General features: G+C 35.6%; 5 protein-coding genes across 8 annotated transcripts; 1 reads left to right on the top strand and 4 right to left on the bottom strand.

The window, feature by feature from the left end:
- Positions 1-20,835: 20,835 nt before the first annotated feature.
- LOC145160652 (uncharacterized) lies at positions 20,836-24,214 on the bottom strand. 3 transcript variants are annotated; one of them, XM_079079935.1, is made up of 14 exons: positions 24,079-24,214; positions 23,840-23,954; positions 23,439-23,533; positions 23,109-23,327; positions 22,916-22,987; positions 22,700-22,812; positions 22,422-22,625; positions 22,215-22,302; positions 22,059-22,130; positions 21,876-21,976; positions 21,631-21,748; positions 21,496-21,555; positions 21,304-21,414; positions 20,836-21,206 (listed from the first exon to the last, which is right to left on the bottom strand). In XM_079079935.1, exons 2-14 carry the CDS (start codon positions 23,943-23,945, stop codon positions 21,096-21,098), a joined length of 1,470 nt encoding a protein of 489 aa, XP_078936061.1. In that variant the 5' UTR covers positions 23,946-23,954; positions 24,079-24,214; the 3' UTR covers positions 20,836-21,095. The 3 variants fall into 3 exon arrangements, with proteins under 3 accessions (XP_078936061.1, XP_078936060.1, XP_078936062.1); XM_079079934.1 differs by having other exon boundaries at positions 23,840-23,968; positions 24,079-24,213; XM_079079936.1 differs by lacking the exon at positions 24,079-24,214 and having other exon boundaries at positions 23,439-23,541.
- Positions 24,215-26,049: 1,835 nt separating this feature from the next.
- Positions 26,050-29,228, top strand: MGP2 (MALE GAMETOPHYTE DEFECTIVE 2). The gene is made up of 11 exons (XM_079079932.1): positions 26,050-26,436; positions 26,524-26,600; positions 27,022-27,108; positions 27,201-27,278; positions 27,360-27,451; positions 27,592-27,793; positions 27,872-27,962; positions 28,052-28,110; positions 28,197-28,345; positions 28,421-28,502; positions 28,583-29,228. Exons 1-11 carry the CDS (start codon positions 26,325-26,327, stop codon positions 28,973-28,975), a joined length of 1,422 nt encoding a protein of 473 aa, XP_078936058.1. The 5' UTR covers positions 26,050-26,324; the 3' UTR covers positions 28,976-29,228.
- A 1,415-nt stretch (positions 29,229-30,643) lies between these two features.
- Positions 30,644-31,435, bottom strand: LOC145160651 (coiled-coil protein). Its single transcript, XM_079079933.1, has one exon. It carries the CDS (start codon positions 31,354-31,356, stop codon positions 30,805-30,807), a length of 552 nt encoding a protein of 183 aa, XP_078936059.1. The 5' UTR covers positions 31,357-31,435; the 3' UTR covers positions 30,644-30,804.
- Positions 31,436-35,204: 3,769 nt separating this feature from the next.
- Positions 35,205-39,698, bottom strand: LOC145160649 (aspartokinase 2, chloroplastic-like). 2 transcript variants are annotated; one of them, XM_079079929.1, is made up of 13 exons: positions 39,488-39,698; positions 38,593-39,161; positions 38,422-38,501; positions 38,310-38,350; positions 38,063-38,217; positions 37,105-37,254; positions 36,920-37,015; positions 36,705-36,821; positions 36,488-36,607; positions 36,306-36,398; positions 36,093-36,209; positions 35,890-36,006; positions 35,205-35,643 (listed from the first exon to the last, which is right to left on the bottom strand). In XM_079079929.1, exons 2-13 carry the CDS (start codon positions 38,989-38,991, stop codon positions 35,449-35,451), a joined length of 1,680 nt encoding a protein of 559 aa, XP_078936055.1. In that variant the 5' UTR covers positions 38,992-39,161; positions 39,488-39,698; the 3' UTR covers positions 35,205-35,448. The 2 variants fall into 2 exon arrangements, with proteins under 2 accessions (XP_078936055.1, XP_078936056.1); XM_079079930.1 differs by lacking the exon at positions 39,488-39,698 and adding an exon at positions 39,271-39,459.
- A 2,376-nt stretch (positions 39,699-42,074) lies between these two features.
- Positions 42,075-44,268, bottom strand: LOC145160648 (mediator-associated protein). The gene is made up of 5 exons (XM_079079928.1): positions 44,132-44,268; positions 43,409-43,549; positions 43,225-43,306; positions 42,912-42,995; positions 42,075-42,577 (listed from the first exon to the last, which is right to left on the bottom strand). Exons 2-5 carry the CDS (start codon positions 43,535-43,537, stop codon positions 42,261-42,263), a joined length of 612 nt encoding a protein of 203 aa, XP_078936054.1. The 5' UTR covers positions 43,538-43,549; positions 44,132-44,268; the 3' UTR covers positions 42,075-42,260.
- Between the last annotated feature and the right edge of the window lie 27,821 nt (positions 44,269-72,089).

Raw genomic sequence — 72,089 nt, 5'->3', positions numbered from 1 at the left:
GGCGCGGCGGCTATCTGTTGTGGGACGGAGCAGCGACCGGAGATCGAAAAAGCGGGATGGCGGCAGCGCACTTGATGAAACAGTCGAATGGTGGAGGTTACAACGCCGAGGCCCGACAACAGCCTCTCGACCGGTCCTTCCCGAAAGCATTGTCGGTCTAAGTGGCTCTTCTTGGCAACCCGACTTCTGGCTATAGTGGAGATGGTGACGGCTGGACGTCCTCCGGTGATGGTGGCTATCGGAGGTGAATGAGGAGGGTGGGGAAATGGCGACCGTTGCTTAGGGGGGGTTGGCGGCTGCAACACATGCCCTAGGGTTAGGGTTTCACGAGTTATATACCCCGACCAAATAGAAACTTTCCCATAATTACAATTCCAGCCCCTCCTTCTCTTATTCCTTTCAATCTAAGTCCTTATTTTACATTTTTAACCCCATCTTCTGAAATTCTTTACAAATAAACTCCGGAATTTACCAATTAGCCCCTTAACCTCTAAAATCTTTTCAAAAGAAGTCCCATAAATTACCATTTAGTCTCTGCCTTCTTAAATACTTACAAAACTAATATGAAACTTACACTTTTAACCCCCAACTTCTAAAATTCTTCACAATTTAGTCCGGGACTTACATTTATTAATTTATTTAAATAAACGGGGCGTTACAACTCTCCCCCACTTAATTAGATTTCATCCTCGAAATCATCTCTTACCATTCCTTACACGCCGAACCACTATAGTGAGATGATCACCATCCTGGGCACACCCTAGCCTTCTCAGGGTAGCCATGACCAATCTTTGAAAAGCCTTAAATTCCACTGGTGAACGAATTCCTCGCATCAGTCCATATCTACTCTGTCTGAAGTCTGTTGTCTTGAGGTGGTCTGATTCCCTGACAAACCACTCATATTGAATCATTATTGATGAAACCAGCCTGCTTATCTCTCAACTGACTACTCAACTTCTAATAGCTCGAGGTTTCCCATCCTAAAATAGGATCACATGCCTAATTATCCCTACAGATCACTTATACTTGGCCAAGGCTCAGCTGATCCTGCTGTGAGTGACTTGTCACTTTCCAATCAACCAGTTATTCCATCTGTACTTGCAACTTAGGGCACAAATACTAACACTACCCAAACGCTGAAACTGTCCAAACACTGAACTGCCTGAAACAGTATGTTGCCCCATGGCTGCTTCCAAAATCTACCGAGACCTGCCTGGCCTCAATTCGTTTGACAATCATCTGAATTACCGGGTTCCAACCCGACTGCAAAGCCAAAGGACTCCCTACTTAGTCGCCTCACATGGATTCTGAACGAATTCCTTCTTAGGAACTAGCTGCTACTAGTTATCTTGTGACTGTGGCCCTAACGACCTTCTGATCTAACTGATTGGTTCCATGCGTCGAATCTTGACGTTACCAAACCCAAGGCTAAAAGTGATTGCTACATGACCATTGATAGCCTTATGTCATAAATGACCTTAAGCAGTCCACTGCTTCCTTGCACTCATCTCTATAGTGGCGCTTCTACAGTCTTATCACTGGCTTAACCAAGTCTAACCCGTCTGGGTAATTTTGAAATCCAATCTGTGGATTTCCATATACTCACTGCTACACCCGAACTGGTGGGTACTACCGATATTTTCGCGTCCTAACAACGCACTCACGCTATCTACCAACCTAGTGAATGCTACGACTACACCCGCAGACTTACAACACTCTATCACTATCTGCTGCTAGTGAATGCTACGGCTACTCCCGCAGACTTACAACACTCTAATACTATCTGGCTGCTAATGAATGCTACGGCTACACCCGCAGACTTACAACACTCTAACACTATCTGACTGCTAGTGAATGCTACGGCTACACCCGCAGACTTGGCGGTGATCTCTGCCACAGTGTCAGTCGTCTGGTGGAGATCTAACGACTCTTGCGCCAACTGCTGCGCCTCAATCGCCTGGGCACACTCTGCCCAGAATCTGGTCTAAAAGTCATCCAATGACATAGCATCACTGCTTCATCACTCAACTCACTACCAACCTCTTCCTATCAATCTCGTGCTCTATCCCTCAGGAGACAGGAAGTAAGTCGGATCTTGTCTCCTTGCGAGACAATGTCTGGTACGAAAAGTGTTGGCAACATCTACCAACCATCTGCTGCTAACAATAGGGTCCCAACTGTTGGGTTTTGAGCATTCTAACACTCCTATGGTGTACATGCAACCCTATAAACCTTGGATCTATGTTTTCTCTATTATACATGCAAATATTAACTATTCCAAGGTTTCATCCTAACTAGCATATTATGAAGCACCTATACTACAAAGTTCTAGTTAGATGACATACCTTTTGATGTAGCTTGATGTCTTCAAGCTTTAAGAGCTTAGCCCCAATAGTGTGGAAGCCTCAAATGGAATCACAAATCACCAAAACACCTTGGAAGAACTTGAGAGAATATGTATGCACACTAAAATCGGCCCACTCTTATTTTCACACACTTGTGCCAATTTTGTGAGCCAAGGACCCCTTTATATATTATGGAGGATTAGGGTTACATCCATGTAAACCCTAATACCCATGACCTTTCATTTACATAGGATCCATGGGTTAAAAGCTCCATGGGCCATCCATGAAAGCTTAGCCCAACCTAAATGAACTTGGCCCATTCCATATATATAAGAGTCCATATTTAATTAGTTCTTTTTGATCACTTAATTAATTCTAAATTAATTCTTGATCAATACTAATTAAATAATATGATTCCATATTAATATATTAGAACTTATAATATATTAATATAAATAATAAATATACTATTCTCAAAAGACTATCCATATAAATTGTGCCGGTGAAGTGCAACCCAAATGGACCATGCCGGGTCGGGTCAAGTACATACCAAATATAGTTATGGACTTAGACATTAATCCAACAGTCTCCCACTTGGATAAGTCTAAAACTATTATTGAGTATGACTTCAAAACCTAACTGGCAATCGTAGCTCTTAAAGCCGCTGTCGAACTCTGACCTTGTCAATGACTTGTCCATTAGATAAGGGATCATATATTCCTCCATTCTAGATATCATATGGACTGAGACATGGATTATAATCATTCTCTCTGTCCATTTGTTGTTTCCCGATTTTCGATTTATGATGACTGACTGATTGAACAAATCAAATCAGTCCTGGCTTGGCCAAGCACTCACATGTGTCATCGCTAAATCATCGAGGGGGCCACAGATATCGCTTTTATCCCGAAGGTAAAAGGAATGGATAAACTTCGACTCATATGGCTTGTTCTACTACTTGTTGAATCATACACAAAGGCATGTTTTATAACATCGAGTTACCAAATGCGTTTTCGTGCAATCAATGTATAACCAACTCATAGTAACAACTCATATCTCTAGGTTTGAAGAATATAAGATATTATCGTCTCATGATCACTCGTGATAAAATCCATGAAGTGATTCAAATGAGCGCGGGTTGAATCCAATACTCAGAACTTATGAGCACTCATGAGTGTTGTAGCACCACTTTGTCCACCAACTTGGACCTCTACAAACCAACCCATGACAGTCTTGATTCATATCTACTTCCAACATATGACCGACTGTGGATGGTTTTAATAACTTAATCATTCAGGAAGAGCGACTTAGTTATTCTGGAAGTCAAACCATGCAAAGTGAAACACAAGAATAAATGAATCAAATATGGTATCAAACCCTATGAATATAAATAAACACTTTTACTTATCACCATACTGATTACTCATTATTCATTGTTTCGGTTTTATCAACTTTATACTTGAATTAAAAACACTAGTTGTCCCATGCTCCAAGCATGTACACTATGTTTTTCTTAAACAATAGCTTTGCCATACACCAAGTATGCACTCTATGTTTGTCTATGATCCTTACTTTGTGAAATAAACCAATTGAACATAATTTCAATGATTCTAATTTCACACTCCCAAATCCTTATCGAAAAATGTGAGAATTTCAAATTCCTATCATTTATCGAAATCTGTTTAGATTTTAAACTTATATGCACTGACCCTCCTGTAATGAATATGTACAAAGTCACAAAGACTTGTCAACAGTCATTATAAGGTATTCCAATGGAGATCAACTCCATGGAAACTAAGTCTCATATTCAAAGTACATTGCTTTGGACATGCTTCTTGCATTAAGTTTTCTAATCTTACACAGATAACTTCCACCTATGGAGACAACTCCATATTCTCATTTTGACTATCACTTCTGAATAAGAGATGCCTCTTTTCAGAATATGTCAATATGGTCCTTCCAAAATTAGCACTATACTTCCAACTGTCCCTGAGCAACCAATCTTTGGTAAACCTCAGATTGTCCTCGACAATTGCTTAATCATTTTAGTCATATCCAATTCTAGACCTTTTCCCTTCTTAAAGCCTCTGGGCATTTGGTAAAATTTAGAAATGACAAATATTATAGCACATGCAATCGATCCTGTACCCAAAGCAAATGGTACACGATTCATGATGTCTCACATAAAGACATGATTCTAGACCAGTCTTTTGCTACAATATTTTTATTTGCCATGTTTTCAAAATTTGACTATGAAGAGGGATGCCGTAATCATAATCGAATTTTGAGAACGCAATATATAGAATTTCCTTAAGTTGAACCAATCCAACATGAAATTCATATATATATTCTTGACTAAAGATGATTAAGGTCTCAATCTAAGCCTTTAGAACTGAAAATGACAAATATTATAGCACATGCAATCGATCCTGTACCCAAAGCAAATGGTACACGATTCATGATGTCTCACATAAAGACATGATTCTAGACCAGTCTTTTGCTACAATATTTTTATTTGCCATGTTTTCAAAATTTGACTATGAAGAGGGATGCCGTAATCATAATCGAATTTTGAGAACGCAATATATAGAATTTCCTTAAGTTGAACCAATCCAACATGAAATTCATATATATATATTCTTGACTAAAGATGATTAAGGTCTCAATCTAAGCCTTTAGAACTGAAAATGACAAATATTATAGCACATGCAATCGATCCTGTACCCAAAGCAAATGGTACACGATTCATGATGTCTCACATAAAGACATGATTCTAGACCAGTCTTTTGCTACAATATTTTTATTTGCCATGTTTTCAAAATTTGACTATGAAGAGGGATGCCGTAATCATAATCGAATTTTGAGAACGCAATATATAGAATTTCCTTAAGTTGAACCAATCCAACATGAAATTCATATATATATATATTCTTGACTAAAGATGATTAAGGTCTCAATCTAAGCCTTTAGAACTGAAATGAAGTATATCATCTCCCTTAATTATAGCAAAACAACTTTTTCAATCCCTGCAGCCTCACGAATTGAAACTTTTGTTTTCTATAATTAACATTGCTAACTTGCAACACTAACAATAATTATCATGCTCCCACTAACATGATGATTATTAGCATAACACTTATGCTCCCACTAGCTTTGACATGTACTCAGAAATCAGCTGGACTTCTAGAAATCAATACTTTATTGACTTTCTTACCAAAGTTCAGATTTCTGATACGAGATGCTTTGATAAAACTTTATCAAAATCATACACCTTTCCTTAGATAGCATGCATGTGTGTCTAAACAATTTCAGAACTATGAAAAGGGATGTCGTAATCATAGTCTCAATTCTTTAGACCTTTTGCCATCGGCTTCAAATCTACTTGGTGGAAGTGTTTCCTCACCATCATTTTCATGAATCGGAGAGAAACCTTATGACCCTTAGATTTTGTGGTGTATGTGTTCTTATCCATGTGAATCGTCAAAAACCATAGTCACAAGACAAGGATAATGACAAATCCAAACTCATATGGATTGAACTTATGCAATCTTAACTTCTTGCCAGCTGGCAGTACAGGGCCTGCCATTGCTTCCAAGTTGTTATGCAACCAATTGAGAACTTTCAGAACTCCTATGCAAAACCAACTTTAACTGGAATGGGAACAGAATATGTCAACAAGATAGGTTATAAACCTCAAGTCGTGTGCTAGTGAAGAACCTCAGGTTTTATTCTTGATTAGTTCTTGAAATTCTTTTTAGGATCTTTAAGACTCCCACTATCCTCTTGACATATAAGACTATCTTGCCAAATATTCAAGAGATAGTGCGGATTCTTTATCAAGACAAACACTTCACACAATTGGCCTTAGTTGGTCTTTGTTTTATCCAAAACATCACAACTTACCAATTTCAAATGTACAAGAGTAGGACACTTTTACTCTTACATTTGACAAGTGTTTTAAACCTTTCTTTAAGATATGTCACTCAAGTTACAATCTTGGAGTATGACTCTAAGAATTGTTTTGGAACGAAGTATGACTCATCTTCCTGATCTAACCATTTCAACAATTCATGACTCCTCTTCTTAGTCATAAGAATGCACTAAGATGACCTTTAGAGGACTAATTGTGATATGATTTCTAAATCATTAAGATGATCACAAACATGATACTAAAGTACTCTCCCATCTTTTCAGATTTGAGAAACTTTTATTTTTCTGCCTAATTTGATTCTTCCCATTCGTTCTGCCATACATTGAGACTTTTCCAATGTTTCAGAATTATACTTAAACTTGTAAGTATAACCATATTTACTAAACTTTAGTAAATCAAATAGTCTTAACGAGCTTTGTGGTGGACATGACCAGTGCACAAGAATGTGTACTCGATCCCTTTAGTCCTTCACTTGACTCACACATCCATGTGAACAAGTAATTAGTTTTGATTTTCCAATGCTTGAAAGTTCTCATTCATCATACTATTCAACTTGCATGATTCCAAGTTTCGGTCCAATTGAAACTTGGGTGATGAGGAACTTTCCCGATTTGGTAAATTTAGACACTACCACAAATGAAAGAATCAAATCCATTTTCCATTATTGCTGTCAGTAGAATCATATAAGCAACAATTTTCCACAAATGTCATTGTAAGGATACTTCAAATAAATAAAATTAAACAATTTTCTTTTATTTTAAAACTTTGCGGAAAAACTTATCCTTACAATCCACATGGAAACTTGTTGTTATCTATTCCTTAGCAATATATCATAACTTCTTAAGCAACTGCTCAAAATTCTGATGCGATCGAAATCCACCTTCGCGATCAGAATCAGCATATACTTCCTTTAAGATTTCTCTCTATTCTTTGATTCTTAAAACATCAACATGTGACCCAGTCACATCATGTAATGAGGATCTCAGAATAGAACTTAACAGAGTTAGATAATGAGCTCTACTTGATGTAGAGTCAAACTTATTGACTTTAACATCCTTAGGTAAATTTGGCAGCTTTGCAATCAACGCCCCTTCCTTTGGAAAAATAAACATATGGACCCTTTGGTAATGAGACTATCTCAGACTTAGCCTTTCTCTTTACCATTTGGTCAACCGGGTTGACTATGGCCAATCCCTTTCCATTGGGAAGAGAATGCTTTTTCTGGATTTCCAGTGTCACCATTGTCACTGTCCATAATTTTTTTTGGAAGTTGATCTTCTAATCAAATTTGCTTTACTATCGTTCCAAATCATTGCTGATTCAGCAGCACCAAGCAAATAGATATGATCATTAAGGTTCATGTCATAGTCTGTTTCATAGTAGTCCCAAAGGAACTCACTATGTGACTTAGAAAGTGATTGAACATCCAACTTTCTCAAGACTTTGACACCCAACTCTCCCGGCTTGTCAATATGTGACTTCATCTCTAAGATGTGATCACACATAGACCTTGCTTGCCATTAGGGCTTGAGTGACCTTGAACTTGTGGGTTAGGGAGAATAATTGGAGGAGGTGGAGGAAGAGAAGTATGACTTCCATGATCCAAACTCGGGAAGTCATATTCATTAGGAAAGCTTGGTTTGGGAAGATCATTGTTGTCTAAACCAGACATCAACAAAGGGAGAAATTCACGTAAAGTTGATTTAAGTCCTTAATATAACACCCAATATGATATATTAAGGCTAGGACCCAACAAACTATTTTATAACTTGGAAGAGGGATGCCGTAATCCAAGCTATAAAATATTTGAAGGTAGGTGAATGACGATTCACCAATTTCCACCAAGATAAACGAAATGTATTATTAGGTTTTAATTGGTTTTGAAACTCCTAGATTCTTTTGAGATTCATTGAACTTTTCAATGTCATGTTTCAATCTCGAGTGTGCCCTTCAGGTTTTGTGACTGGGATGCCGAGGATCACAAAACAAGGTGTGAAGTAACCATGCAAATATACTTGGTACCCTTAATATTTACCCCTCAATCGATGTGTCGGTTAACCACACACGCTCCAACGATACTATGATAAACATTAAGTTACCCTTTGCCTACCTTGTTAAGTCCAGGTTAGTGTGCCGGTTAACCACACACGGTCCACTAACAGCTTAAACAAAGTGCAAAGTGTAATTTCATGGATTAGCACCTTATTCACATTTTCCTAAGTAACTAAGATTGGGAATTTATAAGTGTTTAGTTACTTAGTATTTATCATTATACTTATAATGAAGGGAGAATTATAGTCCTTGTCCTACCTGTTCGGCTAATGACCCTCCACCGGTCAAGGAAGCGGTGAGTGAGAGTGGACACCCATTAAACTGCCATTCTATAGGCAGTAACCTTATACCCCCCTTATAGACCGGCTTCGTGAATGAGGCCTACTAATGGTAAGACGACTTGCTCTTATACATATAATATATTAAACTTTTAATATTACAATAGTATAAGGGTGTATTTTAGACATTTAAAATACTTGGTGGTTTAATCTATTAATTAAACTAGACTTTTAATTTAATTAAACTCAAACCATATATTTATGGATTAATAATACTCTTTTAATTAAACGCTTTAATTAACTATTAATAAAGTCCATAAGAGTTAATTTGAACTATTCAACAAAACATCATAATTCCAATTATTAAACTCAAAATTAAATCATTTAATTAATTGTTTAAGTTATGAACCCAAGAGTTTTAGAATTCAATTCTTTTTTTTTCAAAAAAAACTTTTCTCAAATTCCAAAACTTGAGGGCAAGTTTTGTAATTCTTGAAAACCTTTGGATTCCATAACTTATGGAATTAATGGTGTTTTATGATGAAACTTTCCATGTTCCATAACTTAAGAACAAGTTATGGAATTCTTTAAAACATTAACACCAAATTTTGTCACTCCATAAAAACTTTGAATCAATTTTTTTTTTTAAAAAAAACTTTCATATCCATAACTTATGGAAGTTTCAAAAACCCTTAAGATCACAACTTTAAAAAAAACTTTTGAGCTCCAAAATTTTATGACAAAATATGTAACTCCTTAAAACATTTAGATCAAACTTTTAAAACTAATAAAATAATCATATCATTTTATCTTTTACTAAATTTGACCTAATTCAACTCATATAACAAATGATTCAAATTTTACAAATAATTCGTTTTTCACAAAACAAGTAATTATCTTAAAATTTGATAAACGTCATGTTTTTTTTCTTTTTTTTTTCAACTTGAAAATAAAACATTTGCATCAATATAACAGAAAACAACCCATGGCTCTGATACCACTGTTGGGTTTTGAGCATTCTAACACTCCTATGGTGTACATGCAACCCTATAAACCTTGGATCTATGTTTTCTCTATTATACATGCAAATATTAACTATTCCAAGGTTTCATCCTAACTAGCATATTATGAAGCACCTATACTACAAAGTTCTAGTTAGATGACATACCTTTTGATGTAGCTTGATGTCTTCAAGCTTTAAGAGCTTAGCCCCAATAGTGTGGAAGCCTCAAATGGAATCACAAATCACCAAAACACCTTGGAAGAACTTGAGAGAATATGTATGCACACTAAAATCGGCCCACTCTTATTTTCACACACTTGTGCCAATTTTGTGAGCCAAGGACCCCTTTATATATTATGGAGGATTATGGTTACATCCATGTAAACCCTAATACCCATGACCTTTCATTTACATAGGATCCATGGGTTAAAAGCTCCATGGGCCATCCATGAAAGCTTAGCCCAACCTAAATGAACTTGGCCCATTCCATATATATAAGAGTCCATATTTAATTAGTTCTTTTTGATCACTTAATTAATTCTAAATTAATTCTTGATCAATACTAATTAAATAATATGATTCCATATTAATATATTAGAACTTATAATATATTAATATAAATAATAAATATACTATTCTCAAAAGACTATCCATATAAATTGTGCCGGTGAAGTGCAACCCAAATGGACCATGCCGGGTCGGGTCAAGTACATACCAAATATAGTTATGGACTTAGACATTAATCCAACAGTCTCCCACTTGGATAAGTCTAAAACTATTATTGAGTATGACTTCAAAACCTAACTGGCAATCGTAGCTCTTAAAGCCGCTGTCGAACTCTGACCTTGTCAATGACTTGTCCATTAGATAAGGGATCATATATTCCTCCATTCTAGATATCATATGGACTGAGACATGGATTATAATCATTCTCTCTGTCCATTTGTTGTTTCCCGATTTTCGATTTATGATGACTGACTGATTGAACAAATCAAATCAGTCCTGGCTTGGCCAAGCACTCACATGTGTCATCGCTAAATCATCGAGGGGGCCACAGATATCGCTTTTATCCCGAAGGTAAAAGGAATGGATAAACTTCGACTCATATGGCTTGTTCTACTACTTGTTGAATCATACACAAAGGCATGTTTTATAACATCGAGTTACCAAATGCGTTTTCGTGCAATCAATGTATAACCAACTCATAGTAACAACTCATATCTCTAGGTTTGAAGAATATAAGATATTATCGTCTCATGATCACTCGTGATAAAATCCATGAAGTGATTCAAATGAGCGCGGGTTGAATCCAATACTCAGAACTTATGAGCACTCATGAGTGTTGTAGCACCACTTTGTCCACCAACTTGGACCTCTACAAACCAACCCATGACAGTCTTGATTCATATCTACTTCCAACATATGACCGACTGTGGATGGTTTTAATAACTTAATCATTCAGGAAGAGCGACTTAGTTATTCTGGAAGTCAAACCATGCAAAGTGAAACACAAGAATAAATGAATCAAATATGGTATCAAACCCTATGAATATAAATAAACACTTTTACTTATCACCATACTGATTACTCATTATTCATTGTTTCGGTTTTATCAACTTTATACTTGAATTAAAAACACTAGTTGTCCCATGCTCCAAGCATGTACACTATGTTTTTCTTAAACAATAGCTTTGCCATACACCAAGTATGCACTCTATGTTTGTCTATGATCCTTACTTTGTGAAATAAACCAATTGAACATAATTTCAATGATTCTAATTTCACACTCCCAAATCCTTATCGAAAAATGTGAGAATTTCAAATTCCTATCATTTATCGAAATCTGTTTAGATTTTAAACTTATATGCACTGACCCTCCTGTAATGAATATGTACAAAGTCACAAAGACTTGTCAACAGTCATTATAAGGTATTCCAATGGAGATCAACTCCATGGAAACTAAGTCTCATATTCAAAGTACATTGCTTTGGACATGCTTCTTGCATTAAGTTTTCTAATCTTACACAGATAACTTCCACCTATGGAGACAACTCCATATTCTCATTTTGACTATCACTTCTGAATAAGAGATGCCTCTTTTCAGAATATGTCAATATGGTCCTTCCAAAATTAGCACTATACTTCCAACTGTCCCTGAGCAACCAATCTTTGGTAAACCTCAGATTGTCCTCGACAATTGCTTAATCATTTTAGTCATATCCAATTCTAGACCTTTTCCCTTCTTAAAGCCTCTGGGCATTTGGTAAAATTTAGAAATGACAAATATTATAGCACATGCAATCGATCCTGTACCCAAAGCAAATGGTACACGATTCATGATGTCTCACATAAAGACATGATTCTAGACCAGTCTTTTGCTACAATATTTTTATTTGCCATGTTTTCAAAATTTGACTATGAAGAGGGATGCCGTAATCATAATCGAATTTTGAGAACGCAATATATAGAATTTCCTTAAGTTGAACCAATCCAACATGAAATTCATATATATATTCTTGACTAAAGATGATTAAGGTCTCAATCTAAGCCTTTAGAACTGAAAATGACAAATATTATAGCACATGCAATCGATCCTGTACCCAAAGCAAATGGTACACGATTCATGATGTCTCACATAAAGACATGATTCTAGACCAGTCTTTTGCTACAATATTTTTATTTGCCATGTTTTCAAAATTTGACTATGAAGAGGGATGCCGTAATCATAATCGAATTTTGAGAACGCAATATATAGAATTTCCTTAAGTTGAACCAATCCAACATGAAATTCATATATATATATTCTTGACTAAAGATGATTAAGGTCTCAATCTAAGCCTTTAGAACTGAAAATGACAAATATTATAGCACATGCAATCGATCCTGTACCCAAAGCAAATGGTACACGATTCATGATGTCTCACATAAAGACATGATTCTAGACCAGTCTTTTGCTACAATATTTTTATTTGCCATGTTTTCAAAATTTGACTATGAAGAGGGATGCCGTAATCATAATCGAATTTTGAGAACGCAATATATAGAATTTCCTTAAGTTGAACCAATCCAACATGAAATTCATATATATATATATTCTTGACTAAAGATGATTAAGGTCTCAATCTAAGCCTTTAGAACTGAAATGAAGTATATCATCTCCCTTAATTATAGCAAAACAACTTTTTCAATCCCTGCAGCCTCACGAATTGAAACTTTTGTTTTCTATAATTAACATTGCTAACTTGCAACACTAACAATAATTATCATGCTCCCACTAACATGATGATTATTAGCATAACACTTATGCTCCCACTAGCTTTGACATGTACTCAGAAATCAGCTGGACTTCTAGAAATCAATACTTTATTGACTTTCTTACCAAAGTTCAGATTTCTGATACGAGATGCTTTGATAAAACTTTATCAAAATCATACACCTTTCCTTAGATAGCATGCATGTGTGTCTAAACAATTTCAGAACTATGAAAAGGGATGTCGTAATCATAGTCTCAATTCTTTAGACCTTTTGCCATCGGCTTCAAATCTACTTGGTGGAAGTGTTTCCTCACCATCATTTTCATGAATCGGAGAGAAACCTTATGACCCTTAGATTTTGTGGTGTATGTGTTCTTATCCATGTGAATCGTCAAAAACCATAGTCACAAGACAAGGATAATGACAAATCCAAACTCATATGGATTGAACTTATGCAATCTTAACTTCTTGCCAGCTGGCAGTACAAGGCCTGCCATTGCTTCCAAGTTGTTATGCAACCAATTGAGAACTTTCAGAACTCCTATGCAAAACCAACTTTAACTGGAATGGGAACAGAATATGTCAACAAGATAGGTTATAAACCTCAAGTCGTGTGCTAGTGAAGAACCTCAGGTTTTATTCTTGATTAGTTCTTGAAATTCTTTTTAGGATCTTTAAGACTCCCACTATCCTCTTGACATATAAGACTATCTTGCCAAATATTCAAGAGATAGTGCGGATTCTTTATCAAGACAAACACTTCACACAATTGGCCTTAGTTGGTCTTTGTTTTATCCAAAACATCACAACTTACCAATTTCAAATGTACAAGAGTAGGACACTTTTACTCTTACATTTGACAAGTGTTTTAAACCTTTCTTTAAGATATGTCACTCAAGTTACAATCTTGGAGTATGACTCTAAGAATTGTTTTGGAACGAAGTATGACTCATCTTCCTGATCTAACCATTTCAACAATTCATGACTCCTCTTCTTAGTCATAAGAATGCACTAAGATGACCTTTAGAGGACTAATTGTGATATGATTTCTAAATCATTAAGATGATCACAAACATGATACTAAAGTACTCTCCCATCTTTTCAGATTTGAGAAACTTTTATTTTTCTGCCTAATTTGATTCTTCCCATTCGTTCTGCCATACATTGAGACTTTTCCAATGTTTCAGAATTATACTTAAACTTGTAAGTATAACCATATTTACTAAACTTTAGTAAATCAAATAGTCTTAACGAGCTTTGTGGTGGACATGACCAGTGCACAAGAATGTGTACTCGATCCCTTTAGTCCTTCACTTGACTCACACATCCATGTGAACAAGTAATTAGTTTTGATTTTCCAATGCTTGAAAGTTCTCATTCATCATACTATTCAACTTGCATGATTCCAAGTTTCGGTCCAATTGAAACTTGGGTGATGAGGAACTTTCCTGATTTGGTAAATTTAGACACTACCACAAATGAAAGAATCAAATCCATTTTCCATTATTGCTGTCAGTAGAATCATATAAGCAACAATTTTCCACAAATGCCATTGTAAGGATACTTCAAATAAATAAAATTAAACAATTTTCTTTTATTTTAAAACTTTGCGGAAAAACTTATCCTTACAATCCACATGGAAACTTGTTGTTATCTATTCCTTAGCAATATATCATAACTTCTTAAGCAACTGCTCAAAATTCTGATGCGATCGAAATCCACCTTCGCGATCAGAATCAGCATATACTTCCTTTAAGATTTCTCTCTATTCTTTGATTCTTAAAACATCAACATGTGACCCAGTCACATCATGTAATGAGGATCTCAGAATAGAACTTAACAGAGTTAGATAATGAGCTCTACTTGATGTAGAGTCAAACTTATTGACTTTAACATCCTTAGGTAAATTTGGCAGCTTTGCAATCAACGCCCCTTCCTTTGGAAAAATAAACATATGGACCCTTTGGTAATGAGACTATCTCAGACTTAGCCTTTCTCTTTACCATTTGGTCAACCGGGTTGACTATGGCCAATCCCTTTCCATTGGGAAGAGAATGCTTTTTCTGGATTTCCAGTGTCACCATTGTCACTGTCCATAATTTTTTTGGAAGTTGATCTTCTAATCAAATTTGCTTTACTATCGTTCCAAATCATTGCTGATTCAGCAGCACCAAGCAAATAGATATGATCATTAAGGTTCATGTCATAGTCTGTTTCATAGTAGTCCCAAAGGAACTCACTATGTGACTTAGAAAGTGATTGAACATCCAACTTTCTCAAGACTTTGACACCCAACTCTCCCGGCTTGTCAATATGTGACTTCATCTCTAAGATGTGATCACACATAGACCTTGCTTGCCATTAGGGCTTGAGTGACCTTGAACTTGTGGGTTAGGGAGAATAATTGGAGGAGGTGGAGGAAGAGAAGTATGACTTCCATGATCCAAACTCGGGAAGTCATATTCATTAGGAAAGCTTGGTTTGGGAAGATCATTGTTGTCTAAACCAGACATCAACAAAGGGAGAAATTCACGTAAAGTTGATTTAAGTCCTTAATATAACACCCAATATGATATATTAAGGCTAGGACCCAACAAACTATTTTATAACTTGGAAGAGGGATGCCGTAATCCAAGCTATAAAATATTTGAAGGTAGGTGAATGACGATTCACCAATTTCCACCTCAGATTGTCCTCGACAATTGCTTAATCATTTTAGTCATATCCAATTCTAGACCTTTTCCCTTCTTAAAGCCTCTGGGCATTTGGTAAAATTTAGAAATGACAAATATTATAGCACATGCAATCGATCCTGTACCCAAAGCAAATGGTACACGATTCATGATGTCTCACATAAAGACATGATTCTAGACCAGTCTTTTGCTACAATATTTTTATTTGCCATGTTTTCAAAATTTGACTATGAAGAGGGATGCCGTAATCATAATCGAATTTTGAGAACGCAATATATAGAATTTCCTTAAGTTGAACCAATCCAACATGAAATTCATATATATATTCTTGACTAAAGATGATTAAGGTCTCAATCTAAGCCTTTAGAACTGAAAATGACAAACATTATAGCACATGCAATCGATCCTGTACCCAAAGCAAATGGTACACGATTCATGATGTCTCACATAAAGACATGATTCTAGACCAGTCTTTTGCTACAATATTTTTATTTGCCATGTTTTCAAAATTTGACTATGAAGAGGGATGCCGTAATCATAATCGAATTTTGAGAACGCAATATATAGAATTTCCTTAAGTTGAACCAATCCAACATGAAATTCATATATATATTCTTGACTAAAGATGATTAAGGTCTCAATCTAAGCCTTTAGAACTGAAATGAAGTATATCATCTCCCTTAATTATAGCAAAACAACTTTTTCAATCCCTGCAGCCTCACGAATTGAAACTTTTGTTTTCTATAATTAACATTGCTAACTTGCAACACTAACAATAATTATCATGCTCCCACTAACATGATGATTATTAGCATAACACTTATGCTCCCACTAGCTTTGACATGTACTCAGAGTATAAACATCCCAGGTTAAACAAATGGTGTGTGCACTGCAATCTTCCCGAGCTCCTCTTTTGAAAATTGAGTACCTGAAACCAAAACTGAAAGCCGTAAGCACGAAGCTTAGTGAGTCTTCCCAATCTACCACATACCATCCACATATAACATGCAACTAGGAGATACGGTCCCCGCCCATACTCATGGAGATACGGGCCCCGCCCACACTCCGCTATCTAGGAGATACGGGCCCCGCCCACACTCCGCTATCTCTGAGATACAGGCCCCACCCACACTCAACTACTTCGAGATACGGGCCCCGCCCACACTCGACTACTGTGAGATACGGGCCTCGCCCACACTCAGCTGCTATGCCAAAACATACAAGTATCACATAGACAACATGTATAACTAATCTATCGTTCAGTCATATATCATATATCATAATCAAGTACAACTATGAGATACGGGCCCCGCCCACACTCGACTAATAAGAGATACGGGGCCCGCCCACACTCCGCTACTATGAGATACGGGCCCCGCCCACCCTCACTTGTCATGAAGATACATACAAGCTCTAAACGAACAACAAATATCACTAGCATATAAATATATACCATATCAGCTATCTATGAGATACGGGTCTCGCCCAAACTCAGCTACTATGAGATACGGGCCCCGCCCACACTCGCATTCCTAACAACATATACAAGCATCATATAGACAACAAGTATAGCAATCCAATAATCTGACTGATATCTATACTCAGATAATAATGAGATACGGGCCCCGCCCACACTCAGCTACTAACATATCTCATATACGGGCCGCCTTGGTGCCTTAGACACGTTCCTACTGGAAGAGGACTCACCTCGCACTGCTGAAGTCCTGCTGACAAAGCCCTAGCTACTGGATGACAGATTCCCGAATCTGTCAACATCAAAATAACACCCAATTAATAATTGGGTTCCAACTCATAACCATAAGTCCATACTTGGGGTCAAAGACTACTTTACCCCTATCTTAGCTTGACTCAAGCCCAAGGCCCAATCCAAAGGCCCAAAAGTCTAATAATGGACCAAGGCCGAACTATGGCCCAATTTTCCAAATTGGGCCCAACCTCTACATGGTCTTGCCTTAAGGCCCAATCATTCATTCTTGGTCCAACACTTGACATTCTCATAGTCCAACATCTCATAATCATCAAGGCCCAGACTATGGCCCATCTATGGCCCAATTTTCCAAATTAGGCCCAAACTCCTTACGTGGTCCTTACCCTAAGTCCATTAGATTATTCTAGTCTGTTTGCTAGCTTTTGGATGGTCCAACACAAAGCCCAAGTGAAATTAGGGTTTCACATAAAATGATGATTGGGTTAAGTGTTTCTTACTTAACCCATTAAGGACTTAATCCATTAAGTCCTTTACTCTACTAGATAAGTGATATGGAGTGATTGGGCTTAATACACAATCCAATCTTAATGGCCCAAATACTCACAATTAGGGTTTTCTAAACCCTAATTAGGGTTTCCACCCAACCATGGCCCAATAGGCCCAAAAATTAATCTTTAAGCCCATTAGGGTTTTGCTAAGTCCATTAGGGTTTGCCAGTGGGGCACCACCCACTACCACCTCGGGTAGTGGTGGTCAACGGCGGCACACGGCGGCGGCCACCACCTTACGGTGGTGGTTATTATTATTTTTCATTATTCGATGCTAATTACAATTACAAGGCTTATAATCCAAAAATAACCCACACACACACACACAGCCACACCGTGGTGGCCGGCGGTGGCGCTTGGCGGCAGCCACCACCTCACGGTTGTGGTGGTTGTTCCCGACTTTCCGGCTAGACAAAACGCCCCATACATAAACTAACACACATTAAAAACGGAAACACACACTCACACAATCTCACAGCCACCACCACGGCGGCTGGTGGCGACATGACACGGCAGGAGGGAGTAAATGTGGCGGCAGGCGGTGGTTTACATCAACAGCCACAACCTCACGGTGGTGGCGAGTTTCCTTGAGTCTCGGCCTATTGACACACGACGCAAACGCAACTGATCCGCCTTGGGGTGGAGAACGTCGACCGGAGCACTGATAAAGGAAGGTGGTGTGGCGGCTATCTGCTGTGGGACGGAACAGCGACCGGAGATCGAAAAAGCGGGATGGCGGCAGCGCACTTGATAAAACAGTCGAATGGTGGAGGTTACAACTCCGAGGCCCGACAACAGTCTCTCGACCGGTCCTTCCCGAAAGCATTGTCGGTCTAAGCGGCTCTTCTCGGCAACCCGACTTCTGGCTACAGTGGAGATGGTGGCGGTTGGACGTCCTCCGGTGATGGAGGCTATCGGAGGTGAAGGAGGAGGGTGGGGAAATGGCGACCGTTGCTTAGGGGGGGTTGGCGGCTGCAACACATGCCCTAGGGTTAGGGTTTCACGAGTTATATACCCCGACCAAATAGAAACTTTCCCATAATTACAATTCCAGCCCCTCCTTCTATTATTCCTTTCAATCTAAGTCTCTATTTTACCTTTTTAACCCCATCTTCTGAAATTCTTTACAAATAAACTCCAAAATTTACCAATTAGCCCCTTAACCTCTAAAATCTTTTCAAAAGAAGTCCCATAAATTACCATTTAGTCCCTGCCTTCTTAAATACTTACAAAACTAATCTGAAACTTACACTTTTAACCCCCAACTTCTAAAATTCTTCACAATTTAGTCCGGGACTTACATTTATTAATTTATGTAAATAAACGGGGCGTTACAGTATCTCAGAGGATCGCGGCAAGACGAAGGCGTGATTAGGGATGAGATTTAGAACCGGAAAACCGGAACCGGAACCGGAATCGAACCGGAACCGAAACCGTTAGAACTGGTTTCGGTTCCGGGTTTAAAAATTGGCTTTATCCGGGTTCCGGGTAACCCGGGTTTGAGTCCATCGGGTCCGGTTAAACCGGGTCTAAAAACCGGAACCGGTGTTAGGAACCGGAACCACTTTTAGGGCCGGAACCGGTTTTTGTGAAACGTTTAAAAGATACATATCTCATTCGTTTTAACTCCGATTGACATGCGGTTTTTTTCCAACGTGTAGTTTAGAGTTTGTACATGATTTTAGACTATAAATTTTCCATTTTTGGTTTTATATTCTTTGACTTACAGTCCCCTAAAGTCGAGATATCAAAGCTGAAAGTTTTTAGTTTTTCAATTTTTTTGTATTTTGTGAAAGTTTTAAAACATGCATATCTAATTCGTTTGAAGTCGGATTGACATGTGGTTTTTTCCAACTTGTAGTTTAGAGTTTGTACATGAGTTTAGATTATAATTTTGTCATTTTTGGTTTAATATTTAATGATTTATAGTCCCCCGAAGTCGAGATATCAAAACTAAAAATTTTCAACTTTTCAACTATTTGTTTTTGTACTTTGTATTTTGTGAAAATGTTAACACATGCATATCACATTCGTTTAAAGTCGGATTGACATGCGATTTTTTCCAGAGTGTAGTTTAGAGTTTGTACATGATTTTAGACTATAATTTTGTCAATTTTGGTTTCATATTCAATGAGTTATAGTCCCCAAAGTCAGGATATCAATATGAAAATTTTCAAAGTTCAACCCACTAAGTAGTAAGTAATTACCAAAAAATTCCGGTTTTTCCGGTTCTAAACTCACTTTATCCGATTCCAACCTACCCACTTTGATGTTTCCGGGTTTTCCGGTTCTAGACTCACTTTACCCGGTACCGAACCGGAACCGGCTCCTATATACCGGTCCGGTTTCTGGTTCTACAAAATCTCGTTAATCGGTTCCGGGTTTTCCGGGTCCGGGTCCATCCGGTCCGGGTTTAGACCCACTTTCATCCCTAGGCGTGATCGTACACCTCCTCATGTTTTGGTTTTTATGATTTTTGGATTTCTCTGATGTGAAACTTATTTTGAAAACAATTTGTAAACAATGTTGGCTGTTGGGTATTTTAAAAAGTTTAAAATTTTCAAGAATTTCATGAATGTTACAGTTTATCGTATTCCATGTTATGCATGCCGAGAGTCGAGGTTGGTATATATCTGGTTGAGCTGGTCTGAGGCTTTATTGTTTGCAGCGTCAGCCGATGGTAGTTCGAACCTAAGTGAGGGGAGAACTAGGAAATCTACTTGGAGGCTTATCAGTCTTATGATATTTTCTAAAAGTTCCATATATACCCTTAGTTAATTATAAAATACTAATATATTATTCTAAATGTTCTTTTATGTCATTTTCTATCCCTCAACTAGTTTTTACCAAACATCATTCTTTATCTAACTAACTTATAAGCAAACAGCTAGCTTTTCAGCTGGTATGTAAAACATAGCCTTAATCACATCAAAGATTGAACCAAGGAAACTAAACAAGTACACATATGCAACTCCATACATTGCAATTTTCTACCAAGTATCTGGAACAAATTATATGTATTCAAATCATTAGGAGGCCTTATTTCATTGTGTAATGTACATATGAATCCATGTTGTACATCAAATACGTTTAAAACACAAAAATCATCACAACCTGAAAATTAATCATGTAATCCAACAGTCTAAGCAATGCAACAAATTTTACATGCAATCGGTAAAAACCAAAAGACTTTTAACAAAAACGAATTGCACACCACACACACACACACACTAGCAGAATTTACTTTTTTAGCCCTGAAACATCATGAAGCACCATTCTCCTGTCTGGCCTTGAGTACAAGCTCTTCTGTGGTTGTGCCAATGATCTCATTTGCACGTTTTAACCCAACACAGTAATACCTTCCAATTGAATCCTGCATGTTTTTACCCGAAGACAGTTATACATTAATTTACCCAAGATAAAAATAGTAACATAGTTATAAAGTTATTACTGATAATATGTGTTTTTACCCTAGCAACAATGCCCATTCTTTCCAACTTGTGTACTGCATCATCCACATCAAAGTTGCAGGTTGCACCAAACTCCTCTTTAATTAGTTCCTCACATTGTAAATCAAGATCCTACAATAATATAATTAATAAATATCATCACAAACTCACAACTCCATATCTTTGAAAAAGTTTATAATCACTATATAATACCTCTAAAGTTGCTTTTCCTTGTTCCATCAATATAAAGAAAGAAATTATCACCTCCTTTACCTGCAAATCATCATCATCATCATGGAATTAAGCTGTATTTTCTTTTTCGACTTGATAAAGAAAGTTAGCACTTACTTCTTGTTGAATCACATCATCACACAAATGAAGAAGAGTGCCTTTTCCACTATCCAGTTGTTTGTCATACATGGATTGTGTAATTAGGCTCTGATATGCAACCATGTTTGCTTGAAACCTACACACCATCATATCCATATCAACATCATTACTAAAGCCTCATTCATCACTATATCTATATATATAAAAATTTGTAATTTTAGGCTGCTAATGAGAATAAACATAAGAAGAAAAATAGAACTCACGTGAAGTATATTTTAGCACAGTAACCAACAACTGCAGAGAGAATGGCAAACATGACCCAAAAGTCAGCTTGAGGAGTCTCAATTGAACCTACAACAGCTACCTGAAGAAAAAAAATATACATATATTTTGGTTGCTGTGTTTTAAATAGAAATAAATAAAAAATATTTATTATAAAAACTAACCAGCCCAACAACAGCAGATATGAGGAATTTCACCCAGTCCATAGGGGTCAAACTAGGATTCTTCTTTTCCGGCTGACAATAAATAAATAAATAATAAAAAAAATATTCAATTCATATAATAAAATTACAATAAAAAGAAAAATAAAAGAAACCCACTAGGACTAATTCCATATCTGCCATTGGGATGTTTTTGAAATGCTTCACATGGATTCCCCTTTCCTTTTGTCCCTTGGTGCTTGCTCGTCTGCATATCGATCATTACATTCTTGTGGTTTTAACATTATATTTATACATCATACATGTACAAACACAAAGAAAAAAAAAGGATTTAAAAATAATATTAATTAAAAAGAAGCAAAATACCTGTAAACGACAATTATTCTATCAAATGTAGGTTCTTGTATTGTGATCTTACTCATCAAACTCCGTAAACTGATACTTAAGTTCTCAATCCGCACCCTTTCAACATACATATCATCTGGATATTGGTCATTTGTAATTTCATCATCTTTCTTTTGATCATTCATAACTCGTGCACTGGGTTTTTTAGAAAAAAGCTTTTCTATCCTGCAAACCATAATCAGGAATTGGACATCAACAAACTCTCCATATAAATAAGTAAAATTTGTAAGCAAACTTACCTTGTTATTCTCATAATCCATCCCCATAAACGGGAGATAATCATGTCCACTTTCTCCATGATGAAGTAGTCAGTAGTCTTATCAAGTCCAATGCCTCTCCGGAATATCACATACTACAGAAAAATATTTGTATAAACAATAAGATCAAACATAGTTTTTGTATTCATAATGATGTGCATAGCATGAAGCATCAAAAAGACTAATGTATCCCTGAACCTTATCAGCAAAGTCGGGAAGGTGATCATGGTGATGTTCTGCAAAGTACCGCTTCAAAAGATCTTTATCAATCTACATTTAGAAGGGTAAAACAGGAAAAGGAGAAGATATGTTATCAGACATGGAGACAATGATAATGGCACTTAAGGGGGGTATGTATCATGTATGAGTATGATGTATGACTGCATCAAACCTTTGATTCATCCACTGTGATAGGAAGGTTTAAAAGATACTGCCCAGATTGTGCAACATCAATCTCCTCATTAGTGCAGATCTTAAAATTACTCTTCTCCATCACCTTAAACATATATGACAGAAAATTCTGTTCAAGAACATCAATTTCTTGTGATGATAGGTTCTGCTGCTCCAACTTTCTTGCCCCTTGGACAGGATCAAAGAGGGAATATAATTGCTGCAAGTATGTCAACCATGGAAACAAAAAGTGACGCTTTTATAAAAATCTAAAATTTTGAAAATTGGGAAAGGTATTATAGCAAAAATCGATAAAAGTAGATAATAGTACCATGAGATCTTCAAACTGAAGAAGATACCATGCTCGAATGGTGTACTCAACTCTCTTGCAGAGCTTCAAAAACTCTGCCCGATCAGAACTGTGCTCTGCAATACTGAAGTTTGTTTGAAGCTTGAAAAGTAACATTATAAAAGTTTATGGAAGCAGATTAAAAAGTCAAGTGAGCCCTAATACACCGGTGGTCTCCCGAAAGGATCTCCTAGGCTAGCCACTACAAGAACACCGGACCTATATATGTTTAGAACTAATGCTCCGGTATCCAGCCAAAATTGAACACCCTAGAAACTAAAATACGGATTTGAAAAGAAAATTGAGTTGTAGAACATCGTAGCATAACCACCAACAATTATTACAAGAACAGACTGCAGAGAAATGGTGTTGTTACCACTTACCAATAAGATTAGCCAAAGTCATGATGAGTCTGGGCTTCAAAATTGGGATAACCGCTTCACGCTCCAATCGAATCACTTCCTTCTTACTGTTACTAGCGCTACCCATTTCCGTTTTCTGCAAAGATAGACCTAGGTCGGTTGAAAAACAAAATAGAATATCAAGTTCTTATTGTTCCTCGATCATGAAGCTCCGTTTGTGAGATCAGAAATTGAGGATGAAGGAAACAAAGCGTGCTTACAGTTTGATTCCAAAGGGGAGGAGGAAAGAAAGAAATAAGGCAGACGGTGTCAAACTAACAGGTCAGAAACTAAACGGCCTTTTATCTCTTCACAGGTTTTCTACTGCCATTCGGTTATTACTTAATGTAGTCTTTAAGAAGAATAAATGTAGTTTCTTACAAGATACAAAACTAAATAATCATTTGAATCGATAGGGATGATGAGATTTAATGGACAAAAATGGTCCCAAAGTAAATAAACTATCAACAGAAATAGAAAACCAGAGTTTCGATTGGAAGTTAGTAGTCAAACACCAAATAAAATCAACTACTTTAAAGTCTAGACACGATGATTTAACATTGATTTAACATGTGTCTAGTACATTATTGGTATAATGGTGCGGTCCATATCATGGATAAAGATTTGATTTTATGGAATAAACTAGTCGGATATCCGTGTGTTGCGTAGGATAAAAATATATGATTGATATTTTGTCAACAATGTTTTTTAAGTTTCTTAACAGTGTCTTCATAAGCATTTAGAATGACCATGTCTTTTTTTTCTTTTTACCTAAGAAACTTCCACATATAATTAACGACGTGTAAAAAAACTTTGGATAGAAAAATAGAAATGGACCACCACCTTGCAAATTTTTTATTTTATTTTAGCTACACATGCTAAACAAAAGAGATGTATTTGCTAATAGAAAACATACGTCGCTTTTAGAAGATTTTTTGTACGTGTCGGTGGATTTTGTAGTCTCACGCACATATGCTACTTGTTTAGATTCATTATAACTATTGTTTATATAATATGACATTGATGTCATTTTTCTTAATATGAAAATGTATCATCTTATATGAATATTAAAATGGATATATGTACATGTTGTTGAGAATGAAATATTTTAAAAATTAATCTTTTAAGTTATAAAAATAATGACTTTTAACATTTTAAATAACAGCTGATGTTGTTTGATAAAATTGAAGTGTATGATAGTTTTTTCCCTTTTTAAAATTTATAATATACTATCATTTTGTTTTTAAAACTTAAATAAGAAAAAAAGTTACCAATTTGTTTCATGTAAACTACTCGATGCAGGATAATTTTCAAATTAAGTTTCGTCGTTCGATGTATAAAGCTCGATGTCCAGTCTTATATAACATACATTATTTTGAAATCGATACCATCAACTACTGGTCAGTTGTATATTTAAAGGTTTTAAAATTTTAATGTCAGTGACTTTATTCATCATATATATTTATTTATGGGTAAAAAGTTCAACGTGTTCTTTAACTAATAGTACAATTTAAATGTGAATATTAAAAAGAATCACTTATAAAAAAATACATAATTCTAGTCATCCATACGGGTAAACCTCCGTTAGAGGTTGTTAATTTTTTTTAGTTTTAACTGATTTTATATTATCATATAATTTAAAATGTTATATAATTTTAGTTTAAATATATAATACTATTTCTTGTTTATGTTTATTGTGTTTTAATAGGTAGAATTATAAATTATTTAAACATGATTACGACCATATAAAATCAACATTATAGTTAATTTTTTTTAAACAACAAATCTAATTTACTTTTAAACTACGCTTTGAAAAAAATATTTTATAAAGTTAGGATTTCTAACTTCCTAAAACAATGTATGACTTATTAGGTTTACAAAATAGATAAAAGAAAATTAAACCAAACATTTTTTTAACTAATTGACTTATTGACTTTTACAACTATAAAAGTTAATCCAAATATTTTTTAAAAACATTTTCCCATGTTGATAAGTCAATAATTCTTTTTGAATAAAACTTATTTTTAACTTTGAAATAAAATCTCAAACACCCTCTAAAAAAATCCAATATATTTCTAGAAATATGATTGTTTAAAAGTAATTAGAAAATTAATATCGAACCGAATTTTTTAATGAATATGCTGTAAAAGAAAATTTAATTAGTCTTTTATATTTCTTACGGTGTCAAGGGTTTGGGAATTTTTGCTCCAGAAAAATTAGTGGATTCTATTTTGGTGTTAATCTAGAGAAGAAGATGAACTGATCGCATTTTACAATTTCTGCACTTGGAGATAGTAAAAAAGTGCGAACTTGGAGATAGTAGAGCAAAGAAGTGCGAGCGAATCACAAATCTGATGCAACTTCATTGATCTCTCTGTTTGTATTACTACATTCCATCACAACCAAAACCCCCGATCTCCATCACCGACAGAGTGACCCAGATCGACGGAGCTAAGGAAGCACCACCATGACGAGGCCACTGAAACCCTCATCAAGAAGACCTGCATTCGTTCATCTCATCTGCGCTGCAATCGTTTTCTCTCTCATTGTTTTCGCCATTCAATCCTTTTTCTTCACTGGTGACTTACTTTCCTTCGCTATAAGTTTTCTAGGACCCTAATCCAACCGACTAGCAATTTTGATTAATTTTACCCTCCTTCTGGCAGGTACCCGAACCAAAACTCTGAACGCAGAAGACGTCCAGATCTTATCTGGTTTTCAGGCCGACGTTCAGCAATGTGTGGTTAGCTTCGTTCTCCCTTTCATCTCTCACACGAAACCATATTAATTGGCACAGTTGGTAGTTAATTAGTTATGTTGCTCTACTTGTTTTGTGTCTTTCAAAGTTTGATTCCATGTTTGCTAGTTTAGAAGAGGTGGTATTGTCATCTGCAATGACGGATATCACTGCAAGCTATTCGTTAAATTCATCATTCAGTTCATCTCGCAGTCAATTTCAACCAAAAAAAAAAAGCAACTTTTGGCTGATCACATGCTTGTTCCCAAGCATTTGAGGTTTTAGTCTTGTTAATCCTTGAACAAATTTTCTGAATCTAAATGGTTGCTCATCCATATACAGTGTCATGGATTTACCATTGTTTATTTGTTGAGTTATATTATGCTAATTCGTAGTGCCATCTCTTACCAGTTTGAATCACATGTAGGCAAACAGAGGATTTGGACTTACTGCACAAATCATTGACCACTGCAAATTGGTTCTTAAGTTTCCTGAAGGGACTAATAGTACCTGGGTATGTCTCTCTCTCCCTCTGTTATCTATCTTTCTATCTTATGTAATTATCAATCAATCAAGCTCTCTCACCAATCTGGTATTGAATTGCAGTTGAACCCACAGTTTAAGACATATGAGCCATTAGAGTACAAATATGATGTTTGTGAGGCAATTCTCCTGTGGGAACAGGTTGGTGATTATCCTTATTCCTTCTGTGTCTTTCTTTCCAATGCATATGTAGTAATCCTTTTTCTTTTTTCTGAATTGCAGTATCGTAACATGACCACAGTTTTGACAAGAGAATATTTAGATGCAAGGCCAGATGGATGGATGGACTATGCAGCCAAAAGAATAGCACAGTTGTATGTTTTTCTCTCTTAATATTGATAAACCAAGACTTAAAAGATCTTTTTTCTTTTGTGTTATTACACAATACTGTCATTCTTGAATGGTTATTTACACTTTGTTTAGTGATTCTTTATTTTCTCCAATTGTTTATTAGAGGTGCAAAAGATTGCAGCAATCGCACGCTTTGTGAGGAACTTCTTAATCCAATGTTGCCAGCCAAACCACCATTTCACCCTAGACAGTTTGAGAAATGTGCTGTTGTTGGAAACTCAGGTGATCTTTTGAAGACTGAATTTGGTGAAGAAATCGATAGTCATGATGCAGTTATAAGAGACAATGAGGCACCTGTGAATGAGGTAAATCAGTCACCTCAAATTCTAGCCATATTTAGTTGATGTAAGTTATTCCTCTTTTTAACCTTCTTTTTTAAGCAGAAATATGCAAAACATGTTGGTCTAAAGAGGGATTTTCGACTAGGAGTTAGGGGTACTGCACGTAATATGGTCTCCATCCTCAATGGATCAGGTCAATACATATTATTTTCAAGATTTTAACATCTTAAAATCTATTTACATACCACTCAAATTTTTTCTATCTTTTTTTTTTTCCTGCAGATGATGAGGTGCTTGTCATCAAAAGTGTAACTCACAGAGACTTCAACAAAATGATTGATGTAAGTAGTATCCAATACAAACTTGTTTTTTTTAATATATTTATAATCCTAATTCCTAACACATTCTTTCCTTCATCTTTTTTCAGATGATTCCAAATCCGGTTTATCTGTTTCAAGGTATTGTTTTACGAAGAGGTGCGAAAGGAACTGGGATGAAATCAGTTGAGCTGGCACTTTCTATGTGTGATATTGTTGACATATATGGTTTCACTGTCGATCCTGGCTATACAGAATGGTCAGTGTCAAATACCTATTTTACCCCCACCCCACTTGAGATTATATCTTGTTCTCACTTCTGATTCTTTAATAGGACCAGATACTTCTCTGAGCCAAGAAAAGGTCACAATCCATTACAAGGAAGGGCGTATTACCAACTCCTTGAATGTCTTGGTGTAAGCGATTAAAGATTTTCTTGTTTTGATAAGTTTCAAACTCGCATGACCAAACTACCCTTGTATGTTTCATATCTTAGGTGATTAGGATACATTCTCCTATGAGGGCAAAAAGGGAACAAGACTGGTCGGATGTGCCAAGTCGCGAGAAGATAGGGAGAGCTCATGCAGCTGCCACGCGGTTAAAGAGGAGTGAAGAGAGTGAGTTTGGTGAAGAGGGGCAGTTTGGGAACTGTAAAGTGTGGGGGAATGCGGGTGCATATGGGAGTGGGCCCGTATCAGGGTCTAGAGATATGAGCAGCAAAAGGAGGAATTCGAATTATAGTAAATGGGAGGTGATGCCTTTTAAGAGTTTGAGACGAGAAGCACAGGAACATTACATGCAGATGGAAGGGGTTTCATTGTATAAGATGGATGGTAACAAATTGGATGATTTAGTTTGTGTGAGGCATCCTTTAGAATCTGAATCTTAGGTGAAGGAAAACTTTGTTTGTGTTGTAATTTTTTAATTTGTATTGGTTTGTGTTATACCACTTGTGTGCATTGCAAGGTCCAAAGGGAATAGAGTAATATCTCAGATAATCAACAAGGATTTTGGTAATGCTGACGTGGAGGGCTGAATGTGTGGTCGTCATTTTCAGGCACAATGTCTAGATATAAACAAAGATAAATTGGGAAGTGTAATATGTTGTTTTATACCAAATTCTGTTCATCCATGTTTTCACATAGTTTGGTTTGGGTTGTTAGATATTTATGTGGACGTTTTATTATGTACACATGATCGAGCAATGTGGTTCAGTTTTGTTTCATGAAATTTGAAGATCCACTTTCTTTGTTTGCTTTGGTATTGTAAGTGTAATAATCCAAAATTTATACAAAAATGTGCCTGGAAATACTTCATTTGTTTTCCAAGTGCACAAAAGATATATTATTGTTAATTACATGGCGTGAGTAAACTACAATAAGGAGAGTTACTATTTAGTATTTACATTACAAAATAGATCCCATCAAATTTCTTAGTACACATGATGATCATAGATGTTTTCTATGTATTTCTCATTAAGGCATTATACTTTGACAATGTCCATCATCTCATAATGGCTTTAGTTTCAATTCAACTATCTCATTAGGGATGGAACCCGAGATTCCCCAACACCGAATTTGGTGGAAAGTCGATCCCGAGTACCGAACCGATTAAAAGGGGCAAAACGGTCAACTTGACTTTTAAGGGGCAAATACGCATCAGTCTTCTTGCCTTGTTTTTACATTGAAATTCAACACAAATGTAACTAACATTGTTTAAATTATGCTACTGTATCACTTTCAAATGATTAGGAATACTTATACCTTCATCATGTTGTATTTTATGTTCTTTCGGTCATGGCCATCGACCCTTGTTTGACTATTCCCAAGTGTATAAATAAGAAGGTATCTTTCTCATCTTACCTTGAGGAACATTAAACAAAGCAAAATTTTATCTTATGAGTTTCTTCTTTGTATGTGCAGGAACAAGCTAAGACAAGTTCTGTGACAGCTGGAAATCATAAAGTTGAGAAGGTAATCAACCACTTTTAGTTATCTTTATGGTGCTCATCAATGATGATGTCACTGTCTTTGTAATCCAATGCAGGATATTGACATACACAAACACTTCTGGTTGCCATACGTATAACTAACGTATTAAGACCATCAAGTCCAAAGATTTATCTCCTTCATGGGTCTGGAAAAAACCCATTGATGATATTCAAGTCAAAGAGTTGTCAAAGGTAAATACACTAAAAGATCAGCCTAATACAAGAATCGAGGACAACAGGGTTTTTTTTTGTAGATATTAAACAAACAACCACATAAACCATCATTTCCATTGTTAAACTCATGCTTGACCCAATAATAAGGGCGAAAGGATATGCAAGTATTGCAAAAGCAAAAAATGCAACCAGAATCTATGACTCCCTAATTAAACATTTTACCTGGTGCGTTTGAGAAAATATGTCTATTAACATCTTCTCTTACAAAAATATACTCTCTACATATCTATGCAATGAACAGCGAATGCAAACAAATCTAACCTGTCTCCAAAAGAATTATAAGATGGCGCTCAAATGAATCAAAGATTTGTAATCTGAATTCTGGAAAATTAGTCAACTGAAACTCAAATCATCCTTTAATCTTCTACTCAATAACTTATCATCGTAACAAAACTGAACCCAAAAAAACATCAGAAAGAGAGATCTTACACAGGACATGAAAGCACAACAAGCAAACCATGTCTTTGAATTGAAAGCCAACAAACAAAATCCTATCATTTCTTAGGAGCAGTGTCAGGAACAACTTTGAGTAGCTTCCTCTTCTTAGACTTGGCAAGCTTCTTTAGCGTCTTCGGATTGGTGATCTTCTGAAGCTTCGTACCAGATTTTAGTATGTTTTCTTCCTTCCTCTTTTCCCTCTCCTTCTTCTTCTCCCTCTTCTCCACCTTGTTCTTCCTTATCTCCTCCTTCAACTCTGTTATTCTCTCCTTATAAGCCTTCTTAATTTCCTTCTGCTGCGCCCTATCCTCGAACGTCGATTTCTTTAGGCTCACCCTAACCGCCGATGATCTCTGTGTTTTCGGTTGCTTCCACTTCCTTCCGGATACTTTACCCGCTATCACCCCGTCGTATGTCGGCTTCCCGAAGATCGGCTTGTTAGGGTTTTCCGAAGAAGAAACGGCTTGTCGCTTTGAAGTTTGGATTTCTTCGGCGGCGTCGATGTCCATAGAGGCATCCTTCTCCTGCTGCTGTTCAGATCTCTTCCTCTTGTAGGTTTTGCCGCCGAACCCTTCATCCAGGCATCTGAAATCAATGGTGCACGCCATTGATATTTGATGGGAAAAAAGAAGATTAGGTATGCCTATTGACGCCCCTTTGTAAAACCCTAAAAATCTAAGAGAAAGAATGGAGGGTTTTTATACGCATGCATCTTCCACCAGTCCACCGTGGCGACAAAAATGGCCCTAGGGATGTAAGTGAGCCGACCTATTCGGGATCGACTCGTTAAAAGCTCGACTTGAGTTAAACGATCCCGAGCCGAGCTCAAGCCTAAATATGAAGCTCGTTTATTAAACGAGCTCGAGCCGAGCTTCAGTTAATGGGCTCGCGAGCCTAAATGAGCCTATATATATATATATATATATATATATATATATATATATATATATATATATATATATATATATGCTCGTTTAGGCTCGCGGGCTCACTAAATTGTTCACGAGCCGAGCTCGAGCTTCATTTTAAGGCTCGAATCGAGCTCGAGCTCAAAATTAAACGAGCCGAGCTCGAGCTTGGTTAAGCTCGGGCTCGGCTCGACTCGTTTACACCCCTACCTAGGAAAGAAGGTTATAACTTAAAATTTAAAATAGACAGTACATTTTTCTATATTTCTATTATCTTTTAAAGTTTAAACAATAAAAAAAATGCTAAAGTTATAGTGTTGATAAAATAACAAAATTCACCATTAAGCTCAAAATATATTTTTGTATTTAACTGAATAACTTTATAGAAATAATTATGATTTATAGGTAGGTCGACTTAAGGAGTCATAATAAGTAGATATGACATAGACAAGATGTTTAATAATTAAAAAAATGATTTTTTCATTGATTAAGGCTACTGGGAGCGGGAGGTGCTAAGCCTAGTCACCACGCTCACTAAGCATGCGCTACACTGTTTCTGGTTCTCACCGAGGGGTGGCCAAAGAGAAGTCAACAAGCCTTTGACAAGTGGAGAGAGAAAATGGGATAAATGTTTGGGTTTGACTCACTTTAATGTTATACTTAATTTTTTTTTTTTAAAGAAAATGTCCATGTTTTTATAAAAATATAATCGTTTTAAAAAAATAATGATTATTATTTCTTATCAATCACTATAAATAAACATATAAACCTCCACATTTCAACACACATAAATCTCAATACATCTCTCAAAACCTGTATCATTTTATAAAAAAATGTCATCATCATCTTCCTCGGATGATGCTCTTGGGATCATATTACAAGCAGTTGTCAGCGTACCTAATATGCTAGAACAAACAATTACCGGCTAGGAAGCGAGTATTGCGCAACGTAAACCAAGAAGATATATCCAAAGAGAACGTGAAGCATCCTACCAACGTCTCATGTATGATTATTTTGATGAGCATGGTCTCTTTCAAGGAATATTATTTCCTGCGACGATTACGAATGCATAAAGATTTGTTTCTGTGTATTGTCGAAGGCGTGATGGGAGTGCGTGATTATACCCGGCAACACCTAGACACAAGAGGTACATTAGACTTTGATCAAATTCAAAAATATACAACTGTATTTCTTATGTTAGCATATGACACCCACCCCGACTCAATAAGCGAGAGTTTTAAGATGTTTGCAGGTACCGCACAAGCAGTGGCGTAGCCATGATTTTATTTTAATGTAGACCAAATAATTTTCAAAATATGAACGAGTAGCAAAATATTTCAAATGATAACAAAATATAACAATGTATGCATTCTAAAGTAAATTCTAAAGTAAAATGTTTATTTAAGTTGCACATGACGCTCTTTTACATATTAAAATCATCTAAAATTGAGTCTATACCGAAAAGCTTAGCATTATCTCTTATTGCTCAACAAAATTCACTAATCACAAAAAATTTCAATTAAAAACATACTCTTATATACTTATACAAGACAAACTTATATGTAATACAATAATACAAATAATTAATTCATAGCAACAAGTAATAACCTAATTTATTATAAACCTATAATAAAAGTAAAAAATCAATGAAAACCTAAATCAGTAAGAAGTAAGCAAACTAAAAATTGTCTATGATGAAAATAAAAACAAGTAATTGAGTAATTAAGATAATAGAAAAAAAGAGTAAATTACACGAATGATCCCTATGGTTTGGGGTAATTTGCACGTTTGGTCACTAACTTATTTTTTTAACTCGAAAGATCTCTACAGTTTGTTTTTGTTGCGCGCTTGGTCCCTGTCTTACCTAAAAAGACTATTTTGCCCTTGATTTTTTAATTTATTTAAATAAACAGACACCCAACCTCACTTCCACCTCACTTTACCTTACCTTACCTACCCCACTTTATTTAAATAAATTAAAAAATCAAGGGCAAAATAGTCTTTTTAGATAAGACATGGACCAAACGCGAAACAAAACAAACTGTAGGGATCTTCCAAGTTAAAAAAATAAGATAGGGACCAAACGTGCAATTTACCCCAAACCATAGAGATTGTTCGTGTAATTTACTCTAGAAAAAAATATACTAACCTCGAATAATGAATTCAAAGTGGAAATTAAATGAAATAAGAAACAGTAAGGGGAATTATTCAAAACGCGGCATCATAATTCTTTAATTGGCAAAGTGTATTCAATTTCAAGTTTTGTTATTGGTAAAGTGTATTCAATTTCAAGTTTTGCTAAGCGTGGACCATATAAAGCCCTACTTCTTTTATTTAACAAAATATATATTTGTATATATAAGAACTCAAATTTGTGTGGGGTTGCCAAGACCCACCGCCATTGCATCCATATGGCTACTCCATTGCGCACAAGAACGTCTTACGAGTTTTGCAGATCCAATCATGTTTTTGTATGGTCCATGCTATTTGCATCATCCTACTTCCAGTGTCATACAAAAGTTATATGCTCATCATGCGAATGTGCATGACTTTCCTGAGATGTTAGGAAGTTTAGATTGTATGCATTGGAGATGAAATATGTGTCCAAATGCATATCATGAGCAATACACAAAGGGCAATTATCATGATCTGACGGTCTTACTTGATGTTGTAGCCTTACAAGATTTGTGGTTTTGGCATGCTTACTTCAGTAGTCCTGATTCGATTAATGACGTTAATATTCTTAATAATTCACAAATATTCAGCAAAACATATAATAGTACCGCCCCAGATTAGTCATTTGTACTCCAAGGAACGGAGTACAAATTCAGGTACCATCTTGTCAATGGGATCTATACCAACCTTTTGGTTTTTGTTAAAACTTTGTCGTGTCCGGATGACCCTCAAAGACCAAGATTTAATAGAGTCCAAGAAAAACTGAGGATAGATGTCGAACAAGCGTTTGGAGCACTTAAAAAGCATTGGTAAATACTTGCTAAAAGCATCAATATTTCGTGAAGTAAAAACCATGACAAAGGTGATATATACGTGTACATATTACATAATATGATAAAAGAACATGAAGGAAACACGATATTTGCCTACAACGAGAATCAAGTCATCCCCGATACACAACCATTAGAATATGGTGGTCAATAATGGATACAAAGAATAAGTATAGTAAACAATGTAGTAATCCATTCCGACATTCGCCACCATTTAACCGATCATCTTTAGACGCTTGACAACCTTGATCTTAATATGCCACCCGAAGATGAATTAGAATGCCAATTTTCAGACGAAGACCTATTGCTTTAGTTATGATGTGTTGTTTTTTTTATGTATTGAATCATGTTTCTAGGTATCAAGTCGTGTTTCAATTTATTAAGTTGTATTTTAAGTTTAAATTTATTGTAACTTTTTTAAAACACAGAGCCTAGATTACTACAAATTATGAGATTTATAGGACACACCTTGTCTAAATTTATTATAAAATATAAGTTACTATTTGGCGTAATTTACCCTATTCGTAAGAAAGCTAGAAGCCATTTAAGAGCAATGAAGAAATCCATAGATTACAAAAAGTAAAAATTGTCCATAGAAAGAAGCCCTAAAATCAAGCAAGGATTCATTATTTGGGATTTGCTTACAATAAATACATAGCCCTCCATGGAGTCATGGTTTGTGACCATTCTGAATATATAGCCCTCTATTATATTATAGAATCCCTAAAATCAAGCCGAGGATACATTAGTTAGTTACTAGTGCATTTTAGTGTTTATGGTTTAGGGTTTAGGTTCCATTTCCATTTCCATTGTGGTTGACTAGGTCAGCAACAGCAAGATCAGTCTTAAAGAAAGCCGAATGGAGAGCCCTCACACATTTTTCCGACTCACTGTCATTAACTATCAACGATATATTCACCTTGGATGCTCCTTGAGATATCATTTGAACATTCACTCCATTTGTACGAAGAACATGAAATACCTACATTATAAAAAACAAATACAACATAAAAATTACACATCAAAAGAAAATCTAATTACACCATAGAAGCAAGACATAACAAAACAGATCAGATTGTAGTGCGTTTAGCATACATTTGACTAGGACCAAGACCAATAATGTCCATAGGACAAATTTGTAAATTTTTGTCCCACCCAAAAAGGTGGAATAGGGATTCAACTCAAGATTTATAAAAAGTCAAAATAGAAGAGGAAAACAGGTCAGTACCTTCTCCAATATAAGTGATGACCTCTGAACATTCCCAATCAGTGAAATAATTGATCGGTGTTGAAGGAGATTCACTTTAGCAATTTTTTCAAGTTCTTCAACAACATTATCAAGTTCCTGATTAAAAAAGTACAAAGATTGATTCACTTATTACAAAAAGATTTTTCATTGTCAAATAATGGAGAATGATATGAAATGCTTGCCTGCTGAATCAACTCCCTGCTCCAAAGCTTTGAAGGATCCAATGTTAAAGAAATACTAACTTCACTAGTGGCTACAACATCAACCGAAATACCCAAATCTTCAAAAGTTGAAAATACCTAAATCATGTGTCAATTATAACTTAAAAGTTACAGTCTGCTAAAAGAATAAAGAAATTAAATCATATTCCCCTTTTTTTTTTCTTTCTTTTTTACCTTAGCCAGGAATCCAAATTGACCAAGCATACGAGTGCTAACAATATCCAACATGGTCACATTACGTTTCAAAACAATGCTAGTCAGTATCGCCTGAAATTGAAAGTTGTTAGATGTTTTACAATTTGTGAAATTAAAAAAATAAAATAAAAAATTACAGTAGTAATAAATTAGCTACTGACCTTTGACATATCTCTTGACTTAGTGATGAGGGTACCTGGAGCATTAGGGTTGTAAGAATTTTTAACCCTGACTGGAATATCACCTTCTCTTGCAGGCCTCATAGACTGTGGATGAAGAACCTATATATATGAAAACAAAACAGAGAATAATAAGTAAGATCCACATGGAGATTGGATAGAGTAAAAAATTAATAATTAATAATTAATTTTATGCTACCTGAGCACCAAAATATGCAAGTTCAGCAGCCTCATCAAAAGTTAAATAAGGCACAGGTTCTGCACCTGGATATATGTTGGGATCACATGTCAAAACACCATCTACATCTTTCCACACCTAGTTATATATATAAGGATTAGGAACAAACATATAAATTTTTTTTTTAAAAAAATTAATTAATTTCCATGGGAAAATACAACAAATTTTTTACTGACCTGAATTTCTCGCAAGCCTAATCCTTTACCGATGGTTGTGGCAGTCAAATCACTACCACCTCTGCCTAATGTAGTGATTGCACAAGTTCTGCAACCCTGCAATTAAATTTTGTTATTTTGTAGAATCATGTTTATAGTAGGTGTTGTTCATGAAATTTGAGATTATGTAAAAAAGTAAAAAAGACCTTTCCAAGGAAGCCAGTAACAATAGGGATTGCAGGATCATTATTCCAATCACTGTGTAGTTTATTTGCTACAGCTGGATAGGTTGCTTCTAGAATATCCGCATTAGTAAAGTCATCAGTTGTTATGAACCCAATATCAAATGCATCATACTGCAATAAGGAACAAAAACAAAAAGGCAAGTGTCAGAAGAGAATAATGCAGGAAAGAAGTCATAAAATATGTTTTTGCATTCGGTTGAAAGCCTCTTCTAACAAAATATTAAGAATCAAACCCTCTTACGAGCATCTTATTAGTGGAGGGGTAATTTAGGTATTTTACTTGTGAAATGTGGTAGTTATACCTTGGGAGAGGCTAGGCTCTAGCAACCATCTTAAACTTTTGTTCATTTTGGTATATGTTTTGAGTGATTTCAATCAATATAGGAAAGCTTTTGTTTATCTGTTATTGTTTTTGATTTTATCCTATAAGTCAGTCGGTTCATATCACTTACTTTGATTCTTTAAAGGAACAAGTTAAATAAATCATATGATCAAATTAAATAATGCCATGTAGATGATGATGTTAATGTTGAAGCCAATTGGGCTCCTAGTTGGTTTAATACCTGTGAAACTGCTATAGCATGTCATAATGGTATATTCTAAACAAACACTAGAGTTGGTTACTCTTTTGGACAATAAATAAGAAAAGTGACTAAATGGCACATAAGAAATAGTTGGTTGCTAACTGATGACATAAACCCGATCCTAAAAGGGTAGAGACAACAAAAATGGAATTTGGCTACACTTAAGGCAAAGCATATACACAGACCTTTGTACTTGTTCCAACAAGAAGGCAATGGGGGCAAAAATGGGTTTTCAGATATAAATACAATATGGAGGAGAGTTTGGAAGGTATAAACCACGACTGGTAGACTAGTAATTTACTCATATCAATGCAAGTAATTAAGAAACCACATACTTGGCGAGCTTTGACACCGATTTTATTCAAGTATGCTGCAAATATTCTTGTGGACATGCATTCCCCAAATGACACTAAGTAGTCTCTTGCACGTGGAGTCATATCTTTAAGTACAGCAATCCCATTCAGAAGTCTCTCTAATTTTTCTAGGTGGTCTGCAAAAATATATGAAATTAGAAAACAAGATCTGAAAAATCTTTCAGCAGCATATAGAACAGTCTTATTCTTCCAATAATTAGAAGCAGACCTGTTATGAGTGATTTGTCTAATCCAAGCTCGTCCACTGTCCTGAGTACACACATCAACACTCAATCAGCAGAAACTAATGTCTATAATCTTTTTATGATGGTAATACTCACCTGTAGTGCAGTTCTTTCACAAAGGTCAGCTCATCTATTTCAGAAACATCAGAAATACAGCTTGCAGCCTTTTCTCCAGCCTATATATATTACAACACAGATTTAACATTAAACCTTCTTGAAGAAACAGCTAAAATATCAATTCTTATAAAAATTAATTGTTGCACAAACCACTATAAGCTTGTTGGTAGTCTTCCCCATAGCAGAGAGGACAATCACAGGATTCTCTTCTGGAAAACTGAGGATGAGTTCAGCTATCTCTTTCATCCTATCTGCTGAGGCTACTGAAGATCCACCAAACTTCATCACACATGATAGCTGGTTAATTGATTCTTCCAAACCTTGACTTTTGGGTTCACTTTGTACCAAAACATCATTCTTTCTCGCATCACAAACAACCCTTAGTCCTCCTCTTCCCTTGCTTGGATATGAAACTCTTAATGTCCCACACGATTCAGTGAGCAGATCAAAATTGAGTCTCTTCTGTGAGCAAAAAGATTGGGAATGTAGAGCCTTCTTTGAAAAACAATAAGGAGCCTTGATTCCACACAAGTGTGTAGCTGCTGCCATTGAAACAGATTGATTGTTTGCTGCTAGAAACCCACTAAATTAATTAACCCTGAGGTGTTGTAATAAGCTGAGAGAGCTAACTAGGTGGCTTAGCTCTCCCTGCTAGAACTGAAATCGTTGAGGATCTGATGCCTTCTTTTATGAAACTCTAACAGAAGTCTATGAAGAACCTGCAAGTACCATGATATATGTGTTGAATTACCAAATTGGACAACCAGTCGTAAATCGTTTATCAATATGAACAATGATGAATAATAGAAACACGTGTAAAGCATGCACCGTATATTCTAGCGCGTGAATGAAATACTGCAATGATTAACGATTACTGTAGCATAAGAATTCTAATTGAATTGAGATGTTCGTTCAGATCGGCATTCTTAACAGAGCTCCATCAAAATGTTATATTTCAACTAATTTCAGCATCTTTAACATGAGATTAAAGCGAGGAAATTAAATGAAATGAAAGAATCACAGATCATGAGATTGAATGTCATACCAAGTAGAAACAGATAGAGAAGAGGGTTTGAAGGGTTTAGGTTAGGGCTTAATGAGATGCGTATGAGTGGGTGCGGCGAGCTTAGGAATAGAGAATCAAGCAATGACTAGGCCTCCAAAAGGAGAACCGGTGGTGGTATTCAGAAAAATGCCATGGCGAAGTCCCTTGGCTGCTTCCAAGTCTTACACCTCTTCTCAATGTCATTTTCCTTTTATTTGTATATAACATGAGCCAAAAAGGAAAATAGATAGAAATTAAGAAGAGAGTAAAAGAATGGAAGGAACAAATTTCTTTCTAACTTTGTTTTTAATTTAAAAGGATTTTAGAGAGAAATAAATAAAAGGTTTAATTTTTTTTTCTAATTCGGAAATACAAAATATAAATTTATTTTATTTTCGTTTCTCTTATTTTCTTTCCTTGTGTTTTTTTAACGGCAGGGTTAGTGGTTAGAAGTTAATATCACGAAATCGTCAACGTCTGGATTAGAACTCGAACCTCCAATTTAAGAAGCATTTTCTTTTTTTTGCTAAAACTCGAAAATTAGACGGTAAAGACATCGGAAGTTGTTGGAAAAATACCCTAAAGGTAAGAATAATATTAAGTGGTAAAATTATTTGGAAGTTGAAAATGAGAATCGGGAGTATTTATTTATGTATAAATATTTCAGTAAAATTAACGGAAAGCTTTTGAAATATGTAAATTATATAAAATCTTAAGAGCTTTCAAAAGTTTATTCTTCAACATACCATATACAGTAATGAAGCTTTTAATATCTCTCCCGATTAATACACATGACCGGCCAAGCCGGTGGCTACGGTCATCGATCCATTTTTTAAGGAGCCCAAATTTTTATGGGTCATATAAGATATAATCATATTTTCAAGAAAAATAAGATAAAAATAGTTAAATTAAGTATAAGATTATAACTTGAAGGAGGAAAGAAGCACGCTTAATTATGAATTTACGATTGATCACTCACTTTTTTGTATTTGGATACAACTTTTTACTACTAGTGTGAAAATTGTTTTTACTACTTGCTACTTTTTACTTCTTTTTAACTGTGATTTCTCAAAATTCTATTTTTATTTCTATTTAGTCGTCCAACAGTGAATACTTTTATTTGAGTTTATGAATTTGATATTTATTTCTCGTTTGTATCTGAATACCATAATTTTATTTGGGTTTTTTCTTATTCATTTTAAATTGATCTTTGAAAGTGCGGTAATTGAAGGATAAAACACAACAAAACTACATATTAACTCCAGACAATTCCAACTTTTTGCGTTAAGGTGTTTTTTTACTAGTTCTTTATGTTATCATAAATATTTATAATATATTACAATGTTCCTAAAACTATATTTAAATTAATGGAATTTTGTAAAGAATTTGGCTATTTTTATGTCTTTGAGATGTTTTTTTTTTCTTTAATCGTGCACTGAAAATATATTTGGATTGATCCTTAATACAAATATACAATCTAGTCAAATATGTGTGATGGTGATCGGATCATCCATCACATTATCTTAACATATGATGTATTTTTATAATCACTTTCAAACAAACTTAAAAAATGTCGGTATAACATGTTGCAAAATATAGTGTAAATTTTATGAAAATCATGTTTTGTTGATAAAAACAGATGACTGAATTGACCGATTCATATGAAGAAAAAAATATAAATAAAAAAATGGATATAATCTTCAATCTGTGTGGAGTTGAGCTTGCGAACTACCCATAAAAGATGTCAACCGGTCAAATCAAATGTAATCAATTCATTATCTCGAGCTCTATATTCCATGTTTTATTCCACGTTTTCCGAAATTTTCATGTATATTTGTTTTATCTTATTTTGTTTCTAATATGAATCACGTGAATTTTATAATGTTCCTAAATTTGACCAACCAAAATTAAATCTAACCTTGGAAGACCCTCCCTCATAAGATTGAAACCTTTATCACTTTATGGAATAATATTATTTTTACTCTAGAATTATATATTACTATTTAATTTAGCATCCTGCTGTTTTATTTTATTTTATTTTTAAAATGACAAACGTATGCAAAATTTATTCTATTTCTAAATTATACATTTTGTCTACAACCAGATGTTAACCCACAACCTGTTGCTGGGGACATCTTTCACCAATACCTCATACAGCTAAGCCATAGTCTTTTGATTCGTGTTGATATTTTATTTAATAATATACATTCCATCTCAAGAAGGGTAAATACTGCTCTTGAATAGCCTCATCGACTCACCTCATAGTCAATGTAAAATAATTAAATGATCATGTTCTCAAAACAAACAAGTGTGATGCTTAGACCTTAATCTAAAACAAGAAATGTGATGTTTAGGCTTAAATGATTAAATCTAACAATTTATTTATGGAATCATACTGACTCAATAGCAAAGACTACACTACATGATTGCAACGGTATTTTAGCAACCATAATTTTTTTATTTTATGCTCCACCCTTGTGATACTCTTGTCTCATTCTGTCAAAAAGGTAATAAAAGAAAACCAAAATATGAACAACAATGTCAAATACGAGTACTGAAAAAAAAAAAAAAAAAAAGGTTCACAAAATTATCAAAACTAAAATATGAGCACAACCATTTTTGTGGGTCAAGAACTACAATAGCCAAAGAAATGTTGCTCGCATGTATATAAAGAATAAAGGGACCAGAGGATCTCCAAAATTTTAGTTGTTACCCCCATTAAAATGGTCTTACAAGTTGAAAGAAATAAACAAAATTCAACATATAATATACTTTAAGCCACATGTTTCTTTCTCTTTTTTGACTTCTTCTCTTGAGAATGATCCGATTCCTGCAAAGACATGCTGGAATTCAAATCCTTTGAACTTGAGCGATGCTTCTTTTCTTCAGAAAGAGAGCTTCTATGCCCACTGCTATGAGTTCCTCTTGTTCTTGTACTCTTTGCAGGAGTTGAAAACTGATGACCAGAATTAGTCAATGAAGTTGCATTTGACCTTTCGTACATCTGTTTAAGCTTCTTTGTATCATCTTTTGGCACCTCATCAGCCTCCAGATAACGAACAAACGAAACTCGCCTTGTAATCTTACCAACTGTCAACATAATAATTTAATAAACAAATCATATCAATGCTTTTGCTTATGTGTTCCATAAAAATAAACATAAGCAGAATGTATATATAAATAAATCACACAAACATCACCACTTTTAAGTAGGAAAAATATGGTGAAAAGTTACATTGTGTATAGCAGTTTTAAGTTGGACAGGTTTTTAAAGAAATTATATGCTTAATTGAAGCCACAGGCACTACTTCATTTATAGACAGTAGAGGCTAGCAAAAGATTATGAACATATTTGTATGCTTCAACATGAGGAAACAATGTCATTATGTGAAATTTAGAGTAAACTGAAGTTTCCAAACAATACCAATTTTTGAATCTGTTGCACAAGATAGAAAGACCATGGCTTTTGGTTCCTGTGCTGCAAGGCTGACAACATCATACGACTTTCCTGACAAGATGAAAATATGGACATAAGAAGTGATGTAATTTGGGGATTTTAACAACTTAATTCAAAATATGTGGTCATGAATCCAAATTTAACACTTCCATGACTGCAATACTGAAGTAGATAAAGATTGATACTTGAGTGTGAACAAACATTCTTGCATATCAAATAAACTTGATGTACATTGCACAATCTGCAGGATATTAGAAAGAAAGCTTAAACTTATGCTCACCAGATGAAGCTTCAAAACTGCCCAACTGCCCATCATCATTATTCAGGTTCAAGGAGAGTTGTTGCCCATCAAAATCAGGAATCTGCAGTGCCAACCAACAAACCATTTGCTCAAATGGCAATTACAAAAACTTCATTGACTAGATATGACTTAATGAAAAACCACAAGGAGGACTGCATCTTACCTGATCTTTAGGCCATTGTATGAGCCATAGTTCAGTAGAATCTGATGCATTTGGTTCAACTATAGGAGCTCTAGCATCATCCTGAAATTCTGGTGGAGGCTTGAATCCAGATTGGCTAGCATCACCCATTGCAATTTGCTCCTGCATGTATAAATGACCAACAGTTTGGTGATGAAACAATAGCAGGTATACAAGAAATAATACACTAGGAGGAAATCAGTAGCATCTATTGTTCATTCCTAAGTTACCAACATCAAAATTCAAAAGTTAAAAATGAAAACATGTATATTATAATTGATATGTGAAACATGCATATTAATAAAGTACTATCCCTCTCAGGCATTTCATCAAACAGCTTGCCTGCAAACACATTCCCTTTTTTACAGAACACTGTACACATCAGACTTCATATATTTGAACATCGAACACAACTAGCAAATCAGTAGCAGCAAACAAGTAGCAAATCAGTAGCAGCAAACAGATAGCAAATCAATTATCACCGAAAGTAAGAAATCAGCTAACAGAATTCCAGAGAAGATCTTGAACTTTCCGATTGATATTAAAAAAACAACAGAAATTTCGTATGTGAAGAAGGAAATCACGGAAAAGAAAACCTTTTGCATAAAAAGAAATCGACCAACAACATCAAGTGGCAGGTTCAAAGAAAGCTGGAGAAAAAAAGAAGAAAGAAAGAAAGCAGAAAATAAGGAAGAAAAATGGAACCTGGGGTTGGGTGCGACGGAGTTGTGGCTATCGAAGGTCTCCGACGTGTGGCTTCACAGGGGAGGCGACGGCGAGCAAGGAGAGTTGACGTGAGGAGCAGATAGCGAGAGGCCGTAAGCATAATGCGTTAGGTTTTATTAGGCAAGGGGTATATTGGTCGATTTTAAAAAGAAAAAATAAGAATTTTTTATAAATTAAGGACTTACGGTAACCAATTTATTAAAAATGATTTTTTTTTCTTTTTTTAAACGCAAATAATATATAATACAAAACCCAAAAACGGGACAAAACACTTAGCAATGAGCTAAAGGTGCGATGGAAATCCAAAATACAAAGAAGAAAATCTTCTAAACTTAATAGAAGAATCATTATGTCCGAGTGGCACTTCCACAATACATTTTTCCTTCAATCTGAATTTACTTCATTACCCTTAATTCATTTTAAATTCTATAATCATAAACCATTTAATTTGATTCCATTTAACTTTGTAACTGATAACATACTTATTTCGAATTTTGAATTTCTGGTGATAAAAGGGTTTAATATGGTAACCTTTAAATATATTGTTAAAGATTTATAAAATTTTATAAATCTTAGATTTTTAATTATGAGTATTATTTTTCTTTTTTATCCGTGGTTTTTACGGTTTGTATCCTAGTAAAGTATAACATAAGAAAACATAACCGCAAAAGATTACATAGTTAGATGAGTAAACGAGGTGCAACTCCAATCCGTCTAACTTTCGTAGCCATGTTTACTTATGTGCTTGCACCACTCATATGATTGTAGAATGATGAAGTCCGTTGTTTTTGTTAGGGATGTGTATTTTTATTGAAAATTTTGTCATTCCTTGCCATTCATATGTTCCAAAGAATTGAGTAAAAAATCACAGTGACAACTTGCTTTTTTCTTGTACAGTTCCCCCATGATTCAACAAAATCAACAAATTCCCGCACGGTTGTGAAATGTGCGCACTGCATTCCGCACCATTTGAAAATCTAAGATTGCACCTCTTTTGCAAAATCACAGCCAAGTAATAAATGGTTTACTGTTTCCTGACTTTGATTACATAGTTGACAATTAACATCTTGGACATTTATGCCCCTGCATTTAAGATCCACGACAGCTGGGATTCTACCTGCTCTCCATACAAAACACCTAACCATTGGAGGGATAAGATTCGACCAACTTATAGACTGACCAGTGTATTGAATAAGGTGTGTCTCTATCAACCTCCTCGTTATGCCAACTGAATAATTTCCATTAGGACTATGATTGAAACGAAATCCAATGTTTTTGTCAGAACTAAAATTCGTTGAGCAGAGCAGAGAATAAAATTCATGAAGTTATGTGCGTGCTGCATCATCAAATCTCTCCGTTTTCCATTTCCAAATAAATCATGTACTCGATATTTTGTCCATGAGTCTGCATGTTCTAACCGATTCTAATTGGTAGAGATGTGGAAATCGAGTTTGTAGAGTATCATCTCCACACCAAAAATCCTTCTAAAAGAGAATTTTAATATTAAACTCATGGATAAGGCTAACGTAATTTTTCACCTTAATGTTGTATTCATTTAGATATTTAACCGCCTTTGAAATATTATGACAAACACCATTTGAGTTTTTTTCGGGCCAAGTATGTAACCATTTGGTTGTCTAAGTTGGGTATGTTGTTGATAACCCTCAACCAAATACATTCATTTTTAGCCTCCACATCCTTTTTATTAGGAGGGATATATTTTGCGCTTTAAGTGTGCCTACTCCAAGACCCTCATTTGTTTTTACAACCACCACTTTCGTCCGGTCCATCCAGTGTATTCTTGCCTTGTTATCTCCTCCACCCCACAAATATTTGCGCCTCAATTTCTCCAATACATCTATGTCTTAAATAGAGAGAAGTAATAGGTAGGTAAACTACTTAAAACGGATTTAATAAATGTCAATCTGTAACACCCGTACTTTCAACTAGTGATTAACAGGTATGTTTTACAATGTTAGTTATCAAATATTTAATTTTAGATATATCGTAAAATAATATTTATTATATACTCGAAAGTCTGTCATATGTAGTTATATAGTAAATCAAAATTTTATTTACAATATCTTTTTAAGATTTTTTTCTCTCTAATTTACATACATATAATTCAAAAAAATATATATGAAATATGTATTGTTAATATAAAAGAAAATTAATTGATAATAATAATTAAACATGTATACATATATTAGTTTTATAATAAATGATCAAATAAAGATATTTCGTTAAATAATAATAATAATAATAATAATAATAAACTATCCAAGTTGGTTGGTATTGAGACACTTATCAGATTTAATGTGGCAACTCTATAAACGGCAAGTCTATTTAATCCGTGTCAATAAACTAACTGTTAGTGTACAATTTCAAAATTATTAGTGTGGTACGTGTTAAAATTTGGAATGATTAAGATGTATAATTGTTGAGTATAAATAGGAACGTTCTTCGTGAATTTTAAAATACATCAGCAACAAAATATTTAGAGAGAACCAAAGGAAAAAAAAGAATTTAGAAGATAATACCTATGTTGTTTGAGGTGAGTTTCGTGATGCCTTTTCAAAACTCATATATATATATATATATATATATATATATATATATATATATATATATATATATATATATATATATATATATATATATATATATATATATATATATATATATATATATTGTGCTTGCCTGCCTAGTTGTTTATTGCCTGTCATATTTATTGCTTTGTTGTATTATATCATGCTTATTATTTTTACATATATAAGTAATGAGTTGTTGGGTAATGTACAAATAAACGTATCATCATTTGATAATAGATAAGTTTGGGTACGATTAGTATACGGGTAACATCCCGCTACTAAGTCGATACCGGCAGTACATATCTAGCCCCGCTCGAATTTTATGCAGAAGTCATGATCAGGTAGCTCGCATGCTTGTCTGATGTCTGAAGTGGCTTAAATAAATTTACCCATAACTCAGATCACAATTTAATTTCTATATTTCATGATTGCATGTGGGTTTTTTTTTTTTTTTTTTTTTTGTACACAAACACACAAATTCACTAAGCCATTTCGCTTATAAATTAAAATATACATCTCATGACACATCCGGTAAGAAAAGCTTGGAAAAAATTTAGTATCGTAGTTATGGGACTAGATGACACTTGAAGACTTAGCTTAAAATATATAGTCATTAATAAGTTTATGGTAGAAACACTAGTTTGTATTTTATTTTGTGTTTCCGTTGTAACCGTGAATTCTGGTATTTATAAATAAAATTCATGGTTTGTTTATATGAGGTCTCGGGTGTCACACAATCTGTCCCCAAATTAGAGTGTATTTGATTTCCAATTTCAGAGCCTAGCTTGATACTTTTCTATAATCGGCTTCTAGTGCTTCTTCAGTGACATATTGGCTCCAACCGGGACACCAAGGAATGTGAATGGAAACTAGCCTTTTAGGCAACCAAGGGTTTAAGCATATGATTTAAATCAGTATCAGGAATACCTATATCAAACAACATTGCTTTGTGAAAGTTGACCTTGAGACCAGAGTACACCTGGAAGCATTTGAGAATTCTTGATAGATTTTGAATGCTTCTATGATCCTGATTTCCAGCAAAGATGGCATCATCCGCGTAGAATAGATGAGAAATATTTGGCCCTGAGTGTGGAAGCTTTATGCCAGTGAAGAGGGATTTGTCTATATCACTTGTAAGGGCAATATTAAGCCCTTCCAAGCCAATATGAAGAGAAAAGATGCGAGTGGATCTCCCTATCTTACTCCATTGAAATGGGAAATTCGTCGGTTGGGGCACCATTTACTAGGATCGAAGCATGAGTTGAGGAGAGACAGCCATGAATCCACCTTCTTTATTTTTTTACCGAACTGCATTTGTGCCATTATTGTGTCTAGGTACCCCCAATTTATCGAATCAAAAGCCTTCTCAAAATCAACTTTAAACAAAAACATTGATGTCTTGGATTTCTTAGCGTAGCAGTAAAATTCGTTTATGATGAGAGGGTCATCTAAAATATTTTTGCCCTTAATATACGCTGATTGAACATCATTTACAACCAACCTAATGATTGATTTCATCCGATTTGCAAGAAATTTCGAAATTATCTTGTATAAACAACAAATGAGACTAATGGGTCTATAATCCCCCAACGTGAGCAGATCGTTGGTTGAGGGATGAGGGTAATAATAGAAGAGCTGCAACCATGGGATAATTTACCAGTCTCTTCGAAATAATGGAAAATTTTGATAATATTAGTTTTTATGAACTCCCATTTATTTTTGATGAGCTTGAATGTGAATCTATCTTGACTAGGTGCATTTTTTATTTCCTCAATCGAGATTGGAGATTATATAAGTTTTTGTTGTTGCAAAGACAATTTTCTGAATAGAGGGCTCAACAACTTCAGTCTATTGGGCCATGGTTCATGAAATTTTTCTGCAAAAAACCTATGTACTTCCAATTTTATTTGAATAAGGTCGAAGGACCACACCTCATTGATGTTTAATCCATGAATTCTATTTTGCCTGCATTTGTTTTTCAAAGTGCCATGAAAGAACTTGTTATTTTCATCACCATCCTTTAACCATTTGACTTTTGCCTTTTGCTGAAGGTCGAGTTTTGTTTGATGCTCCAAATCACAAATCTTGATTTTACCTTCACGCCAATCAATTATCTCCTAATATGTGAGTGATCTGGATTCTGAAACATGTTCATATTCATCCACCTTAGCCCTGAGTGTAGTAATGTTTCTAGTATCTTTACATACATCCTCCATCCTCCACTTTTTAAAAACATATTACAATTGTCTTAGTTTTTCCATGACCTACATATATGGTGTTCCAAAACCTCTAAAATTGCCCACAGTGTTATAAAAATGATGTCAGCTTAACTAAAATAATATCCAAAAACTATTTCTTATAGTAATAGAATATTTTTCAGATGATTTTGTAAATTAATTAACAATAATAGTTAAATTAATCTAACATAACAATTATTAAAAAATAACATTAAATCAAGAATAATATTCAATGTTATTTCTACGCAACAAACGAATAAAAGTCATTGAATAATATTGTTTAAAACTAATTGAATAATATTGTTTAAAACAATTGAGATTACATATATAAACTTAGTGTAAACGTTAATATATCAATATTAATGTCAATAACTTAACCATTTTAAACAACATATATTTTTTAATATTTTAACAATATTTTTTAACATGCGCAATGTAACGTCCGTGTTTCTAGGCTAGACATTAATGATGATGTATTAGTTTAAGTCAACATTTGTAATTTATTATGAAGTAACAAAGATATATTATTTGAGTATTATGTGTTTTATGCTTAATTATTATGATTTAATAAGTTAAGGATAAAAATAAGCATAGAAATTAAATGTTAGATAAACCCGATATCTATGAAGAACGTAAGTGGTCGAAACAAGGATTCCGGAGATATAAAGAATACCGAAATCCGAGTTATAACGAAGAAGTTATGACCTGTCGAAGTTTCGCGACAGAACCGACACGACGCTGTGTGACGTAAAAAGTGAATTTACGATAAAATGCTTTTTAGCCTTAGCGATCTAAATGAAAGTTGTAGTACACGGTAAACCGAGAGCGTGCATAAAAAGAAATGTCCAAATCTGACTTCGTATGAGGAAGTTATGAATTTTCTAAGATTTGACTTAGCAATATGTACCCCGGAATTCGAATTATACATCGAGCGATTTTTAGCCGACACAATCTAAACGAGAATCGAAGATATTGTTGATAGTAGTTCAACGGTAAAAAGACAGACGAAAACGGACGTCGGATGAAGAAGTTATGAATTTTTAACGGACTTTTCCTGTCCCGGCCTGTTAAAAATATAACTTTAAAAATAAAGTCAAAATTAGCCGACGGAGTCTAAACGAAAGTTGTAGAGCATAATTTCACCTATGCGTGGATATAAAGAACGTCAAAAACGGAGTTCGTATGCGAAAGTTACGAATTTTTGAAGTTCTGGGCACAAACTTCAAGGCTGGTCCAAAGGAGTACGCCCAGCGTACATAAAGATTACGCCCAACGTACTTCGCACGTATTCGATCCGGAGTCAGCCACGTCGCCCTACTCCTTCGCATGATGGACACGTGTCGTAGCCTTGACGTGTCTGAGCTGATCCACTTCTACGCCCAACGTACGAAGGCGTACGCCCAACGAAGAGCTCTGCGAGGCAGTACGCCCCGCGTACCAGGAAGTTACGCCCCGCGTAATAAGGAGCTTCGGACACTATAAATAGGATGGGAGGCATCCCGGTTTTTATTTACAATTTTCACTTCTCTCACCCTCTACTTTCTGTAACGCCCCGATTCCCAGGTATTGTTTAAATAAGAATTTAATTGGTTTCAAGGCCTACTCGACGAATTGGTTGCCCTACTCGTCGAGTAGCAACGGGTTTGGTACGCGTGTTTAGTGACCTACTCGCCGAGTCCATGAAGGGACTCGACGAGTAGGAGTTGGCAGAGGAAACCCTAAATCCCGGGGTTTTGCACCCTATTTAAGGAAGCATAAGCCTCCTTTGGCCTCTTTGCAGTTCTAGAGAGCTCTTGAGAAACCCTAATTCGTGTGGTGTTCTATTGTGTGTGTATTAAGCTTGGGAGGAAGATCTTTGGAGAAGAGGAACTTGGAAGGCAAGGGAATTGGAGCAAGGAAAGTGTGGGAATCAGAATCTACCTCAGTTAGCATCTTCCAGAGGTATCAAGTCACCACCTTTACTTCTTTTCCCTTCTAGATCTCTTTTTGGTTGAGTTTGGGGATTTTATGGATCTTTGAGTTGATAAGGTGGACTATGGGCTAGATCTGAAGTTGTAACTTCAGATCTGGACCCTTTTTAAGTCCTAGAGTCATAAAGTTTATGGTTTGGGCGTGAATGAAACCTCTTTGAGTATGAAACCCCCATTGTAAGCTTGGATTTGACATTAAGAGCCTTTGTAGCTGTGCATGCACGTAAAGTTTGCAACTTTACGTGAAAAGCTGCCTTAGAAGCTTGGATCTGTAGTTTGGAGACGCTGCATGGCTCAAATGAGTCTGTATGGCAAAAAGGACTGAAGGGACTCGGCGAGTCGCATGGTCGACTCGGCGAGTCATATGAAGATAGGCATGAACTCGGCGAGTTGGAAGAACAACTCGACGAGTCCAATGAAGATTGCCGTAGACTCGACGAGTGTATGAACAACTCGGCGAGTCGGATGAGGTTGCCCCAACTTATGTATGCGTGGGTAACTGTCGAGTTGCAAGAAGGAAGCTCGGCGAGTGGTCTTAGGGTCTCGATCGTAAACCAAAGGAACTCGACGAGTCACTCGGGTGACTCGGCGAGTGGGTTAGTACTTCAAGGAACTCGGCGAGTAGCCGGGGGTACTCGTGACCTTAACTGATGACTTTGACTTTGACCAGGATTGATTAATTGGCTTATGGGTATGATTATACTATGGTTATAGGTGGTGGAGTTTGCGGCAGTGATCCGAGGGTTGAAGTTTATCTACCGAGTCGACATCTGCAAGGTGAGTTATCCTCACTATATCGATAGGGTCTAAGGCACCAAGACCGGCCCTTTTAGTTGTTATCGTTATGGTATGCTACATGTGGATGTGATGTGTTAGATCAGAATCAGGATAGACAGTATGTTATGCTCTTATGATCCGTAGGGATTGATGTGTTAGTGACCTGCTAGGTCAGTGCTCTAGTTATAAGAGATTGCTATGTTTGGATGCTCAGTAAAATAGATATGTTTGATGGTTGTATATGCCAGTATATGTTAGTTATGCGCACATGGTTACTTGCTTGTTGCTTGGGTTGAGGCGGTCCTGCTTTGTGCTGAAGGCCAACACACCCTATGAGCGGTCCGGGAAGACTGTAGGCCCACGTGGCGGTCCAGTCACGTCGAAGGCTCGGTATAGATTTAGTTGGACTGTAGGCCCTGTAGGGCGGTCCAGTCAGGCCGATGGCCCAGTATGCATGTTGATTGATTGATTATTACGGATGTGGTATTATCAGTGTGGTATTGGTATTTTGGGGGGTTAGCTCACTAAGCCATCGGGCTTACAGTTTTCAGTTTATTGTTTCAGGTACTTCAGGAGTTCATGGCAAGGCGAAGGTGTGATCGTACCGCTCCTCATCCTTATGATCTGGCTTTTGGGACACTCTGATTGAATAATGAATTGAAAACATTTTTGTAAACAATACTATTAGGTTTTATTTATGCTTGAAAAGTTTAAATTTGGCGTAAAATTTTTGGATGTTACACTTTCTTTTTACCTACAAAAAATACCCCCAAGCCTAAAATATCATCCTAGCATCGTAAGCAAGCCCCGGAGAGCCCGAAGATCCCGAGAAAAGAGTTTTTCGAGCCGAAACTCTGCCCGCGTGAAGCCCGGTTTTTGAGAAAACATCCCGGGTTCATCGAAAAAGATTGTTTTAAGGGACAAAGTGATGTCCAATCATCGTCAAATCAAATGAGTGTATAGTCACTTTCATCTTTGCCACACCCCCGAACCAGACGGCAGAAACGTCCGAGGGCTCGCGTGACTTAAATTGAAATATCATCACAATGAATATACATGAAACATAACACATTCATCACCAAACATTACATAGTACAACTAGAATTGTTTACATCAAGTACATGGTTTACATTACATGATCCCAAAATATAAAGTGTTTGGTGATTAGCAACTACAAAAGAAACTTTCAACACACTGGATGCTTCCTCGTTCTAACGATTACCTGAGAATACAAGTTATTTTGAAAACGGTCAACATATATAATGTTGGTGAGTTCATAAGTATGTTTGATGTAAAATAGTTTATGTCGTTCGTAAAACCCAGAAAATCCGATATTTTCTGTAATAAGACTTTTCATGAAAATGTTGTGATGATCCTGTAAGTATATGCGTGAATGATTTCAAGACGTGTATAAATGAGTAGTTTTGCATTATAGTTTTTGAAAGTACAAGTGAGTAAGATTGGTTTCCCCGGAAAACCCGATGTTTTCCGATAAAAAGTTATGATTGTTTTGTATTATTGTATCGTCACAGCGAATGAATATGATTTACCCTGATTACTTAAATGGTATCGGATTTCTATGTGAGTCGTTATAACCATGCATGATAATGACTAGTTCGTCTGTCTTGGCATTCTAATGAACACCGAAAATTGATCTTAAGATTTTGTCACCCTAGATTGGCCGAGTCTAACTGTAGCGAACAGCTTAGGTGTGGGGGAGTCACCCCCGTATAGATCTATACACAAACTCTCGCTCTCCCTCCAGGAGACTTTGATTACAACTACAGACTATGACCGACACTTATTGGTGTCACCCGTTGTTACTCACTTAATCCACATGAATTTGATTAACCTTGATTAATAACCTGATTTTAGTTTACTTGAAGAGAAGGTAAGCCTAACAGACGAGGAGAAGAGGACTACTAGGCCCTACTAATTACGTATATTATTTAAGGTTGTCGAGTATACGAAAGGCGCGTTGGCCCATTTCGCATAAGATTTATTTTGACCTTACTAGCAATGTTAATGGGCCATTGAGACCCAATAGCATGTAAAAGCCATTGAGGGTCCCTTAAGCATGTAATTGGGTCACAGGAGGCCCAATAACATGTATTATTTAGGTTGGGCCAAAAGTCATGTTAATGGGTCACGAAGGCCCAATAAACATGATTAGAATCTCTCAAGCCCAACAATTAGAATGTTTACTTGTTTTGTATAGTATTAATGTTGCGAAGTCGTTTAGTCGATATGTCGTAATAATCACCAATTTGTTTTATAACGATTCATAGATTTATAAAAATAGTTATTTTTCTATTTAAAACCCATAAGTTATAAAGTTTTGTATATTTTGACCCAATTATTTTATTATTAACATAATTGACCAAAAATATTAGTTTGACCTATTCAGCCCCTTATTTTGGTAAAGTTGGCAATTTTTAGCCCTTTTTATGAAAAATGACATATTAGGTCCTTGAACTATTTTTCTTGACATTTTTGGCCTAAACACTTAATTAAATAATGTTTTAAGCCCAAAATTTTATTTTGGACAGTTTCAGCCCCTTAGTTAAAAGATTTGCATTTAAATCTACACTTTTCGCAATTTTTACAATTTTTACCCAAAATCCAAAATCTTTGCATTTTTAGTCCCTTTTGATAAATAAGGTCATTTTAACCCCTAAAATAGGTTTATTTACGTTTATAGCCCTTGTTTTGAGAAAACTTTCCATTTCAGTCCCTTGAAGTTGATTTTTCGCATTTTTGGGCCTAAATAGCCGAAAAGCCCAAATTTTAGCCCATTAGGCTAAAATTTACATTTCTAGTCCTTTAAAAAGCCTAATATTTATAAAAACTCTTATTTTGGCTGTTTTGACCTTTTGATCCTTGTAGAAACCGTGAATGGCATCTTTTTCCCCATCTTTTGTTTATTTATAAAAAATAGTCCAATAACAAATTTTTATGTTGTAGTGTGTTATTTTAAAGCTTGTATAGTAGTTTATCTTGACATGTTAAGTGAAATATGACCTAGATCACATATTTTTCCTTCTTGAACTATAGATCTCGAAATATCTTTCATTTTTAGCACATATTTACCACAAAAACACAAGAAATCATACATAACATACAAATACACATAGATCTTCACATTTTACTTGTATTCTCCCCCATAAATCATATGAAAACCGAAAATAGAGGGGTATGAACTCACCTTTGCTTGTTGTTGTCGGTTTTGAAGAAAGAAATGGAAGAGTTTTGGTCCTAGTAAGCCTTCTTGGGTGGATCTCGAACTTAGAGTTTTCTAGGATGATGATCATGAGTTTGTGTGAGTTTAGAAGAGATTCTTGATGAAATAAAGAGACTAGATTATGGATCCAAGCATCAACTTACCTAGGATGATGATTTTTGTGGAAGAACCTCCTTGAAATGTTCCAAGATCTCGAAAATTTGAATGGAGAAGATGAAGCTTTTCTAGAGAGAGTGTGTTTGAAAGAAGTTGATGAAATGTGTGTGTGTTGTGATCTTCGGTCGTGAGTAATAAGAAGAGGGAGAAGAGAGATATAATGAGTTGACATGCATGGAAGTATGGGAAATTATAGCATTGTTACATGTTGAATAATAGGAAGGTGGCATCTCCTAGTTAATTCTCCCCACCATTCTTCTCATTTTCATTTTTTTTTGTTTTCTACTTGGGCCGAGAGAGAGAGAGAGAAGGAAGAGAATGGCTTGGGCATTTTGTGCTTGAGTCCATAATATGAGGCCCAATTTGATAATTTTCGGCCCATTGGGCCTTTAGAGTAGTTCACGGCCCAATTTAGCATAAATGAATGGATTTGAGTCTATTAAAGATATTTGGATTTGTTATGGCCCAATAAGGCCCATTAAAGGTAAGCTAGTCTGTTTTAGGCTTATAAGGCCCAAAAAGGTTAAGTCTTATGAGAGTGGGTCCAATGAGAGCCCATTTAAGAGTTATAAGCCCAAAATAGTCACATTGGAAGTTTATTGGCCCATTAGGCCCAATAAGGAAATCCTAGTCCATAATGGACTTAAACCGGGATTTCTAGGGTTTCCAACCTTTTGTAGACTATTTGAGCGTTTGTATGGAGTGTTTGATGGAATTTTGTTGTCATTGAATAAGCATCATACATGCTTTCAAGTTTTAGTTACAATGTTATCCTTGTTAATTGTTTAAAAAGCATCAAAATTCCTAGTTGTGACAATCTTACACATAGATATGAAGTATTTTATATAAAATATGTGCTATGTGTATATATATTGTTTGTTTATTTGAGAGGGATGTTGAATGAATGATTTATACATGTTTTAAATGATTTAAACTGTATATGTACTTTTATCTACAAATATGTTGGGTATAACATGGGTAGATGAAATAGTTGATGTGTGATGAAATAAAATGATGAGAGGTCTCGATGTTGATGATGTTACAGTTATCTAGCAGAATATAGATGTCGACCATGGACTTTTCTAGACAGTCTAGTGGAACATTAACAGGCTCGTAACCTGTAGGTGTTTTTGAACTAAAGGCTCACTAGGTGTTTCTGAACTAGGTGTTCATTAAGTAATTTTGAACAGAGTGTTCACCAGGTATTTTGATTTAAGTATTCACCAGTTGTAATCTAAACATCCTGGCAACTGTGCCTAAAGGATAATATTAACAGTTGTGCCTAATAGATACAATATAATCATGACAGCTGCGCCTAAAGGATAATATTGGCAGCTGTGCCTAATAGATGATAATATTGGCAGCCGCGCCTAATATATAATATTGGAAGCTGTGCCTAATAGATGATAATATTTGCAGTCGCGCCTAATAGATAATATTAGCAGTTGTGCCTAATAGATGATAATATTGGCAGCCATGCCTAAAAGATAACATTGGCAGCTGCGCCTAATAGATGATATTGGCAGTTGCACCTGGTTGAGAACAACACAATCCTGGCAGCTGCGCCTAAAGGATAATATTGACAGCTGTGCCTAATAGAGAATGTCATAATTCTGGCAGTTGTGCCTAAATAATAATATTTGCAGCTATGCCTAATAGATAATATTGGTAGTTGTACCTAATAGATATCATTGGCAGTTGTGTCATAGGCAACGATGGACTTTATGCCTATTCCTTAGGACAATCCTTTGGAATGAATGAGTGAATGATAGAGGATTCTTAGGGTGGAACCTTAAGAAACTGCAGAAGTATCCCTTAAGCAGTGTTGTTACCCCGATGAAAATCTTTAGGCTATGTCCCTTATGATAGATGTTTAGGGACGTAAGTGAGGATAACGGGAACGGGTAATCAGGGTTATTGTTGGTTGATGAAATTAATAAATTTATTATTATTTGTGGGTTGAAAACCCTATATGCTCATCGGGCTCCCAAGTCTGACTCACTCAGTTTTTTATATTATAGGTAGTGGACCCCGAGCATAGTTGGATGATGACGAGGGATTTTTGGATTATATGCCAGTAGATGTAAATAACTGTTGTAAGGCTTATAATGTAATGTTTATGCTTTTGGTCTGTATCGGAATATGACATCCCGAGGTTTTGTTATATAATGAAAATACATTTCTTTAAGAAATGCTTTGATAAAAGTTTTATCATATTTTGGTTTGGGGACAATTTTCGCAACATCTTTTGGAAGATTACTCTGATTTTATTTTAAAAGCATGAACTAAATCGGTCTTTTTTGGCCGAGAAAAATGGGGATGTCACAGTTGGTATCAGAGCATTAGTTTAAGCGAACTAGGAATTTGTAGGATTTCTAGACTTAAACTTAGAATGCTAAGTGATGATCATGAGATGAGTGTCTACCATATTTTAGACACGAGCACTAGTATATTTTAGGAAAGATGCTTAAAATGTTTTTATGTGCTAAATGCTATATGTTTGCCATATATGATATAATTTATATGGATCTATGGTCTGTTGCCGACCGGATCTGGAAACCTTATGTGTTCAGGATTCTAAGCATATGACTACGATATTAGAACTAGCATATAACGTTACGGAGTAATAAGGAGGAATAAACGTTGAAACCTTCCTCTGTCTATATTCTCGTTCCGATATGCTGAACGCCTGCTTCTGTGAACATAACGTCATGGTGAGGACTCATAGTTCACCTGAGTAAATGGAGCAAATGAGAAGGCTTACGATAGTGAATGATACCTATCGGAAGATATCGTAAGAATGGTATCTTGCCTTTAGAATACGTCTAATAAAATAACATTACGTATAGAGGAGTACGGTACATCTGAATGTACACATTTGATTAGCGGGATGATAGAACGGTTGGTGTAATTTCTGAAGTTGTCTTATCGTCTGGCGTTTCCATCACCAACCGAGTTGAAGCACAATTATGTTGAAGATATGCATGGAAGAAGTCCTAGAAGAGTCTAGGGAAATTTTTAAGATTATTTGGACGTATTTGTATCGTTTTGTGATTTTAGGAGATAAGAACTTGGGGAATGCGAGACAATACTTGGGACGAGTATGAGTAGGTGTGAATAGTAGTAGAGGCCTATACTACTGGAAGCACAGGACTCACACTTGGATCAGGGAAAGTCACAAGGTTACCAAGAAGCTAGTAATTGATTTCGTTTTTGTTCAAGTATGTCGTTACCATCGTTTTGGTAATGACTAAGAAGATGATTGATATTCCGACCCTAGAGGTCATATCGAATTGAGTCTGACTAAGATGAGTATGTTACGTGGTTCGGGGAAAGTTGAGTCCAAGGTTTATTGGACCGTTTAAAGTTCTTCAGAGATTTGGGAACCAAGCTTACAAGCTAGAACTACCATAAGAACTAGATGATATTCATAACACTTACACGTGTGTTATTTGAGAAAGTTCACGGGAGAAGTTCCCGACATAATTCCAATTTCTGAATTAAAGTTGGATGAAAACAAGAGGTTAATTGAAGAACCTGAGGTAATTGTTGACCGTAAGACTAAGAAGTTGCGACGCAAAATGGTCGATTTAGTGCTTGTGCGATGGAAACATACGAATGGGTCAAATCTCACTTGGGAAACGGGGAATGACATGATGAGTCGCTATCCGCATTTGTTTGCTGATGTATGATTCCGGGGACGGAATCATCTTAAGGGGGAGAGAATTGTAACGTCCGTGTTTCTAGGCTAGGCATTAATGATGATGTAATAGTCTAGGTCAACCTTTGTAATTTATTATGAAGTAACAAAGATATATTATTTGAGTATTATGTGTTTTATGCTTAATTATTATGATTTAATAAGTTAAGGATAAAAATAAGCATAGAAATTAAATGTTAGATAAACCCGATATCTATGAAGAAAGTAAGTGGTCGAAACAAGGATTCCGGAGATATAAAGAATACCGAAATCCGAGTTATAACGAAGAAGTTATGACCTGTCGAAGTTTCGCGACAGAACCGACACGACGCTGTGTGACGTAAAAAGTGAATTTACGATAAAATGCTTTTTAGCCTTAGCGATCTAAATGAAAGTTGTAGTACACGGTAAACCGAGAGCGTGCATAAAAAGAAATGTCCAAATCTGACTTCGTATGAGGAAGTTATGAATTTTCTAAGATTTGACTTAACAATATGTACCCCGGAATTCGAATTATACATCGAGCGATTTTTAGCCGACACAATCTAAACGAGAATCGAAGATATTGTTGATAGTAGTTCAACGGTAAAAAGACAGACGAAAACGGACATCGGATGAAGAAGTTATGAATTTTTAACGGACTTTTCCTGTCCCGGCCTGTTAAAAATATAACTTTAAAAATAAAGTCAAAATTAGCCGACGGAGTCTAAACGAAAGTTGTAGAGCATAATTTCACCTATGCGTGGATATAAAGAACGTTAAAAACGGAGTTCGTATGCGAAAGTTACGAATTTTTGAAGTTCTGGGCACAAACTTCAAGGCTGGTCCAAAGGAGTACGCCCAGCGTACATAAAGATTACGCCCAACGTACTTCGCACGTATTCGATCCGGAGTCAGCCACGTCGCCCTACTCCTTCGCATGATGGACACGTGTGGTAGCCTTGACGTGTCTGAGTTGATCCACTTCTACGCCCAACGTACGAAGGCGTACGCCCAACGAAGAGCTCTACGAGGCAGTACGCCCCGCGTACCAGGAAGTTACGCCCCGCGTAATAAGGAGCTTCGGACACTATAAATAGGATGGGAGGCATCCCGGTTTTTATTTACAATTTTCACTTCTCTCACCCTCTACTTTCTGTAACGCCCCGATTCCCAGGTATTGTTTAAATAAGAATTTAATTGGTTTCAAGGCCTACTCGACGAGTTGGTTGCCCTACTCGTCGAGTAGCAACGGGTTTGGTACGCGTGTTTAGTGACCTACTCGCCGAGTCCATGAAGGGACTCGACGAGTAGGAGTTGGCAGAGGAAACCCTAAATCTCGGGGTTTTGCACCCTATTTAAGGAAGCATAAGCCTCCTTTGGCCTCTTTGCAGTTCTAGAGAGCTCTTGAGAAACCCTAATTCATGTGGTGCTCTATTGTGTGTGTATTAAGCTTGGGAGGAAGATCTTTGGAGAAGAGGAACTTGGAAGGCAAGGGAATTGGAGCAAGGAAAGTGTGGGAATCAGAATCTACCTCAGTTAGCATCTTCCAGAGGTATCAAGTCACCACCTTTACTTCTTTTCCCTTCTAGATCTCTTTTTGGTTGAATTTGGGGATTTTATGGATCTTTGAGTTGATAAGGTGGACTATGGGCTAGATCTGAAGTTGTAACTTCAGATCTGGACCCTTCTTAAGTCCTAGAGTCATAAAGTTTCTGGTTTGGGCGTGAATGAAACCTCTTTGAGTATGAAACCCCCATTGTAAGCTTGGATTTGACATTAAGAGCCTTTGTAGCTGTGCATGCACGTAAAGTTTGCAACTTTACGTGAAAAGCTGCCTTAGAAGCTTGGATCTGTAGTTTGGAGACGCTGCATGGCTCAAATGAGTCTGTATGGCAAAAAGGACTGAAGGGACTCGGCGAGTCGCATGGTCGACTCGGCGAGTCATATGAAGATAGGCATGAACTCGGCGAGTTGGAAGAACAACTCGGCGAGTCCAATGAAGATTGCCGTAGACTCGACGAATGTATGAACAACTCGGCGAGTCGGATGAATTTTTGTAGAGCATAATTTCACCTATGCGTGGATATAAAGAACGTCAAAAACGGAGTCTAAACGGATGAATTTTTGTAGAGCATAATTAGTCGACGGAGTCTAAACAAAAGTTGTAGAGCATAATTTCACCTATGTGTGGATATAAAGAACGTCAAAAACGGAGATCGTATGCGAAAGTTACGAATTTTTGAAGTTCTGGGCACAAACTTCAAGGCTGGTCCAAAGGAGTACGCCTAGCGTACATAAAGATTACGCCCAACGTACTTCGCACGTATTCGATCCGGAGTCAGCCATGTCGCCCTACTCCTTCGCATGATGGACACGTGTTGTAGCCTTGACGTGTCTGAGCTGATCCACTTCTACGCCCAACGTACGAAGGCGTACGCCCAGCGAAGAGCTCTGCGAGGCAGTACGCCCCGCGTACCAGGAAGTTACGCCCCGCGTAATAAGGAGCTTCTGACACTATAAATAGGATGGGAGGCATCCCGGTTTTTATTTACAATTTTCACTTCTCTCACCCTCTACTTTCTTTTTACCTACAAAAATACCCCCAAGCCTAGAATATCATCCTAGCATCGTAAGCAAGCCCCGGAGAGCCCAAAGATCCCGAGAAAAGAGTTTTTCGAGCCGAAAATCTGCCTGCGTGAAGCCCGGTTTTTGAGAAAACATCCCGGTTTCATCGAAAAATGTTGTTTTAAGGGACGAAGTGATGTCTAATCATCGTCAAATCAAGTGAGTGTATAGTCACTTTCATCTTACACATAGATATGAAGTATTTTATATAAAATACGTGCTATGTGTATATATATTGTTTGTTTATTTGAGAGGGATGTTGAATGAATGATTTATACATGTTTTAAATGATTTAAACTGTATATGTACGTTTATCTACAAATATGTTGGGTATAACATGGGTAGATGAAATAGCTGATGTGTGATGAAATAAAATGATGTGAGGTCTCGATGTTGATGATGTTCCAGTTATCTAGCTGAATATAGTTGTCGACCATGGACTTTTCTAGACAGTCTAGTGGAACATTAACAGGCTCGTAACCTGTAGGTGTTTTTGAACTAAGGGTTCACTAGGTGTTTCTGAACTAGGTGTTCATTAAGTATTTTTGAACGGAGTGTTCACCAGGTATTTTGATTTAAGTATTCACCAGTTGTAATCTAAACATCCTGGCAGCTGTGCCTAAAGGATAATATTGACAGTTGTGCCTAATAGATACAATATAATCATGACAGCTGCGCCTAAAGGATAATATTGGCAGTTGTGTCTAATAGATGATAATATTGGCAGCCGCCTAATAGATAATATTGGCAGTTGTGCCTAATAGATGATAATATTGGCAGTCGTGCGTAATAGATAATATTGGTAGCTGTGCCTAATAGATGATAATATTGGAAGCCGCGCCTAAAAGATAACATTGGCAGTTGCGCCTAATAGATGATATTGGCAGTTGCAGCTGGTTGAGAACAACACAATCCTGGCAGCTGCGCCTAAAGGATAATATTGACAGTTGTGCCTAATAGAGAATGTCATAATTCTGGCAGTTGTGCCTAAATAATAATATTTGCAGCTATGCCTAATAGATAATATTGGTAGTTGTACCTAATAGATATCATTAGCAATTGTGTCATAGGCAACGATGGACTTTGTGCCTATTCCTTAGGACAATCCTTTGGAATGAATGAGTGAATGATAGAGGATTCTTAGGGTGGAACCTTAAGAAACTACAGAAGTATCCCTTAAGCAGTGTTGTTACCCCGATGAAAATCCTTAGGCTAGGTCCCTTATGATAGATGTTTAGGGACGTAAAGTGAGGATAACGGGAACGGGTAATCAGGGTTATTGTTGGTTGATGAAATTAATAAATTTGTTATTATTTGTGGGTTGAAAACCCTATATGCTCACCGGGCTCCCAAACCTGACCCACTCAGCTTTTTATATTACAGGTAGTGGACCCCGAACATAGTTGGATGATGACGAGGGATTTTTGGATTATAGGCCAGTAGATGTAAATAACTGTTGTAAGGCTTATAATGTACTGTTTATGCTTTTGGTCTGTATCGGAACATGACATCCCGAGGTTTTGTTATATAATGAAAATACATTTCTTTAAGAAATGTTTTGATAAAAATTTTATCATATTTTGTTTTGGGGACAATTTCTGCAACATCTTTTGTAAGATTACTCTGATTTTATTTTAAAAGCATAAACTAAATCGGTCTTTTGTGGCCGAGAACAAATGAGGATGTCACAAGCAACGTGCATGTATTTGCCTAGTTATAGGTATAGAACAGTTATAATTCATTTTTTTAATATTTATCCAATCTCTAGTTTTAGTTTGTACCAGTATGAAACCGATAATAGTATGAAAACACCTTAATTAAGTTTAGCCAAACACCCCCTAAGATGAAAATAGTGAATAAAAAAAAATTATGTTTGTTGATTTTTTTTTCATGGTTATGCCCCTCCTTAAGGGATGTGGTGGTTAGGGTTTGCTCATTCCCAACCTCCATCACTCTTTTTTCGACCTAAATCAAAACCTAACTTTTATATGTGTGTTTTAAGTGTGTGTGAGCCCATTTTGTGAAGGTGGAAGAGAATAAGGAATTCCCCTTGTGGCTTGTGTGCTTGGTTACAGCTTAGATCCATATTATTCTTCATATTTTTGATCATTTGGAGGTATAAAGTTGCTACCTTGCTCGTTATTTCACTAGATCTATTAATACGTCATTTTGTGAGCTTTTGGTCCTTGAATGAAGCTTGAATGGTTAGTTACCTTAAAGTTTGCAACTTTATGTGTTTTAGGAGTATTAAATACCTTCTATGTTCTAGATTTGATCTCATATGAAGTTTTTGTGCCATGAATGGAGCTTGTACTCCATTTCTTCCCTTTTTTACCTAGTTTGAGACAGACCGAAGGCCCAAGGAGAGCGGTCCGGGTGTACTGTAGGCCTTACAAGGTGGTCCAGTTTGACTAAAGGCTCATGTGTGCATGTATTGTATGCGTACTGTTTGATGGGTTTTAGTATACTACAACATCCTGTGGTGCACATACAACCCTAAATACCTTGGATCTATGTTTTCACTAATTATACATGCAATGATGTTTCCAAGGTATTAAGCCTATAACTAGCATGCAATCGACATATATCATACAAGATACTAGTTAGGGTAACATACATTTAATGTAGCTTGAAGTCTTGATGTATTTGGCCTTAAGAGCTTAGCACCAAAAGTATGAATGCCTCAAATGGCTCACAACTCACCTAGGATAAATGTGGCTCTTGAGAGAGAATCTCCATGCACCAAAACACCTCATGAACTCCAAGAATATGTGTGTTGCGTTTTTTGGCTAAGGAGTACATATTTATATGTTGGATTCCAAGGGTCATGGGTTTAACCCAAATCCATACCCATGGGTTTTATGATCCATGGTTCATGTGGACCAACTCTTTATGTATCCATACATAAACTTGGTCCAACATGGATCATAAGCCCAACACATATAACTATAACTAATTACCATAATTAGTCCCCATAGATTTAATTAGTCTCTTTTGATCACTAAATTAATTCCAAATTAATTCTTGATCAATACTAATTAAAACATATGATTTCATATTAATATATTAGAACTTATAATATATTAATAAATCATATATAACCTTCTCTCAAGAGTCCATCCTAACAAATTGTCATGGTGTTATGCAACCCAAATGGACCATGCTACTCTTGGGTCGAGTAGATACCAATAATAGTTATGGACTTAGACATCTAATCCAACAGTCTCCCACTTGGATAAGTCTAAAACTATTATTGCAAATACGACTCCAAAATCCCGACTATCAATCGTAGCTCTTAAAGTTGTTGTCGAACTCTGACCTAGTCAATGACGTGTCCATTAGATAAGGGATCATATATTCCTCCATTCTAGATATCATGTGGACTGAGACATGGATTATAATCATTCTCTCTGTCCATCTATTGTTTCCCGATTTCTGATTTACGACGACCGACTAATTGAACAAATCAAATCAGTCCAGGCCCGACCGAGCACTTAGGGTTGTCATCACTAAATCATCGAGGGTCCCACAAATATCGCTTTTATCCACATGGGGTAAAAGGAACGGATAAACTTCGACCCAAATGCTCTCTTGTACTCACTTATCAAATTACACACAACGATATGTTTTATAACATCCAAGTTACTGGTGCGTTTACATATGTCAATATGCAACCGACTCGCAACTACAACTCACACGTCTCCGTTTGAAGAATATAAGATATTATCGTCTCATGATCATTCGTGATAAAATCCATGAAGTGATTCGAATGAGCGTGGGTTTAATCCAATACTCGAATCTTATTCCAGGAGCACTCATGAATACTGCAGTTATGTCTAAAACACCTAGACATACTACAGACTCATTTATGACATTCTTGCCTCAATACCTACTTCCAAAGTATGATCAAATGTGGACGGTTTGAATAACCTAGTTATTCAGGAAGTCAAAACACGGAAAGTGAAACACAAGAATAATACTAATCGTATATGGCCCCAAAACTTTTGAGTCATATTGATTACTCATTATTTATTGTATCATGTTTCAAATAATCAACATAATACTTGAACTAAAACAATAGTTGTCCCATGCTACAAGCATGCACGCTATGTTTACTTATGGTCCTTTCTTTGTGGAATAGATCAATTGAAAACATTTCAATGACACTCATTTCACAATTCCAAATCCTTATGATAAATGTAAGAATACAAGATTCTTTGCCATTTACTAAAATCTGTTAGATTCTAAACTTATATGCAATGATCCTCTTGTAATGACAATGCACAAAACTCACAAAGACTTGGCAACAGACATTACAAAGTATTCCAATGGAGAGCAATTCAACGGAAACGAAGTCTCACATTCAAAGTACATTCCTTTGAACATCCTTCTTGCATTAAGTTTTCTAATCTTACAAAGATTTAAAGAATAACTTCCACTTATGGAAACATTTACATATTCCCATTGACTATCACTTCTGAAAAAGAGTTGCCTCTTTTCAGAATATGTCAATATGGTCCTTCCAAAATTAACATTATACTTCCAACTATCCATGAGTAACCAATCTTTGGTAAGCCTCAGACTGTCCTCGACAATTGCTTAATCATTTTAGTCATATACGGTTCTGGTCCTTTTTCCCTTTTAATGCCCTAGGCATTTGGAAAATTCAGAACACATAGAAATATTATAGCATATGCAATCGATCCTATACCCGAAGCATATGGGATACGATTCATAATGTCTCACATAAAGACATGATACTTGACCAATCTTTTGCTACAATATTTTTTTATTTTTTTTATTTGTCATGTTCTCAAAATTTTGATTATGAAGAGGTATGCCGTAATCATAACCAAATTTTGAGAACACAATTAACCTTTCCATATATAGTATTTCCTTATTTTGAACCATTCCAACATAACATTCATATATTTTTGAGAACGCAATTAACCTTTCCATATATAGAATTTCCTTATGTTGAACCATTCCAATATAACATTCATATATATTTGACTAAAATTGGTTAAAATCTCAATCTAAGCTTTTAGAATAGAAATGAAGTATAAATTCCTCTCCCTTAATTATAGCAAAACAACATTTTCAAAGACTGCAACTTGCAAATTGAAACTTTTGTTTTCTATAATTAACATTGCATAATTGATTATGCTCCCAATAGCATAATAATTATTATTTTACTAGCATAACACTTATGATCCCAATAGCTTTGACATGTGCTCAGAAATCAGTTGGACTTCTAGAATCAACACTTTGTTGACTTTCTTACCAAAGTTCAGATATCTGATACGAGATGCTTCGATAATACTTTATCTAAGCTTCCCAAAATCATACATCTTTCGTTAGATAACTCACATGTGTGTCTAAACAATTATGAAGATGGATGTCGTAATCATAATGTTTAGACCTTTGCCAATGCTCACAATTCGAGTTATGAAAAGGGATGTCGTAATCATAATCAAATTTGAGAATGCAAATATCACAAGTGCTATCTCCTTAAAATCTACTTAGAGAAAGCGTTTCCTCACCATCATTTTCATGAATCGGAGAGAAACCTTATGACACTTAGATTTCTATGTTGTATGTGTTCCTATCCATGTAAATTTGTTATAACCATAATCACAAGACAAGGTTAGTGACAAATCCAAACTCATATGGACTGAATTTGTTTAATCTTAGTTTTCTTGCCAGCCGACAGCACAAGGGCCTACCATTGCTTCCAGGTTGTTATGCAAACAATTGAGAACTCACAAAACTCACAAGCATAGTCAACTTTAACTGGAATGGGCACAGAAACAAGAATATGTCAACACGATAGGTTACAAACCTCAAGTCAAATGCTAGTGATAAACAACAGGTTTTATTCTTGATTAGTTCTTGAAATTTTTCAAGATCTTTAAAACTCCCACTGACCTCTTGACATATATGTTTCTCATGTCAAGAACCATTCCTTGACAAAACAAATATTCAAGAGTTAGTGTTGATTCTTATCAAGAAAAACACTTCACAAAATTGGTCTTAGTTGGTCTTTGTCTTATCCACGACATCACAACTTACCAATTTCAAATGTACAAGAGTTGAAAACATTTTACTCTACATTTGATAAGTGTTTTAAACCTTCTTAACATTATGTTACTCAAGGCTCGATCTTGGAGTATTACTCTAAGACTCAGTTTTGGAACGAAGTATGATTCATCTTTTGACTTAACCATTTCAACAATTCACGATTCCTCTTCTTAGTCAAACAAATGCACTAAGATGTCCTTAGAAGATCAATTGTGATATGGTTTTTCATAATCATTAAGATGATCATAAAATATGATACTGAAGTACTCTCCTATCTTTTCAGATTGGAGAAACTTTTATCTTTCTGCCTAATTTCATTTTTCTCATTCGTCCTGCCATACATTGAAATGTTTCCAATGTTTTAGAATTATAATTAAACTTGTAAGCACAACCATATTTACTAAACTTTAGTAAATCATGACGAATAGCCTTATCGTTCTTTGTGGTGGACCTGATCAGCGCACAACCAAGTGTACCCGATCTCCTAGTCCTTCACTTGACTCACATATACATGTGAACAAGGAATTAGTCTTAATTTCCCAAAGATGAAAATTATCATTCATCATACAATACAAGTTGCATGATTCCAAGTTTCTATCCAACTGAAACTTGGTTGATGAGAATCTTTCCTTATTTGGTAAATTATGACACTACCACAAACGAAAGAATCAAATCCATTTTCCAATATTGTTATCAATGGAATCATATAAACAACAATTTTCACAAATCCCATTGTAAGGATACTTAAAATAAATAAAATCAAAAATTTTCATTTTATTTTAAAATTGCGGAAAAACTTCTCCTTACAATGCAAATACATATGAAAACTATGTTGTTATCTGTTCCTAAGCAATATATCATAACTCTTAAGCAGCAGCTCAAAATTCTGATCTTCGAATCATGCGATCGAAATCCATCTTCGCGATCAGATTCAGCATACTCTTCTTCTAAGATTCCTCTCCTTTTTCGATTCTACAAAACATCAAAATGCGACCTAGTCACATCATATAATAAGAATCTCCAAATAGGAACTTAATAGAGTTAGATAGTGGACTTTACCTGAATCATAATCAAATTTTTGACTTTTACCATTCTAGTGAACTTTCAGGTAAATAAGGCAGCTTCGCAACCAATGTCCCTTCCTTTGGCAATAGAAACATATGGACTCTTTAGTAATGGTACATGGGACTATCTCAGACTTAGCCTTTCTCTTTACCATTTGGTCAACCGGGTTGACTATGGTCGATCCCTTTCCATTGGGAAGAGAAGACTTTTCTGGACTTTCAATGTTTCCATTGTCAATGTCCATGAAAGTTTGTGAAGTATATATTACAATCAAATTTGCCTTACCAGTGCTCCAAATCATTGCTGATTCAGCAGCAACAAGCAAATAGGTAAGATCATTAAGGGTCATGTCGTGGTCTGTCACATAGTAGTCCTTAATGAACTCACTATATGACTCGGAAAGTGATTGAAAAACCCAGTTAACAGTCAACTTACTTGAGACTTCGACACCCAACTCTCCCAGCTTGTCAATATGAGACTTCATCTCCAAGATGAGAGTACATATAGACACTGCTTGCCAATAGGGATTGAGTAACCTCTAACTATTCAAGAACTTGTGGGTTAGGGAGAATAATTAGAGGAGGTGAAGTATGATTTCCAGTCCTATTAATGCACAACAAAGGGATTAATCTTTCACCTTGATTGCCATTTGGGATATCATCTTCATTAGGAAAGCTTTATCCAAAAGGATAAGGAAGACCATAGTTGTCATAACTAGACATCTATGAGGGAGAAATTCAATTTTAGTTGATTTAAGTCCTTAATATAACACCCAATATGAAATATTAAGGCTAGGACCCAACACAATATTTTATAACTTAGAAGAGGGATGCCGTAATCCAAGCTACAAAATATTTGAAGGTAGGTAAATGACGATTCACCAATTTCCACCATGAAAAACGAAATTTAACAATAGGTTTTAAATGAATTGAAACTCCTAGATCTTTTGATATTCATTGAACTATTCAATGGCATGTTTAAATCTCGATTTTGTCCTTCAAGTTTGTGACTGGGATGCCGAGGATCACAAACAAGGAGTGAATAACCATGCAAATTAACTTGGTACATTTAATGTTACAACCACCTAATCAATGTGGCGGTTAACCACACACACTCCATTGATCTGTGATTAACATCAAGCTACCCTTTTCCACATATTGTCAGTCCCAGATTAGTGTGCCGGTTAACCACACACGCTCCACTAACGACTTAACAAGGTGCAAAGTGCAATTTCATGGGTTAGCACCAAATTCACATTTTCCTAAAGTAACTAAGATTGGGCATTTAATGAAGTTTAGTTACTTTATATTTATCATTATACTTTTAATGAAGGGAGAATTAATGTCTTGTCCTACCTGTTCGGCTAACGACCCTCCACCAGTCAATGAAGCGGTGGGTGAGAATGGACACCCATTAAACTGCCATTTTATAGGCAGTAACCTTATACCCCCCTTATAGATCGGCTTCGTGAATGAGGCCTACTAACGGTAAGATTGACTTGCTCTTATACATATATATAAATATTAAACCTATAATATTATAATAGTATAAGGGTTGAATTTTAAACTTTTAAAATTCTAAGGGTTGGAATTAAAGTATACATAGGGGTGTAACTTTACAAATTCCAAAACTTGAGGGCAAGTTTTGAACAATTCAAAAACTTTTGGTTTCCATAACTTATGAGTTTAATATGGTTTTTATGGAAGACTTTTCAAGTTCCATAACTTGAGGACAAGTTATGGAAGACATAAAACTATTTTATGATGACATTTAAAAACAAGACCTTTCATTTTTCATAACCTATGAACTTTAATGAATCTTTTAAAAGGAAAAAACTCTTCATTTTCCATAACTTGAGGACAAGTTATGGAGTTCATAAAAACATTTAAAAATGAGACTCTTCATTTTCATAACTTATGGAAATTTTATGAGTTTTAAAATTCATAAATGAGACTTTTTATATAACTTGAGGACAAGTTACAAAAACTCATATTATGAACAACTTTTAGATCAATTTGAATCGAAAACCAATTATCTCATAATTTTTTTATTAATCTAAACTAACTCATAAGAACAAGATAATTCATATCAACTATTTACAAGAAATTAGTCTATTACATAAACTAATAAAATCTTGACACTATGACAATTATTTTTCAATTGGACAAGCAAGAACATTACCCTCTTGAAAAACATGTTTCTAGGTTCAAAAAACAGTTTAGGGTAGTGATCATCATCCAACAGCAAGCAAAAACCAGAAATTATGCACACAAGTGCATCACCACGTCGTGGTAAATACTGCCACGTCGTGGTGAGCAGTCAGATGCAAAAATGGCAGAATTTCAACTTTGGAAAAACATGTACCGTCAAGTATAATTGAAAACAACCCATGGCTCTGATACCACTGATGGGTTTTAGTATACTACAACATCCTATGGTGCACATACAACCCTAAATACCTTGGATCTATGTTTTCACTGATTATACATGCAATGATGTTTCCAATGTATTAAGCCTATAACTAGCATGCAATCGACATATATCATACAATATACTAGTTAGGGTAACATACATTTTATGTAGCTTGATGTCTTGATGTATTTGGCCTTAAGAGCTTAGCACCAAAAGTATGAATGCCTCAAATGGCTCACAACTCACCTAGGACAAAGGTGGCTCTTGAGAGAGAATCTCCATGCACCAAAGCACCTCATGAACTCCAAGAATATGTGTGTTGCGTTTTTTGGCTAAGGAGTACATATTTATATGTTGGATTCCAAGGGTCATGGGTTTAACCCAAATCCATACCCATGGGTTTTATGATCCATGGTTCATGTAGCCCAACTCTTTATGTATCCATACATAAACTTGGTCCAACATGGATCATAAGCCCAACACATATAAATATAACTAATTACCATAATTAGTCCCCATAGATTTAATTAGTCTCTTTTGATCACTAAATTAATTCCAAATTAATTCTTGATCAATACTAATTAAAACATATGATTTCATATTAATATATTTGAACTTATAATATATTAATAAATCATATATAACCTTCTCTCAAGAGTCCATCCTAACAAATTGTCCCGGTGTTATGCAACCCAAATGGACCATGCTACTCTCGGGTCGAGTACATACCAATAATAGTTATGGGCTTAGACATTTAATCCAACATTATTGTGTAGGGTATTTTGGGGAACTCACTAAGCTTTAGCTTACAACTTTGGATTTAAATGTTTCAGGTACTTCAGATGATCGGGTGAAGGCGAATGCATGATTGTACACATCTTACTGAGGATTTTATGTTTTGGAAAAATACATTTTTTGATAAATCTGATTTTATTATGTGATGATTTTATGCATTGTATGTGTATTGTTGGGTGAGGTATTTTGTGTACTTTCCCATCCATGTTGGTGTTCTCATTGAAGATCCATTTGCAACCTACTATCTTTCGACCAGGTTCATGATCGACCAAGTTCCACACTTGATTATCATACATGGACTGAAT

Source organism: Lactuca virosa, chromosome 2 (genome assembly GCF_052849685.1).
Source record: "Lactuca virosa cultivar CGN04683 chromosome 2, Lactuca_virosa_CGN04683_v6, whole genome shotgun sequence".
NCBI classification, from domain to species: domain Eukaryota; kingdom Viridiplantae; phylum Streptophyta; class Magnoliopsida; order Asterales; family Asteraceae; genus Lactuca; species Lactuca virosa.
The sequence above is the reverse complement of the archived record's forward strand: the minus strand, read 5'-3'. Positions and strand labels throughout refer to the sequence as shown.

Bases quoted from the DNA above. Each gene is read 5' to 3' on its own strand.
- LOC145160652 (XM_079079935.1), bottom strand. From the start codon at position 23,945: ATGGGTAGCGCTAGTAACAGTAAGAAGGAAGTGATTCGATTGGAGCGT. The intron at 22,626-22,699 runs GTAAGTTTGCTT...TATGGTTTGCAG, and splicing joins TGGATTATGAGAATAACAAG to GATAGAAAAGCTTTTTTCTA. The intron at 21,415-21,495 runs GTATTATATAGT...ATATTATTGTAG, and splicing joins AAGGAAAAGCAACTTTAGAG to GATCTTGATTTACAATGTGA.
- MGP2 (XM_079079932.1), top strand. From the start codon at position 26,325: ATGACGAGGCCACTGAAACCCTCATCAAGAAGACCTGCATTCGTTCAT. The intron at 27,452-27,591 runs GTATGTTTTTCT...ATTGTTTATTAG, and splicing joins GCCAAAAGAATAGCACAGTT to AGGTGCAAAAGATTGCAGCA. The intron at 28,503-28,582 runs GTAAGCGATTAA...TTCATATCTTAG, and splicing joins AACTCCTTGAATGTCTTGGT to GTGATTAGGATACATTCTCC.
- LOC145160651 (XM_079079933.1), bottom strand. From the start codon at position 31,356: ATGGCGTGCACCATTGATTTCAGATGCCTGGATGAAGGGTTCGGCGGC.
- LOC145160649 (XM_079079929.1), bottom strand. From the start codon at position 38,991: ATGGCAGCAGCTACACACTTGTGTGGAATCAAGGCTCCTTATTGTTTT. The intron at 37,255-38,062 runs GTATGTGGTTTC...TCCTTATTGCAG, and splicing joins TCGGTGTCAAAGCTCGCCAA to TATGATGCATTTGATATTGG. The intron at 36,007-36,092 runs GCAAGCATTTCA...TTTTTTAATCAG, and splicing joins GCAGGGAGTTGATTCAGCAG to GAACTTGATAATGTTGTTGA.
- LOC145160648 (XM_079079928.1), bottom strand. From the start codon at position 43,537: ATGGGTGATGCTAGCCAATCTGGATTCAAGCCTCCACCAGAATTTCAG. The intron at 43,307-43,408 runs GTAAGATGCAGT...TTGGCACTGCAG, and splicing joins TACAATGGCCTAAAGATCAG to ATTCCTGATTTTGATGGGCA. The intron at 42,996-43,224 runs GTGAGCATAAGT...TCATCTTGTCAG, and splicing joins CAGTTTTGAAGCTTCATCTG to GAAAGTCGTATGATGTTGTC.